At 41.4% G+C, this 72,089-nt stretch overlaps 1 protein-coding gene and 1 pseudogene across 1 annotated transcript; one reads left to right on the forward strand and one right to left on the reverse strand.

The window, feature by feature from the left end:
• Positions 1–23,988: 23,988 nt before the first annotated feature.
• On the forward strand, positions 23,989–32,956 carry LOC109680459 (olfactory receptor 10H5-like; annotated as a pseudogene).
• Positions 32,957–45,832: 12,876 nt separating this feature from the next.
• Positions 45,833–46,783, reverse strand: LOC109680462 (olfactory receptor 10H1-like). The gene has a single exon (XM_074053405.1). The coding sequence runs from the start codon at positions 46,781–46,783 to the stop codon at positions 45,833–45,835; it is 951 nt and encodes a 316-aa protein (XP_073909506.1).
• Positions 46,784–72,089: the final 25,306 nt, after the last annotated feature.

A 72,089-nucleotide genomic window follows, 5' to 3' on the forward strand; every position in this document is an offset into this window, starting at 1 on the left:
GGAGGATTTTTAAGGCAGTAAAGTTATACTGTATGACATTGTAATGGTGGATACCTACTATTGAGAATTTGTCAAAACCCAGGTAACAGACAATAACAAGACTGACCTCTAATACTATGTGGATTTTGTGAGTGGAACAGAGAGATAGAAGCAGAGAAAGAAAGTGAGAGACAGAGAAAGAGAGGGAGGGGAGGGAGAAATTGACAGAGAAACTGACATAAATAGCACTTTCTGGCACTTAGGGGACACCTGTGATGTGGCTATCTCAACACCCAGAGATTTGGAGACAAAGCCAGGCAAGGAAAAGTCCTGCTCAAAAATATCCTTAGTGTTTCCCAAGTTTAGCATAGGGACAATTAGGACAGTATTATTTATTCATCTCTGGCCTTGATTTACTAGATGCCAGATTTACACCCCAATAGTGACCATCAGATATCCTCACACATTGTCAAATGTCCAGTGGGGGACAGTGTCACCCCCAATTGAGAACCATGGGCTGGGTCTGCCTTCTCTCTCAGACCCCATCTTGTTCTTCTTGTTGCTCTGTCATGGATAGATCTTATGAAACTGTTTTCTTTTCCTCTCTGTGATGATCTTCCATCTCAGCATCTCCTCTCTGTCTTTTGTCTGTGTCTTGTCATCCTTAACTTTTCACCATCACTTCACCTGGCCTTATTCTTTACACCCCATCGAGGTGGCATGGAGACTCTTCTTTCTCAATCTCCTTGTCTCTCTTTTATCTGGCTCTCCCCAGCCATTTTTCTATTAGTCTCTGGCTTGACCGATCAAGAAGGGATGTTGAAAGCAAATAGAATGAGCAATGGCTTTCCTCTCTCTGCATTTCAGTTTTCTCCTCTTTCCATATAACCCACCTTATGATGTAGCAGGAATTCCACAAAATATAAAAACTGCTTAGCAATCATCATACTGTCTTGATGTCTCCTACTCCATGGACTCAAATTACCTGAGGAGCTGTATAAAAAGGTGGTTTCCCTGAGTCACTGGTTGATGCTAGTTCTTCAGGTCTCTCCTGGTCAGGTGGATGGGAGAAATGGTAACTCGCCTGGAGCTCCAGGCCCTACATGTGTTAATGCCGAACCCTGGTAAGGGGCCCTGGTTTAAAGTCCCTGTGCAGGAGAACCAATGTGGCATAGCCAGGTGGACAGGGAGCCTGATGGAGCCCAGTCACCATCATTTATCCCTCCCCTCTTACTGCCCACTGCCTCATATGGTCCTGCTGCTTTGCCTCTGCTACAGGGATCCTGGGGCCCCAAGGGACCTTACCTGGGATGAGGCAACCTCAGGGAACCATTGTCCTCACTTTCCTTCCCTCCCTGCTTTCTAGGAGTGAGTCAATTACCTGAGCTTCTAAGGGTTTGAGAAGAGACTAATGGTCTACATATTTGGGATTTGGGGACCTGGCTATTGTTGACAGGAGAGCAGCCCTGCCATTGCCCATGGCAACTGCCTGCCTGACTTGCTCTCTGCATTTTCCTACTTCATTCCTTATGTCTCTTGCCCTATTGGATGTATTATTCAGGATTTTAGAAAATTAAACACATGCACTTATTTGTTTCTTCTTAAATAATCAAAATACTACATATAAGGGTAAGGGCCATGCAGCAGCCCGGCACATGTCATAGTAGGGTTTGTATGGGTTTCCTTTCAGATCTTCATTTGTTTATGTGCCATATTCAAATTATTTGCCATGTTAAATCAAGGAAGACCATGTCCCCAGTTTCCAAGAAATGTTCCTCTTTTCTGACAGAGATCTTCATCACAGTGGGCTTTTGTATCCATATTTCTACAACGTTCTATTCCAGGAAGAGAATTACTTTTTGGTAGAGGATCCAGTTCTATCCCTACACCTCCTCCCTTTCCCTGAACCCCAAACCACAATCACCCTTCATGTCCCAGCCATAGCCAGAAAGTTTTTCTTCCCTGAATTCATATAAAATTTTTTCTGGCTTCTTCCCTTTTCCTAGTCCTATTTTTTTTAGCAACACCCTGCTTCCCTTTCCTCCACTAAAATCCTGTTTACTGTGTGTTTTGCTGCTACATCAAGATACCTGAGTCTATGTAATTTATTTCAAAATATAACACTGACCATGAGATGGTAGCTCACTCCTGCAGTCCTAGCTACTTGGGAGGCTGAGATTAGGAGGATCTTGGTTCCAGGCTAGCATGGGTAAATAGTTCATGAGAGCCAATCTCCAAACTCACCAGAGCAAAATGGACTGGAGACATGGTTCAAGAGATAGAGCCCTGCATTGCAAATACAAAGTCCAGTCGCACTTGAAAAATTATATACACATATATGTACATATACATGTTTCCTCATATTTCTGGAGGCTGGGAAGTGCAAAATCACAGCTCCCATGGCTCATGCCTGTAATCCTAGCTATTTGAGATGCTGAGATTGGGAGGATCACCTTCCAGGCAAGCCCACACAAATAGTTTGGGAGATCCCGTCTCCAAAATAACCAGAGCAGTAGAGTATCTGTATTGCAAGTGTGAAGTCCTGAATTCAAACCTCAGTACTGCCAAAAAAAATAAATCTCAAAAACATAAACATAGGCCTGGTTCAGATGTTTCTCTCCTCATACTCCTAGCTACTCAGGAGGCAGAGATAGGGCGGATTGCAATTCCAACGCATCCCTGAGCAAATAATTCTCAAAAATGGGAGAAGTGCCAGGTGCCCGTGGCCCATGCCTGTAATCCTAGCTATTGAGAAGACAGAGATCTGGAGAATCTAGGTTCCAAGCCAGCACAGGCAAATATCTTATCTTATAACTCTTCTCTGTCATATATTATGATTGCATGCAGCTGTGGTCTTTGAATGGCGTTGAAGATATCTAGTATGTTATGTTCATTGTTTCTTCCAGTTTTTCTTTGTCACAGTCTGACCATGATAGTTCAACAGATTCTCTTTTTTCTTTGATATTCTATGCTTTTTAAAAAAAATTATTGCAGTACTGGGACTTGCACTCAGGGCCTACACCTTGAGCCACTGCACCAGCCTTTGTTTGTGATGGGTTTTTTCAATACAGGATCTCATGAACTATTTTCCCTGGCTGGCTTAGAACCAAAATCCTCCTGATCTCTGCCTCCTCAATAGCTAGGATTACAGGCGTGAACCACTGGCACCTGGCTTCTTTGTTTTTCTTGATCTAGTTTATTGCTGTGGCTTTAAACTGAAGTTTTATTTGACTGACACTGTTTTTGTTTTCCAAGACTTCTGTTTAGTTCTTTCTCAAAATCTCTATTTCCTTCTAGATTTCTGATTCATGTACAACATGGTCTTCCATTATTTATCTGCATTCTCCTAGAGTTCATTAATCTTTAAAAATATTTCTTTTGAATACTTAATCTGGCAGTTCATCCATTTCAATATGCTTGGAATTCATTCTTAAGAATTATGAGTTTTAAAAGTGCCAAATTTCTTGTATATGACTACTGACACATACATTGCTCTCTCTTAGGATAAATGTCCCTCATTCTCTTATGTGTCTTGGAGGATTGGTTTGTTTTCTAGTGTTCCTTTAATTCCAGTTGGACTTTATTGTATAATCTCCCTGTGGCTTCTCAACTGTGATTAGTGAATTGTGACAAATGCATTCTATGTGAATGCCTGGGAAACTCATGTTCTCCTATGTCTCCCAAGAGTGGAGTCCCTCTGGTAATTTAGGATTGTGTGATGTAGAACAAAGAATATGTGGGGAACGTGCTGTGAGGTAGGTCCTATAATGGGTGTGGAAACCCCTATTATGTAGTGTGTATTCCGTGGGCATGTTCACATTGATATTTTATTGAACATGATTCTGATATCTGCTGCTCCAGTTGTGCTAAAAGGTCTGATACAGCTAGTTGTTATATCCCCACTGGTTTTTATTGTTGTGTTGCTGGTTTGGGGCAGTACTGGGGGTTGAACTCAGGGCCTCTCACTCCTTTGAGAAAAAATATGCATCTGGCATCATCACAATGCAGAGTCCAGTGTTGTTTGCTATGCAGCGCTCTTCCACTTGAGCCATGCCCCAGTCCTTTTGCACTGGTTATTTTTGAGATAGACTTTTGCTTTATCCCCAGGACAGCCTGCTCTGTGACCTTCCTATTTATGATTCCCCATAAGCTGGAATGACAAGTGGGTACCACCCATCTAGTCATTGGTTGAAATGAGGTTCTTGCAAACATTTTCTCCAGGTTGGCTTTGAGCCCACATCTTTGCAATCTCTGCCTCCCAAGTAGCTAGGATTTCCCTTTAGTTTCAAGCATACACCAGAGTACCAATGAGACTGGGTTGTGATGCCCTTGGGGAAAAATACTCTCAGTTGTGCTGGTTGTATATCTGTTAGGTGGAGCTCTGGCATAATGGGCAAAAGCCCTCTGTTTGATCCCCAGGACCAGAAAGGTGGTGGTGAGAGGAGAAACACTGAAGAGTACAATAGACAAAAACCACAAAGTATATGCATAGGAAAAAATTTCTGAAAAACAGAAATAATAAAAGGGGATAAAATGCAAGAAGGGGAAATGACAAAGAAGAAGAAAAGTCCAGTTACAGAATAAAAAATATTGAAATAAGATGAAAGGAAGGGGGCATCCTCTTTTGGGACCCCTCCCACCTCTGGGGGATCTACTCTTCTAGTTTATACTTTCAATCTTGAAAAGTATCCTGTTTTACTAACAAACAGAAGAAGATAAAAGAAAAACTATGAGAAATCACAACTAAAGATAAAAGAATAGATAGGGAAAAATTATCTAGCCACAGTTCCTTTGGGTAGTAACAATTCTTCCCAGGTCTTGTAAGGTTGGAATCTAGAAGGGAGATTGTCAGTCTCTCATGCAAGTACTTCTAATTCATCTCAGATTTCACCAAATAATCTAAAGCAGGCTGTAGACTGCAAGTCACCTTTCTCATTGAACATGTTAGGAAAATGCTGATGACACCCGAGGAATTTTCTCTCTGGAGTCTTTTAGGTTGCATATTCAGCTGTGGCATATGTCAGCTTATAGGGCACACTTCTTGCCAACCAAGGTTTGACAGAAGGTGGACATTCCAGGCAGGTGTAATTGTACCCTGAACATTTTCAGACCGTGTGCTTAGGAATATTACCAAAGTCCAAACGACAGTGCATTGCTGGAATTCAGCAAGGGTATGGAGAGCAACTGAAGCACCTATTGGTATTGGATAGGAGGCTTGTAGGGAGCAAATGATTACCTAGTCTCCATCCTAGCACATCTCCAGGTCCCACTCCTTTGAGAAAAAAATATACATCTGGCACGGCATCCAATACACAGGGCAGTGTTGCTGATTGGCTGTACTGAACTCCATTTCTCTCACAGCCCATGAAGCCTAAAACTGTATGGGTGCTTGTGTCAGAGACACTCGCCAATAGCCACAAATTGTTCACATGGCCATTGCATCTCAGTAAGTGCAGAAAGGTTGCTTGTACATACGGACCCTGCAGTGTGATTCTGCTGGGTTTGGTGATCCCCAGGGCAGTTCATTCCCTAACAATAGAACATTTCTCCAGATGGCTCTTGGCTATAGCACTCAGGGTTTGCTCTGAACTTCAGTAAGTTTGTTCTGCAGAGCTACCTCATTGTGCAGATTCTACATAACCTTTATTCACTCTTTTCCTGCAATGTGCCTTCTTCTTTACTATGCTGTGATTCTTTCTCTGTCAACTTTAACTCCCCCAAGGGGAGAATTCACTTCCACCCACCATAGTGCTAGGTGTCAGTAGCTAGGGCATTCACTTAGTTTGGTTCGTTCTTCTCCTTAGCCTCTTTAATCAAGCAAGTTTCATTTTCTATGCCATTGATTTCCAGAGGCAATTAAAGACAATCATCTCTTGCAGCAGTTAGTTACACAGCAACCCTTGAAAGAGCCGAAATAGTGCTGAGTGTTTCTATTTTGACATCTTGAAGCCTGACCATTAATATTCATACATTTTAATGTGCCCATCCATTTTATATGGTGTTTTATTTTTCTTAGTAAGGAAACATTCTATTCTTACATGTACAAGATGTTTGTGACTTCTCAAAGTATATCTACCTCCTTTCAATGTGTACTTTTTTTCATGGACTAGAAGGAATTGCAATGTGTGCTGTTGCTAGATGCCAGTTTGCCCTTGTCTTGTATATTAAAACAATTGTGATTTCTGTCACTACTGTACAAAGCCTGTCAATTTTCAGTGTGCCTACAGGACCCTTAAACACTGTCCTCCTTCCTCATGATCTGATTATGAATCCCTCAGTTACTGTAGTCTTGAACAGTGAAGAGTGGTGGTCATTTGCATTCCTGATGGAAAATACCTAGAAAAAAAACAAGTTAAAGGAAGAAAATATTATTTGGGGCTCATGTTTCAGTCCTTCTATAGCAGAGATTTCCTTGATGGCCCATGTGCCCAATATCTTTCAATGGGACTTTTCCTCTTAATTTACCATGTACACATCTCTGTCTGTCTACAGTTGTCCATGATTCACACTTCAAACCTCCAAGTTTACTCAACATTTTGCCTAGAAATCTGCCTATTGCTCTTTCTAATTTCTATTGCATAGTAGTGGGCAGTGCTGAAATGTAGGACCTTCAAATGTAGATTATTTGCTCTGCTACAATAATCTGAAGAAATCTTTGGTAGATTTAAAAATCTGAGATATACCTACCTTGTGCTCCAGGTATAGAACAAAGCCTTCAATTTCTCCTTGTATAATGGGTTTGTGTTGTTGGAAATGTTAGATGACACTTGGTTTGGGCAGACAAAGAAGAGATTAAATGTTTGGTTCTGACTAAATATACTGTAGTAGGTAGAAATAGTTAAATTTGGTTTTGTCTGAGTTATCTCAAACATGCATCCTTCTATCCCAAATAAATCCCTATATTGAGTACCCTGGTGGACAGGACACCCTTAAAATCTGATTTACAAAGGTTTTTCTCAATTGGAAAATATACATGAGTATGTGTTGATGGAATGTTATCTCTAACAGAATTTGGTAACCCAATTTAGTGATTCCTAGGTATTATATTTTTTCTGGGTAGAGTTTGCTCAGCAAAGTCTTCTTCATGGTGGTCATGAATTCCTTGTTCCTGAGACTGAAGATGATGGGACTGAGGAAGGGTGTGAGGACTGTGTAGGTGATGCCCATCAAAGTGTCTCCTTCTAGGGACTGGGGCCACTTGGATTTGAATTAGATGACAGAAGCAAAGCCATAGTGCACGATCACCACTGTGAGGTGGGATGCACAGGTGGAGAAGGCTTTGTGCCACCCTTCAGCTGATGGGATCCTCCAGAGGGAAGTCACAATGAAGGCATAGGAGAGGAGGATGAGGAGTAAGCAGCCCAGTAGAGCTGATACACACACCAGGCCCACACCCTTGGCCACCACCAGCACATCTTTTTGACAGGCCAACTTCAACAGAGGCAGCACATGACAGACAAAATGGTGGATATCAATGGGTCCACAGAAGGTGAGGTTGAATATGGCTGTTGTAACCACAATCCCCATCATGGAGCCAACAACCCAGGACCAGGCCACCAGACAGGCACAGCCACGGGGGCTCATGAGCACATTGTAGCAGTGGTTGACAGATGGCCACATAGCGGTCATAGCCCATGACAGTGAGTAGGAAGGACTGGGTGAAGCCAAATGTGAAGGAAAAGAACATCGGTCAGGCACAGGCCAGGAAGGAGATGGAGTGGTGGGGCACAGCATGTCGGCCAGCATGCGCGGGATGATGGCCAAGGTGTAGAGGATCTCAGAGATGGACAGGGCCAACAGGAAGAGATACACGGGTGTGTGGAGGCTGCGCTCACTCCAGATGGTGGCCATGATGAGCAGGTTGCCCAGCAGTGTGAAGATACATCAGCAGAAACAGCAGGAAGAACATCAGCTGAAGGCGGGGGAAGGTGGAAAAGCCAATGAAGATGAATTCAGTCACTGCTGAGTGATTGGCTCCCTGCATGGAGGCTGTGCCTGGGGTGAGGTTCAATAGGGAGAGGTCATCTAGTGGGTGGGAAAGGTTTCACCTTAATCAGGTAGCATTAATTTAGTTCCCACCTATAACTTAATGCTCTCATCACACTATGAAGGTGGTACCATATTTGCACCTCCATCTTGAGTTTTGTTGGCTTATGTATTGAGAATATTGGCATGTACAAAGGCTATGAATATTACTCGAGGGATGGATGTGTGGCTGAAGCAGTAGGGCACCTGCCTAACAAGCACAAAGCCCTGAGTTCAAACCTTACCACTGCCAAAAAATGTTGCTCAGGTTGAAGTGCCTAATTCAAGATTTGATTCCAAAAACTATACCCTGCAGTTTTCCTCTACTTTGGTTCCTCTAGTGAAAAGATCTCTTTACTGGATCTTTTATTCATTGCTTCCTATGGATATAACTCCTTGGACCAGGAGCAATTTTATTTTAATTTACATCAGTCAGATTCTTCCTCTTGGGTTATTCTTGGGGGAATCAGAAGCAACAGACTCTGTTGTTCTAAGGAAAGTGACAGAAATGAAAATGTTTTGTTTTCCAGCCCCCATGAGGCATGTCAGAGTCTATACAACATAATTAACAGACAGAGGGAGATGGAAGGAAGAAGACATGGATTCATATCCCTATTCTACTATGTACTTTCTGCATGTTTTTTCACCTCTCTGTCCTTCCATTTCCTCTCCCTACCTCAAAGGGTGAGAGGTAGACATTTATCAGAAATTGAGTTCTCCCTGGAAGATGATAATCCAGAAAGTGCATTATATGATAATTGAGTCAACATAATAAAAGAGAAAATGTACCTGCTTGTGATCAGTAAATAATCCAAATTAAATGAGAGTTCAGTGTTTCCTTATGAATCATTTAACTATACCTGATTTTTAGAAAAATAGACAATGGAGCCGGGAGGGGTGGCTCACACATGCCATCCCAGCTACTCAGGAGGCAGACATTAGGAAGTTCACAGAATGAGGATAGCTCAGGCCTAAAGTTAACATCTCAACAAATAAGCTAGGTCTGGTGGCCAATGCATGTCACCCATGCTAGGCAGGAGGAATAGGTAGGACGATTGCATCCAAAGCTGGCTCAGGCAAAAGAGCAAGACACTGTATGAAAAATTACCTAAAGCAATAGGACTGGAGGTGTGGATCAAGTGGCAAAGCACTTGCCCAGCAAGTACAGTTCGTTGAGGTCAAATTCTAGTACTATCAAAAATAAAATGAAAAATATTAGACAATGTAAAGTTCAAAAGAGTACACCATGGTTCTGCTTTCTATTTCTGTAGGTAAGGCCTACAACATGTGGACTTTTTGTTTCGGTGGTACTGGGGTTTGAACTCGGGGCCTAATCCTTCCTAGACAGGTATGATACCACTTGAGCCACTCTACCAGCCACCTGTTTTGTGTTGGGTATTTTCCAGATAGAGACTCGAGATCTATTTTTCTGGAGTGTTTTCAAACCTTAATCCTCTTGATCTCTGCCTCTTGAGTAGTTAGGATTTCAGGCATGAGCAAAATGCTGTCTTTTGTGTCTCATTTATTTTGTTAAGTCAGGTTTCAAGATTCATCTACATAGTGACATGGTCTTTTATAGTCAAACATGTCACTAGATGGATAAACTTCAGTGGTGGACGTCTGGGTTGTTTTCTGACTATGGTGAAGGTGTACATGTTTATAGAAATTTGAAGCAGCTGACAGGTAGTGGTGGCTGGAGCAAAGGAACAGTGGGGAGTGACTGCTATTGGATACAGGGTTTTCTTTGTGAGTAATGGAAATTTCTAGCACTGGATAGAGGTGTGATTTGTACAACATTGTAAGTGTGATTCATGCCACTAAATTTTATGTACGACTTATTTTTGTGATGATTTGTTTTATAAAATGTATTATTCATAATATTTTCATTTGCCTAATCAGAACTGTATACTTTAATGGAGTACACATGATATGTGTGTGTGTGTGTGTGTGTGTGTGTGTACGATTAAATCAAGCTCACGACCATTTATATTTATATTACCTCAATTACTTATTGTTTTTTAATTTTTTGATGGGAGTGGAGTTGAACTTAGGACTTTGTGTTTAAAAGGCAGATGCTGTACTGCTTGAGTCACATCTCCAGTCCATTTTGCTTGCTCTGCTTAATTTGATAATGGGGTGTTGTAAACTATTTCAACAGGCTGGCCTCGAACCATGGTCCTACTGATCTCAATCTCCAAATAGCTAGATTTACAGGTGTGAGCCACATGTACCTGGCTTATTTTTTAAATTTTAAGGTGTTATTTGAAGTGCTGGTCTGAAGGCCAGTGCCTATCTATGCTAGGAATTCTATCACTGAGGTATGCCCCACCCTCTCTTATTGTAAGATTTAAATATTGCTCTATTGCTTATCTTGAACCATATAATGTACAATTGATGACAGAATTATTCCCCCTGCTCTATAATAGATCTCAATATCTATCCCTCCTATCTAACTCCTAATTTTTCCTCTTTGATCAACCCCTCATTCTCTCCTAACCCTCTTCCTTATTCCTCAAAATTGATTAAATGGTAAATTTTATATACATTTTTAGCATAATAGGAAATCACTTTTAGAGCTGGTAATACAGCTCAGTGATACAGCACTTGCTTCACATGTACAAGTCCCTAGGTTCCACCCTCAGAACTGCCAAAAAATCAGTTTTTATTAGCCTATATTAAATTGCACAAAATAATGGGATTCAGGGTTTGGAGGAGTGGCTCAAGTGGTAGGGCACCTGTGTAGCAAGTGTGAGCCCAAGTTCAAATCCCAGTTCCATACCAAAAAGGTATGGGGCTTCATTATGACATTTCATACATGAATATAATGTATTTGGTTGTATTTGTCCCCTCTATTACTCTTCCTTATTTCCCCTCCTACTGACCCCTTTTCCCTCTCCCTTCCACCTCTGTAATAGAAGGAAAATCATAGTCATAAAAAATATCAGTTTTAAAAAATGTAGTTAGTCAACTTTCGGTTAGTTTAACCTCAGATAAAATACTTCAGATGTGCCGGGTGCCAGTGTCTGTAATCCTAACTACTCCAGAAGCAGAGATCAGGAGGATCACTGTTTAAGATAAGGCAAATAGGTCATGAGATCCTATTATTCAAATAGCCAACAGAGGAAATGCCTGCGGATTGGCTCAAGTGGTAGCGTTCCTACCTAGTAGGTGTGAGGCTCTGAATACAAACTCCAATACCACCAAAAAAAATTCTTAGGATAAATCAATTTAAAGACTCCATTACCTTGAACGTGGGGCAGCACACCATGGCAGAAACACATAGGGGAGTAAGATCCATGACCATGTAGATGTGTATGACATACAGGAAGACCAGGGTGCCAGAATCCATTCAAGGCCACACATCAAATGACCTAAGCCTTCCCACTAGGCTCTACTTCTAATAGTTCCATGACCTTCCAATAGTGCAGTTGGCTGGGAACCTCACCTTTAACTCATGGGCCTCTAAGGTACATTCCAAACCCAAACTATAACCATAGTGAATGGCCCCATAAGTGGGCTTGTGTCTTTGGTGGAGCCCTTGCAAGTTTATCATGAGAAATGAAGAAGGAACCATGTACTTTGGTAAGTGGAGACTGCATTCCACAAATAGCACCTGTTTCCAGGCTCATGGCCACTCATTTGGAACCATTTGTTTTTTGACTCACTGAAGTGTCAGCATCTGTGTGTCACTCCCTTGGAAGGCAGTCCCAATAGTTCCACACAGTCCACTCTCAGATCGTAGAGGAGGAATAGCTTGAAAACAAGAGCCTCCAAGAAAAGACCAAATAGGTAACATGGATCCTATGGGTTGTGTTCACAGGCCTTCCATGTTTTCCCATGTTTTAGGGCAGGATACCCCAACCTCCAGACTATTCAGACTTAGGGCCCCATCACTCATTCTGTAGGTGCTGTTCTGTGCCTTCTGGGATTTTGAGTAGCATTTCTAGTCTCTCCAGCTATAGCTTCTAATCAGCGGTGACAAAGAAAAATATCTCCAAACAACTCCAGTGTCCTCATGGAGTTGTGAAACATTTTCCACAGTTCAGAACCCTTGATCCAAGGCATACAATTGCCACTTCTTGCTTCTTGGCACTTCCCTCTGCCTGGGTTCCCCATTCTCCTCTTCTCCACCTGGCAAAGGTCTATTTCTCTTAAGACATAGCTTAAATGTGGCTTGCTCTGCACAGAACTCCTGGACATTTTCTTCGCACAGTAGATTTAGACACTTCTTTTTGGGTGATGCACAACACCAGCTCCCAAGTGATTATAAAATCTGTGCTCATGACTTTGTCATGTGCTTCTTCATCAAGCATCAGATTAGAACCATATCTGTCCCCAGCACTGGGCTGAGAGTGCTTGACATTCAGATATGTTATTTGTACCACACCAACACTATGTACTCAGCACTAATATCCCCCATGTTAATAGCTGCCCTTTATTGGGGACAATGTCAAATTTCCAGTGTCGGACAGAGTCACCCCCAATTGAGAATCATGGGCTGGGTCTGCCTTTTCTTTCAGACCTATCTTGTCTTTCCTGTTGCTCTGTCATGGATAGCTCTTCTTATGAAACCTTTTTCTTTTCCTCTCTGTGATCATCTCTCATCTCAGCCATCTCCTCCCTATCTTTTCTCTGTGTCCTGTCATCCATGGACCAAGCAATGACTCGGTGTTTTTTTTCTGATTCTCCCCCAATTCCTTCCACCCAATTAGGAAGTACCAGCTCTGTTCCCTGTTTTACAGATGAGTAAGTTGAATACCCCAGAGCACTCTGACTTACCTAGGTACAAAGCCCCCTGCAGCGTGGCAACCAGGATCTGAACTTAGGTTTGTCTGAGACAATGCATGTCTTTTCCTGACCTCTTGTTATCTCTTTTTTTCTTGGTGGCTATTCATCAAAATCAGAATCTTCTCAGGTGAAAGAGTGTCCCTTCCCCATGGTAGATCATGCCCACACTCTCTTTCCTTATGTCCACAAACATTCCAAGAATTTCCAAAAAGAATGAACTATGAGAAGATGAGGATGGATCACATCTGTAGGTGATACATGAAGGAAGGCTGAAAATGCCACCCCTGGCATGGTACAGATTAGATGTAGCTAACAGGAAGAGCTATTCATTCTAGAAAATGTAAAACCATAGAGAGAATAAAGTGTCTGTGGCTTGCAGGGGCTCATGGGGGAAGATGGAAGAAAGAATAACTTGGAAGAATTTTAAGGGGGTAAATTATGCTCTATGTTATTGTAATGGTATTACAAAGCAATAGCAATAAAAACGGCATGGTAATGGCACAAAAACACACATGAAGACCAGTGGAACAGAATACAGGACCCAGATATGAAACCACACAACTACAATCAACTTATTTTTAACAAAGGCACTAAAAATATATGATGGAGTAAAGACAGCCTCTTCAACAAAAACTGCTGGGAAAACTGGTTAGCAGTCTGCAAAAAACTGAAACTAGATCCATGTTTATCACCCTACACAAATATTAATTCAAAATGGATCAAGGATCTTAATATCAGACCCCAAACTCTAAAGTTGGTACAGGAAAGAGTAGGAAATACATTGGAATCAATAGGTATAGGCAAGGACTTCCTCAATGAAACCCCAGCATCTCAGCAACTAAGAGATAGCATAGACAAATGGGACTTCATAAAACTTAACAAAACAAATGGTCTCTAAACTGAAGTGAACACCCACACAGTGGGAGAAAATATTTGCCAGCTGCACATCAGACAAAGGACTGGTAACCAGAATATACAGGGAACTCAAAAAACTTAATTCTCCCAAAATTAATGAGCCAATAAAGAAATAAGCAAAAGAACTAAACAGAACTTTCTCAAAAGAAGAAATTCAAATGGCCAAAAAACACATGAAAAAATGCTCACCATCTCTAGCAATAAAGGAAATGAAAATTGAAACCACTCGAAGATTCCACCTCACCTGTTAGAATAGCCATCATTAGCACCACCATTAACAACAGGTATTGGTGAGGATGTGAGGAAAAAGAACCCTCTTACACTGCTGGTGAGAATGTAAACTAGGACAATGACTCTGGAAAGAAATTCGGAGGCTTCTTAAAAATCTGAACATTGATCTACCATATGACCCAGCAATACCACTCTTGGGGATATACCCCAAACAGTGTGACTCAGGTTACTCCAGAGACACCTGCACACACATGTTTATTGCACCACTATTCACAATAGCCAAGTTATGGAAACAGCCAAGATTCCTCACTACTGATGAATGGATTAAGAAAATGTGTTATTTATACACAATCAAATTTTATGCAGCCATGAAGAAGAATGAAATGTTATCATTTGCAGGTAAATGGATGGAACTGGAGAACATCATTCTGAGTGAGGTTAGCCTGGCCCAAAAGAACAAAAATTCTATGTTCTCCCTCCTATGCAGACATTAGATCAAGGGCAAACACAACAAGGGGATTGGACTTTGATCACATGATAAAGCGAGAACACACATGGAATGTATGATGATAGGTAACACAGCCAAAAAACTAGATAGCGTTTGTTGCCCTCAATGCAGAGAAACTAAAGCAGATACTTTAAAGCAACTGAGGCCAATAGGAGAAGGGGACCAGCAACTAGAGAAAAGGTTAGTTTGAGAAGAATTAACTTAAAAGGTAACACACATGTAGAGGAAAGCAATGCGAGTCAACTCCCTGTATAGCTATCCTTATCTCAACTAGCAAAAACCCTTAGTTCTTCCTATTATTGCTTATATTCTCTCTTCAACAAAACTAGAGATAAGGACAAAATAGTATCTGCCTGGTAGTGAGGGGTTGGAGGGGGTAAGAGAGAGGTCAGGGGAAGGGGAAAGAAATGACCCAAACATTGTATGCACATATGAATATAAAAAAAAAGGAAAAAAAAGAAACATACATTCACATGTATTCTTCTCTGAAAAATGCGTGTATTGTGACTTCTTGGTGTTTATTATTTCAATATTATATTTTAATGCACACATTAGTATCAGATAAAGATAGCTGCTCCTATTCTTAAAATTGAGAAGAAACTAGGCTAATTTCAAATACACGGACACAATCACATGACTTTAGAATTTGCTTGAGGTTTCTATAATAAAAATTATATGTGGTGATGTTTAGAATGATTTTTGGGGAACAACTTAAAATGGTGGTGAGTTTTATCTACACACCTGTGGTATGCAACACAGATTTATATGTCCTCTTTTAAATTTTTCTTTTATCCTAAATTCACAAATTTTCTGTTTCAAAACATGTCCCCATGTGAAAAATCTGCATGGGATACTATGTGAAATTGAGGTGGTGCTAATGCAATTTGTCATACAGGGTAGAGAATACCTCGAGTGAGGCTAGGTCTAGAACATGCCCCACATTTTCTTATTTGCCTCTTATGTATTCATTTATTTATTTTTTATATTGGTGACACTTGGGGTTGCCATCAGGGCCTCATGCTTGCTAGGCAGGTGTTCTTCCTGTTGATCCACACCTCCATCCCTGTTTGCTGTTGGGCATTTACATGATGGGATTTCCTGAATTATTCCCCTCCATAACACTTCAACCATGACTCTCCTGAACTCTGCCTCCTCTGTAGCTAGGATCATAGGTCTGACACACCAATAGCATTCTCCTTTGGTTTTTGTGACAGGAGCTTGCTACGAAGGCCAGCGTATCACAAAACACACCATGTAGGTCAGGTAGCTAAACTGCTGCTCCTCCTACCTCAGCTTACTGAGGGTGGTGATAGCAGACCCCTGGCTCCACATCAGTTTTGGTCAAAGACTGTAAATTTTTGTCACACACTCAGTTCTACACTGTCTTTGTATAGCAGTTTGATTGGAATTTAGCTCATATGTTTTAAGCCAGTACTCCACCACAAGTTCCAGATGCAACTGCTCTCCACACAGCGATGCAGTGATTTTTCCTGTTGAGCTCTATTCGTGGCATGCTAATATCACTCCATGGAATGTCTCAAAATATTCCCACAAAACGATGCAAACCATAGTTCCTTTGTTTTCGGATATTTATTATTGTAGATGTGCCAGGTGGTTGCATATTGAGATTCTGAGGTGTGTTGGGTCACATTGGCTGGACAAAAAGCTGTCAAACCAGTATGATGAACTCCAGAGCTGCTGAAATTTCCAATGCAAGGGCCAAGGGTGGAGACATTTATTGAAAGAATTGAATTTTTATTAATATTTAAGAAATAACCTCAAACTTACGCATTAAAAGCTTTACAGGGTGTGGGTCAAAGTCACATCCTTAACAGTCACCGACTCTTAAAACATTGGACTAAGAGCAGGAAGAAGGAGACAAAACAGGATATGTTATTCAACTCATGGTAAGTGCACATGATTCAGGTCTTGAATCATTCATTCCCTTACTTGGTCATCAGCCTCTGTCTCTCTTCATTCATGTCTTTGCCCATAGACACTGAGATGAAGAAATGAATTTTGGATATGGGCAATAGCAGTATAGGACCATGCCTCTGGATTATGGGTCTGCCACAATCCCTGCTTTAATATTTGTCTTATTGCTATATTCATTAAACAGTAAACATTGGAGTACTGACACTCTCTTCCTTCGAAATGCCTTTTTATCACATTGACCTTGGCTCCTGTCAGGGTAATTAAGTATTTGCAGAGGCCAGGAAACTGTGGCTCAAACCAGGAATCCTTACTACCGCAGACGCTGAGGTCAGGATTGCAGTGTGAAGCCAGTGGGTAAAAATTGTAAGACCCTTTCTCAAACATACCTATCACAAGAAAAATAAAAGAGTATCACATTGAGACCAAGGTCCATGTTCAAATATGAGGACTCCTCTCGGATCTGTCCTGAGGCTTGATCAATTGCATGGCCCACAGTACAGACTCCAACAGAATATGCTTGCCTTTCCTACCACTGGCAAGCTGGCTAACATCCAGAATCTCAGACCTCACATTGATTTTCATGTAACACTACTCAGAATGAATCTGTATGTTGTTACAGCTCTTACTTACCTGTCCCAAGTACTGCAGGTAGCAATCAGCTGCACTGCCCTTCCAGAAATTATTGAAGAATTACAGATCAACAGTATTCCAGGGAGTTTTTTCACAAGGAGTGAGAGTTACACAAAAAAGGATATGAAACTGTTTTCCTATTCTCAATACTAGATAAATTTCATGTCATTCAACCATACAGTGCTATATTTGCAGCAGAGAAAAAAAAATCTAAGTGTCTCCTAAAAGCCTGCATGAGCTTTGGAATGCAGTCATTTAATGGCATGCATTTATTTCCCTCATCATTCTGACTGGGCATGACAGCAACAATCCGTCTTTGATGGGCAGCCAAAAAACAGCAAAGGAAAAAATAAAGGAACCTCAATCACTTTCTCCTCTGCTTCATGTAGCTACTAAAACAGGGTGGGATCAAGACCCAAGTTCAAGGACTGGACTCTTATGGACTCTGCCCTTGGGATTAACCACTTGTACGACACACAGTCCAGATTCCAACAAAATCTGCGTCCTTCACTACTCACCTGCAAATTGCACAAATCCAGAATCTCAGATGTGACATTTGGTTTCACTTTACATGAATCAGAAGGAATGTGCGTGTTGCTACTCCTCTTACTTTACCTATGTTACTTACCTGTCCCAAGTACCCCCTGCACCAGTTAGTTGCACTGCTGTTCTAGAACTTATGCAGTATTTACAAATATTTTCCACAAAGAAGTGATGGTTTATCCAAAATGCTGTCAAACTGTTTCACACATTTGTTGAGTTGTGGCCTCATTCCTGTTCATAGTCCAAGAGAGGAGAAATATTTAAATCGGAAATATTATTCCTTTTGTTTGTTTGCTTGTTCGTTTGTTTGGTTACTTGGGGTACTTGGGCTTGAACTCAAGGCCACCCCTTTAGCCACTGGACCGTCCTATTTTTGTGATGGGTTCTTTCCAGATGGGGTCTAGAGAACTATTTGCCTGGGCTGCAGTCGTACCCGATTCTCCTGATCTCTGCCTCCTGAGTAGCTAGGATTCCAGGCGGGAGCCACAGGCACCTGGCTGACATGGAATCTCCTAGAGGCGTGCAGGCTTTCAAAGTGGAGAAAGTTGATGTCATGTCTAGATTTACATATCCTTCCTGCACGGAAAGCTCTCCGTGTCTCCGAAAAGGCTGAATGAGCTTCTGAGGACTGTCAGTGAACAGCACAAAATTATTTCTCAGACAGCTGTAACTGAATGGTTCCGGATCTGCGTGAGGAAGCAAACAGCGAAATGGCGACAGGAACGCTTCTTGACGCTGAGCTGGCGTCAGAGAGGTGGCCATGGTAACCATTGTGACAACTAGACTTGCAGCCTAGGGATGGCGTCCTGTAGCAGGTTAGTGCCAGGCAGGTTGGGCCACCTGGAGCCGCCAGGCAGGACGGTGGTTTGCGCTGCCTCTGAGGCGCTGATGGGGATGCTGGGATTTCGTCGGTAGCGCTGTCTGGGCGTTTGTCTAACAGCCAGTCTTTTACCAGCAGCTAAAACCAGAATTAAAGGGGACTTCATCCAGGAGTACTGCTCCTAGGACGCCCTTTTCACTTAGCCACCAACACTATGTGTCAGAAAATCCAAGTGAATTTCTGTAAGGTTCCCACTTCAGTTCTTAACATCTCCTGTCCTCTTGCTATGATTCCTAATCCTCTGTCACCTTCAGTATGGTGACTACACCTGTTCTATGATGAAGCCGGCTCCACCCTCCGGAAGACGCAGTCTAGACCTCGACATGGTTACCGCCCTCAGCTATGCAGCTATGGATTGGTGCGATCATATGTCACTCAGAGCGTCGAGTTCTGCCGATTGGAGGCACGGCATGTAGACTGCCCAATCGGACACAGAAGTAGAGGCCACGGGGCGGGCTTCAGCGATCTGGGGCGGGTTTTAAACTGACAGTCGCTGTCAGAGAACAACTAGGACTTGTGTCCAGGCTGTGTCCTCTGTTGAGGACGTTCAGGTGACTTGTCAGGCTCAAGCAAATTACATGGAGGTCGCCCGGCACGCTAAAACCAAGGATATGGGGCGCAGGTCAGCGTCCTGAAGGAGAAGGGCGGCAGTTTGTAGCAAGCGGTTGGCGTCTCCCCACTCCGCGTCGATGAGTCCTGGAGGGCAGCTGGACCGGGGTCGCCTCTGGCCTTGGCGGTTGGGGACGCGACCTTTAGCGCCTTCTGGCTGGGGGAGGGGCTGTCAGGACAGGGCGCGGGCCTAACGCTCTCCCTACTTGTGGATGACGGGGAGGTGAGCGGGCATGTGGACATGGTAGGATGTGTGGTCCATGCCCACCCCAGGCTGCCTTCCTCCTGTGGGCCCACGCTTTTGTCCCCAACTTTCCAAGTAAGTGAAAAGCAGTCTTAAATACAACCACCGTCACCTCCTAATCCAGCGCCTCTTTGGTGTAACCATCAACCCTGAAACATCCTCATCCCAGCCCATATCCCACAGCACCGACTTCCCCTTTCCGCAGCATTATCAACGATTCATTGCTCAGGCACAGTTCTAACAGACAGTATTGCATCCTTTTTCCTTTTTCAAAGGGTGCTGAATATTTCTCTGTTTGTGCACATAGTTCACATTAGAGGAAGGCAGAGAAGGATCTCTTGAGCCCTGTTTGTTTTCTAGGTTTTTTTCTTTTTTTCGCTTTTTTGTCTCCTTGACACTGGCACCTGATCTGAACATTTGGATCATCTGGCCATTTAGTTCTGGCCCAGGGCTTCCTTGTTGACTTTCATCAGGTGCCCACAGCTGCCCTGGTCTGTTCAAAGCCCAGTTCAACACAGATAGCAGTCGCTTGACGACTGAGCCTTACACCTCTGAAGGGATCTGTCCTTCTTAAATGTCTCTGTACATATAAATGCTTCTGTCCCCATACTGAGGTCCTCCTGTGTGTTGTCTGAGATGGTCAGGACACATTTAATGTTATTTTTCACATGATGAACAATAGGAAATATACGGTCACATGCATTCTATCAAAATTGCGTGTATTGTTATTTCTTGATGTTGATTATTGCAATATTATACATTAATAGCATACAATCATATCAGATAATGATGGCTACTCCTATTCTTACAATAAGAGGAGTCTACGCAAATTTCATGCACACAGACACATTCAGATGACTTTAGAATTTGCTGTAAGGTTCTTTATGAAAAATGATTTGTGTTGATATTTAGATTGATTTTGGGGGAACAACTTAAAGTGGTGGTTTTATCTACACACCTGTAGTATGTAACCCAGATTTTGATGTCCTCTTTTCCATTTTTCTTTCATCCTAAATTCACAAATTTTCTGTTTCAAAACATGTCCCTATGTGAAACACCTGCATGTTATCCTATGTGAAATTGAGGTGGTGCTAATGCTATTTGTCATTCAGGGTAGAGAATATCTCGAGTAGGCTAGGTCTAGAACATGCACCACATTTTCTTATTTGCCTCTTATGTATTCATTTATTTATTTTTTATATCGGTGACACTTGGGGTTGCCATCAGGGCCTCATGCTTGCTAGGCAGGTATTCTTCCTGCTGATCCACACCTCCAGCTCTATTTGCTGTTGGGTATCTCCAAGATGGGGTGTCCTGAATTATTTCCCTCCACAACACTTCAACCATGATCGTCCTGAACTCTGCCTCCTCTGTAGCTAGGATCATAGGTCTGACACACCAATGGCGTTCACCCTTGGTTTTTGTAACAGGGGCTTGCTAGGAAAGCTGGGGTATCAGAAAACACACCATGTAGCTCAGGTATCTGAAACAAGTGATCCTCCTACCTCACCTTACTGAGTGTGCTGATAGCAGACCTTTGGCTCCATATCAGCTTTGGTCAAAGACTTTACTTTTTTGTCACACACTCTATTATACACTGTCGTTATATAGCAGTTTGGTTGGAATTTCAGCCCATATGTTTTAAGCAAGTACTCCACCAGGAGCTCCAGAACCACCTGGTTGGTGGTTAGATTTGGTTGTCATTACTCTACTGTTGGATTATTTTGTTGATACTGGGATGTGAATTCTGGGCTTTGCACTTGCAAACAGGCACTCTACCACTTGAGCCATACCTCCAGCTTGTGTTTACTCTAGGTTGTGCTGTTTCTCAGGACTGGAAAGAGTGCACCCTAGCTTTTCACCAGCTGGAACTTGTCTCTGGTACCTACAAATGTCTGGTCATAGACCAGAAAAGCCCAATGTGACTGAGGCAGTGATCTCCAACAAGAGCCAGTTGGCGGAATGCTTGGGGTGCTCTACGGGGGATTGAGTGGTTGTAAATGATTCTGTGTGGGAGTTAAGGTAAGGAAAATGAGAGGCCCAGAGGTGGAGCACACCATACCTCCGGTTTTATCTCCTAGAGATGCTAGATGATTGGTGGATGGTACTAGTCTACCGTCTTCACTTTCATTACAGACTTTTTTCTTTCAATCTTGTGTTCCTTTGTTATTTGTTATATTCTTTAGTCACATGCTGTGATGCTCTTTTTTCTTTTTTTTGTGATGCTGTGGTTTGAATTCAGGGCCTACACCTTGAGCCAATCCACACTTCAGTCCTATTTGTGATGGGATTTTTTGAGACAGGGTCTCAACTATTTGGGCTGGTTTAGAATCGCAATCCTCCTGATCTCTGCCTCCTGGGTAGACAGGTTTATAGTCGAGAGCCACTGGTGCCTGGCTGTGATGCTTTTCTGTTTGTCATTTGTGCCTCTATTACAGTTTTTTTTTCTTTGTAGTTACCACAGGGATTACCTAAAATATTATGGTTTTGATATTCTGAGTTCAATTAACAACACTTAACTATAATTTCCTTTGAGGATTCTGTACCATTATTTCTGTACTACTCATATTTTGTGCTGTTAATATCATTTTATATCTTTGTTAAGATGTGCAAAGGTTTTAGAGAGGCTACAGCTCAGGGGCTGGAGTTGAGTGTCATGGTCCCCTCCAAATCTGCTATTGGGTGTGGCTGTGCAAACCTGAACATGGCACATATTGAATCTCCAGTAACAAAATATTACAGCTATAGGTATTTAATAGATTTGTGTTTTAATTTATTCTGAAGTTCAACATCGTTTACACATTGCCTTCATGGCATTAGATGATTCTAAATTTGACTAAAACTTTACCTTTACCTGTGAGTTTAATAATGCCATATGTTTTATACTTTTTTAAAGCATCTTTTTAGCTGCAAGAACCTCTGTTAGCATTTTTTAAGGCTGATCTCATGATGAACTCCCTCAGCTTTTGTGTCTTGAAATGTTTTTCTTCATTTGTGAAAGATGGAAAGTTTAGCTGGGTATAATATCCTTGCTTGGCAATTTTCTCCTTCTAGCACTTTGGACCTGTTATTTTCTTCCTTCCTGGCCTTCAGTTTCTGTTGAGAACTGTTCTCTTATCTGTATAGTGGTTCCCTCATACATGATGAGTTTCTTCACTCCTGTTGCTGTCAGATTCTGTCTTTGACTTTTGCCAATTTGATTATATTGTGTCATGGATTATCCTTATTTTTGAATTGATCTTCTTTGGAACAGTTTGAGGTCCTGAATCTACATGTCCATATTCTTTGTAAGATGTGCAAAGTTTTTACACAGTATTTCTTTGCATTTCTGCCTCTCCTGATATTCCCATATTTTGTATTGAATTTGGTGTTGTCTCATAGGCCCATGGTGCTCTCTTCACTCTTTTTCAACTGTTTCCCACTTTTTGTTGCTCTAATTGGATAATTCCTAACCTATTATATTTGAATTTTCTAATTATTCTGTTTGATTGAGCCTGCTGTTCAAGCTGTATACTGTATTTTTAGTTCATTTTCTTCTTTGGCTCCAGGATATATGTGATTCCCCTCCCTTCGTTCTCTGGTTCTGTGGAATCAAAACCACGTCTTCACATATGCTAGTTAAGTGTGCTATCACTGAACCACACCCTCGGGTCCTGTCTCTGTTTCTTTATCAAACTTCCCATTTTTTCATACATTGTTTTACTCATTGTGTTTAGCTCTTTATTTTTCTTGCATCTCTTTGGACGTTGTAACAATAATTATTTGGAGTTGTCTTCAGGTATTTTCTCTTTCTCCATTTCTAAGAGGCTAATTGATGGAACTTTATTTAATTTTACTGTAGTGCTGTCACGTTTGCCTAATTCTTGTTTATCCAGATAGCCTTGTGTTGGTGTCTGTGCACATGAAGGAAAAAGTCCTTCTTTCAGTCTTTTTTGGTGTGACTGGGCTTTGAATGCAGGAGTCCAGAGCTTGCAAAGCAGATGCTCTACCACTTGAGCTACTTCTCCAGTCCATTTTGCTCTGGTTATTTTGAGGTTGGGTCTTGCAAAGCATTTTCCTGTCCTGACCATCCTGCCAATCTCAGCTTTCCAAGCAGTTAAGATCACAGGTGTGAGCCACCAGCACCTTACCTTTCAGTCTTTACAGATTTTTTTTTGCTAGTTGAAGTCTTATGAGGTTGTCTGGAGAATAGAATTGCTTCTGATAGTGGTTGAACAGGACTTGACGTGGGTCTTGTGGACTGCTGTGATCCCCTTAGGAGGCCTGCTCCCAGGGTCTCTAGTGGGTATATGTCCTTTCTGGTTTGTCTCTAGGACCTTGGCTCTGTGTTTGGCTTGTGTTTTGATGAGGTTTGCTTAGAAGTTTGCTTAAAGGTTTGCAGATCTTGGGCCTGTTACCTACCACACTGATGAGTGTGGTATTCACTCCATTTCTGGGAGTTCTGCTGTTAGAACACTGGATGGGTCTCTGGTAATCCATGCTGCTGTGGTCCATGGCCAGGTGAGGCTGAAAATGAGTCAGGATTATTCAGGGCCCACAAGTGAAAGTGCCATCCTCAGGTCAGTTTCCAAAGTCGCATGTACAAGGTTCCTGAGTAATCAACATCCTTTCACACCACAGGTGAGATTGCTGGAGTCACTTACATGACAATGTCTATGATTTATAATATAATAAAGGTCACCCTGCTGGGCACTCATAGACATGTCTCCTTTGGGATCCATGCATCATCTTCTGGTGAGGACCCAACTGGGTGTCACCACTTCCAGACCCCAGGTGGAAGGGTCAGGGCCAGGCTTCAGGGATGTGGCAGGCTCTGTTGTGGAACTGAGGTTGGCAAGGCCAAGTCGGCAGCACCGGTTCCTATGCAGGCAGGACAGTTCCCAGGCTGTAGCTCAGGGGCTGGAGCTGAGTGTCATGGCCCCCTCCAGATCTGCATCGATCTGTGGCTGTGCAAACCTGAACATGCAGGTGAGTCAATACCCCTAGGTTCTTTAATGCATATGGTTGTCCTGATGCTGCAGCTGAAAGAATTTGGAACCATGTTGCAAGTTAATTTTTGGTTTCAATTCTGTGCCCGATGGTGGTGGGCCACTTCTGTTAAATGTAACATCTCTTTTCCCTTGTGTTTTATTTTTGTGATGCCTTTCTAAGTGGTATCAGGTTTAAACATTTGCATTTTCAAAATGTTTTTTAGATTGTCCTCTTGATCTTTGTTCATTTTATTATTTTTAGGTACTTTTTTGTGGTACTAGGGTTTGAATTGAGGACCAATACCTTGAGCTACTCCACCAGCCCTTTTTTGTGATAGGTTTTTTTCAAGCTAGGGTCTCAGAAACTGTTTGCCCAGGCTGGCTTTAGATCCTCCTGATCTCTGCCTCCTGAGTAGCTAGGATTACAGGTGTGAGCCACCGATGTTCAGATATTTTTAGAGACATGCTCTCACTTTGTAGTACAGGCTTGCCTCATACTCATTATCTTCCTCCTTCAGTCTCCTGAGTGCTGAAATTACAGGCATGTACCACCATGTCCGCTTAACACTTGATTTTTGTGTGACAGTCTTGTATCTTCTTTCTAATTCATTCATGCTTTCAATTAGTTATTTTGCTGCTTCTTTTGGATTTTCTCTATAGACAGTTTTGCTATACGTGTATAAACCGTATGTTGCATCCTATCCCAAACAATGGATGGATATTCATTAGCTTTAGTCTTGTTTTCCAACACCCTTCCTTGTATACATTATTATCCAGTATTTTCATTCAGTGCTTTATGTACAATTAGACACTTCTTTTCTTTACACAAAATATTTTCTAGATTTACCTAAATTTTTACCTTTTTTTGCATTTTCTTACTGGTTCTGGTATATTTGCCTCCTGTAAGTACATATTTTAGAACTTCCTCTGGTGATAACTTTCCAAACTTTTGTTGTCCTGCAAATGTCTTCATTTTGCCTTTGTTCTTTGGGTAATTTCTTCCTGTCAATAAATTTTAGCTATTATTTCACTGTTTTGGTCTGTCAGCTTTATCTATATAATATGGTTCTCAAACCTTTCAAAAAAGACTTATTTTGACAAATTATCAAAGTCATTTTTGTTTTGATGGTGCTGGGGTTTGAACTGAAGGCTTCACACTTGCTAGGCAGGCAGGCAACCATTCCTTCACCACCCCATCAAAAACATAGAGATTAACATGACAGTAAGTTCTTTTTTTAGTGTATGGAATTATTTATTAAAATACCAGTTCAATTTCTGGCATAATGACGTTGAAATTACTATCACATTACAAGTAGAAATTAGTTACTATATAGGAAAATTAACAAGATTTTCAAAGCTTTTGACTATTGGAGTATAAGCCTTCTACAAATATCCTGTGTAGTTCACAAATATACTTAGAGAAACTGGATATAATACAATGAACAAATGGTGATTCACAGAAACCTACGTGAAAACGTGAAGGGAGGATTTGTGTCTGTCTTTCCAGAGTCAACAATAGAGGATATTTTGTCTGAAGACAAGACATCTACACTTCAAACTCCTTTGCCAGGACCTGTTGAGAGAGGGATGTCCTCCTGACAAAAGCTTAGACTTTGAGAAGCAGCTACTCTCGATACCCTATAGGACTGTGATGGACACAGATGATATTTTCTGGGAGGAGTAGTGTCTAAACTGAGGCAGGTGTGAGAGAGAGGTGGGGAGAAAGTGGTCCCAGGAAGGAGGGAGGGAAGAAGAAAAGATGGAAGAAAGAGAAAACAGGAAGATGAAGAGAGGAAATACAAAGATAATGGGAGATAGATGGGAGGAATGGCAGGCACATTTTCAGCTCACCAGCCCCCTCCTTGGACTGTAAGGGCTGTGCATTCTTCATTCCTAGACAGGTTGTGTTGAGGCCTCAGGGAACCCACCACTGGGAAAGACACCTGCAGAGATAAACCTGCTCCTTCACTTTGACCTTAGTGCTCTGCCCACAGTCTACCCCACAGTGGGCTTCAGGGCATCCCCAAGGGTCTGCAAGGAAGGTAAGTGAAGCCTTGCTTTCAGAGCTGGTTTCCAGGCTGAACTGGTAAGTGCTCTGGGTGCTGGAAGGCAGAAGGCATGAGGATCAGTGAAAACTGGAGTAGTAAGAGGCCCTGATTTGGGGATAAGAGAGGACAGTGGAATAACATGGAGAGGAGGTCTGCCCTCCCAAAGCAATGCACCTCCAAGCTGGGTCTCCAGGGTCCATTCTGAGGTGGAGTGCATTCCCCTTGCTGGGGTGGGGGAGGGCATTTATGAGGCAGACGGGCAAGTTTGACTGTGTCATCCTGCATGCTGGTGTGCTTATGCTTGCACTGTAGGTGAGTGTGTGTGGGGTTGTATGTGCATCTATATTAGATTCTTTTTTAAAATGTGGTATTGAGGTTTGAACTCAGGGCTTCATACATGCTAAGGAAGTGCTCTACCACTTGAGCCACTCTCACCATTCCTGTTTTGTGTTGGGTATTTTTGAGATAGGATCTCTTGAACTATTTGCTGTGCCTGGGTATGACCCACAATCCTCCTGATCTCTGCCTCCTCAGTTGATAGGATTGCAGGCATGAGCCACTGGTTCCAAGCTTCTATTAGATTTTTGTAGCTGCTTTTGCAAGTTACTGCTACACCCTGGTAACTTAAAACAAGGGAAATTCTCCTTCTCCCTTTTCCTTTCCCCACCCCCAGAGGTTAGAATTCTGAAGCAAAAGTGTCAGCAGGGCCATGCTCCCTTTAAAGACTCAGGAAAAATTCTTCATTGCCTCTTCAGCCAGGTGTTTGTATCACTCCAACCTCTCTCTCCATTTTCACATGTCCTCTCCTCTGTTTCCTCTGCTTTTCTAGTTATTGGATTTAGAGCCCACCCTAATCCATGACAATCTCATCTCAAGATATGTTCCTGAATTAAATCTGCAAAGACCCTCTTTCAAACAAGGTACCATTGTGAAGTTCCAAGTGGATATGAATTCTGGGTGTGTGTGGGGGGCACTGGTCAACCAACACAAAGCTTTTGGACATGTGGCTGCTGTGTGCCCCAAGATTATCCCTCTTTCAAATGAGTACTGGCCTTTATCCCTGCTAGGTAGATATATGCAGAATAAAGGACAATGTTATCATGTCTGGCTGAGTGTTCACTGAGTGTCATTGCCAGTGTATATTTTGGAACCAGGGTACCTGGGTCTCTGTGGAACTCTGTCTGCTTTTGCACCTGTGCACATCTTAGCTCTATAATACAGGTGCATGAGCAGAGAGTGCTCCATAGGCTGGATAGTGTCTCTTGAGAAACCAGGGCACTGGGACAGGATCTGGTAGCCTGCTTGCATATGCACCAGCTTAGAGCTGAGTCTGGAAGCCTGCAGCAATGAAAAGGACCCTGGGTTTATTCTCACGTAGATCCAGGTACCTGCAGAGAACTTGGAGATCCCCCTTGGACAGCCTCATGAAGAGGTTGTTGGGGAAAAGTGTAGCCTGGACAACATTCCATGGAGAAAGGGACCTGGAAAACTAATTATTAGTAGCATCTGTGCATTTATGAGCAGGACTCCTGCCTTGAGGTGCTGAGAGTTGGGAGACATTCACACTATCAGGAAAAATTAGCCTGGTATGAGATTGACGTTCTGGATAGTTACAGCACCAACATGGGTCACCTGTCAGGGAATGATAAGTGAGGACCAGCTCAACAGGCTACCATTAGTAATGGTGATAGATGACAGCAGTGTTAACAGTGTCAGCTGTCAAGCTTTCAGAAATTTGTGCTGAGCACTTGGTGTGACAATCCCATGGGGTTCTCACACTGCTTATCCCAACACACAATGAGAATTGTGGTTTTAGCTCAAGTTCTGCACAACTCCACAACCTGCAGTTGTCTCCAAAAATTATTTGTCCCTGTGAAATGAGGAGGGCTGGAGAAGAGGAAGACAATGGGCAGGCACAATGGCCAGAGATCAGGGCCCTAGATCAAAGCTGGGACTGGGTTCCCATGGTGGACAGCCAGGGAGTGTGGTCCAGAAATGGTGGCTGAAGGAGGGAGGAATGAGGAATAGGAAGAATGAGTTGTGGCTAGTGTTAACATTATTGGTTTAGCTGGCCAAGTTCCCACTAGCCCATGCATGTTTCTTTCACATGTGTGATGACCCTTCCTTGAGTGGAGTCAAATTGTCCATCTCCCAGGTGACATTCTGGGTCCTACAACACAAGCACTAGACTGACCTTTGCCAAGAAAGAACACATAGCAACTGTCCTCCAGGCAGGCTTTTGGTCAACTTTGTGATTTTGGAGAAAACCTTGTCCCACGGGGAACATTTGGAAACTTGTCAAGACAGTAGCTTGAGTTAGTCAATGATACATATATATCTGTATGAAAAACAATATATGTATATTCACACATTTTTAGTGAACTTGAATGGCAGGCTTTTGAGTTCATTTTACTTGTCAACAAATGACATTTTATCCTGGTTGATCTGCAAAACTGTGAGAACCCTATTTTATTAATTTATACTTATCTATTCTCATTTGCTACTCTTGTTTCCACTCCCCATGCACCTGTCATAATTCATTCAAAGTGTGTCCTGTTTGCCTGGATTCTTACAACATAGGTCCTGTTGCATAGACATTATTCAGTGCTGGGATCTCCTCTCTGCACTCAGAAATGTGTCATCCATTTTACTGTATTTATGTCAAGTTTGTGGTTCCTAAATTTTCCTTGGATTTCATGATGTGAATTCACCTCATTTTTACTCCCCCACTTTCCCAGCTTGTGAGGTTCTTCAGGCTGCCCCAACTCTGTGCCATCCCACACAATGCTGCACTGAGTGTCCTTGGTCACATCCCTTTACCTGTGTGAGAAGTGTCTTCAAGTGGATTTCCAGGAGCTGTGTGTATGGGTCATAGAGTAAGTGTCCTGTATTTGATGATGAACTACCAGGTCCTTGATGGAATGGCTGCCTTAGGTTTTTTTTTTCACTTGACTAACAATGTTTGTATACATTTATGGTGTCCTGTGTGATAATTTGATTCACGTATATAATGTGGAAAGATCAAATCAGGGTAAACATCATATCCATGTCCTCAAGCATTTATGATTTCCACAGGTTGGAAAACCCCAGTCTCTTCTGGTGTGATTTTGAAGTATATAAAAAATTGTTGTCTTTAGTGTAGGCCAACCTGTAGCAGCATCGAGCTCCCTAAATTTTCTTACACTGATGAAAGATGATGTCACTTCCTTGCGGTTTTTCATTCTTACTAACTTTTTTGTCTGGGCTAACCTTGACCTGCCTCCTGGTATCTGTGATTACAGGTGTTTTTAATACTGCACATATCTTCTTGCAGACTATCAGGTGTTAACTTTATCCATGATTCTCTTTGTTTCAAAGATCTGTGATGTTGATATTGGTCTTGATCACCTTTATTTAGTTTTTGGTTCAGGATTTTCTTCTTTTAATAGTTTGATTTCATTTTTAAGAAGTCCCCACAATGAAAAACAATCATCCAACACTTATTTTATTTATTTGCTTTTTATTTTAAATGTTTTCCTTCCTGTTGTTTGTTTTTGAGTACTGGGGTTTGAACTCAGGGTTTTACACTTGCTAGGCAGACACTCTACCTCTTGAGCCAAGCTTCTAGCCTGTTTTTGTCTGGTTATTTTTGAAATAAGGAATGACTGGTTTTGCCCAGGCTGGCCTGGACCTCAGTCTTGCTATTTTGTACTTCCCACCACAGCTGGGGTGCAGATGCACACATGTCTGCCTATTGGTTGAGATGGAGCCTCTAGAACTTTTTGCTTGGGTTGCCCTCAAACCGAGATCCTCCTGATCTCAACCTCCAAATACCTAGGGTTGCAGGCATGAGTCACCAGTTCCTGGAAGTTTTTGTTTTTGAGGTAGTGTCTCACTAATTTTGCTCAGGCAGGTCTCAAACTCATGATCCTCTGCTTTTGCCCCCCAAGTACCTGGCAAACTTTTCTTGTAGTTAGTGTATTTTTATCTTCCACAGTTAGACCCTTTAATTAGTCTTGATTCTGTCTTTGAAAGTATCTTTTATTTCTATAGAAAGATACTTTTGTCAACAGCCTCTCTGAATTATTCCTCCTTTGCCTATTAAATGTGTGCTGTGATCTCACCTATCAAGGCCTGATCTTTGTCTAAGGCTTTCATTTTGTCTACTTTTTAGGGCTTCCTTTCCCTCATCTATGTCAAGGTTAGACTCGTTATTCATGGATCTTTATTTAGTCATGGAAGTTTTATAATAAGTGTGTCACTTTCTCAAGAACTCCAACTACATATTTTATGAGGACATCTTTGGGGAGATTATCTATGTGGGAGAATTACCATCTGGCTATTGTTGTCTTTCAATTTCAAGATTTTTAAAAATTATCTGCCATGTTTTCTGTTCATGAGAGGTTTAGTTGATTTCCATGGATGCCTTCTATGGTCTGGGTTAAACTAAAGCCTATACACTTAATCATTTTTGGTGCTAATTTGAATAGTGCCTTCCTTTTGTTTTACTTTTCATGTTTAAAAAAAACAACTTGAGACAATTGGCAAATAGAATACAGAAAATTCTTGTACTTTTCTCACATAACTTCTCTCAGCAGTACAATACATAACCCTAGTATAATTATCAGGAATTTAACATCACCACAATTATTTTAAGCAGACTACAGGTCTGAAGTTTTGCCAGTTTTTCTACTAATACCATTTATGTTCTATCATATAATCAATTAGACTTAATTGTCATTTCAAATTTCATTACCATTTATTTCTTTCCTTTTGGCAGTACCAGGGTTTGATCTCAGGGCCTCCCACTTGCTAGGTAGGTGCTCTATCACATTAGCCATGCCCCTAACCCTTTTGGCTTTAGTTATTTTTGAGACCAGGTCTTGCCTTATGCTTGGACCATAATTCTCTTTATTTTTACTTCCTGTGTAACTGGGATGACAGGGGAACACCACCTGGTGAGATTGGGTCCTGTGAGCTTTTTCTCTGGGCTGGAATTGAACCATGACTATCCCTATCCACACCTTCCAAGTAACTAGGATTACAGGCTTGAGACACGGTACTCAGCCAAGTCATGTACCTTCGAATTGGAGACTCAACCGACATGTCACTGAGTAGAAACACTGAGGTCCTAGCACTGGGATTTAAACATAGTAGTAATAATAATTGTTTTTATCAGTAGCACTATTTATTGAGTTCTTGTCAGAGGTCATGTACTTAAGATCCATGATTTTGTTCAAACCTCAACACATTATTACAGTTCTTCCTGTATTCATGAATCCTACATCTGTGTTTCAAAAATGTATTAGGTCTGTGATTCCTGTGTCTATATTAAGCAAATATCATTTTTTTCTTCTGATAATTCTTTTAAAAATGTGGTATGATGACTACTTATATCACAATATATTGTGTTCAATATTCTAAGTCATCTAAACATGATTTAAAGTCTGAGAGTATGTTCATAGGTTCTATGCAACACTGCTATATTCTCAAAAGGGATTTGAGCACCTGAAGTTTTGATATCTGGTAGATAGGGCTGTGCTGAAACTAATGCCCTATGAATGCTAAGGGATGATAACATAAACACGCATTTGCAGGTCGACTAATCATATCTTGGATAGGTGAAGGAGCCTCTCACATGTTCTTGGAGGCCAGAACTCACTGGGAACCCTTGTGCTCCTAAACACTGAGTAATGTTTTCTGTCTCCCATCAGGTATGGCTGCCATACCTGGTTTAAACTTCACCTTCATGTCTGAGTTCATCCTCATTGGCTTTTCCACCTTTCCCCACCTTCAGCTGATGTTCTTCCTGCTGTTTCTGCTGATGTATTTGTTCACACTGCTGGGCAACCTGATCATCATGGCCACCATCTGGAGTGAGCGCAGCCTCCACACACCCATGTACCTCTTCCACTGTGCCCTGTCCATCTCCGAGATCCTCTACACCTTGCCCATCATCCCACACATGCTGGCTGACCTGCTGTCCACCCACCACTCCATCTCCTTCCTGGCCTGTGCCTGCCAGATGTTCTTCTCCTTCACATTTGGCTTCACCCACTCCTTCCTACTCACTGTCATGGGCTATGACCGCTATGTGGCCATCTGTCTCCCACTGCACTACAATGTGCTCATGAGCCCCCATGGCTGTGCCTGTCTGGTGGCCTGGTCCTGGGTTGGTGGCTCTGTCATGGGGATTGTGGTCACAACAGTCATATTCAACCTCACCTTCTGTGGACCCAATGACATCCACCATTTCTTCTGCCATATGCCATCTCTGTTGAAGTTGGCCTGTGGAGAGGATGTACCAGTAGTGGGCAAAGTTCTGGGCCTGGTGTGTATCTCAGCCCTTCTGGGCTGCTTCCTTCTCATTCTGCTCTCCTATGCCTTCATTGTTGCTGCCATTTTGAGTATCACCTCAGCTGAGGGGCGATACAAAGCCTTCTCCACCTGTGCATCCCACCTGACAGTGGTAATGGTGCACTATGGCTTTGCTTCTGTCATCTACCTAAATCCCAAGGACCCCCAGTCCCTGGAAGGAGACACTTTGATGGGCATCACCTACACAGTCCTCACACCCTTCCTCAGCCCCATCATCTTCAGTCTGAGGAGAAGGAACTCAAGACCACCATGAAGAAGACTTTGCTGAGTAAACTCTTTCCCCAGAATCCCTGAAGATGCTGGCTTTCTAGCAGGAATATGGTGGGAGGAAGCTCATTTATCCTTCTTGGTCACTCTTCCCTCTGTCTTTCCATTCTCTCTCTCTCTCTCCCTCTGTCTCTCTATCTCTGTCTCTCTCTCTGCCCTGCCATATGCCTTTCTTCCTTGTGAATAGTGATGTTATATCACTTGAAACATTTGAACATTTTTCATTGACTAGATATGGTCTTTTGGGGCACCTTTATTGAGAAATCAACATACTATATAATTCAACCATTTATAGGTTTTCATAGTAATCAGCACAGCCATTTTAAAACACCTTTACAGCCTCCACAATAAACTCTGAACCCTAAAAGTTAAGGTGGTAAATATCTGTGATCCTAACCCTAAGGAGGCTGAGTCACTAGTACTGCAAATTCAAGCCCAGCTTGGACTACATAGTAAATTTGGGGCTAGCTGTGTCTATGCAGCAAGACCCTATCTAAAAAAAAAAAATTCTGAGACTTTCACTCATATACTGGCAACCACAAATATACTGTTTTGTTTCTATGGGTTTGATTTATTTCACACAGATGGACTCATACAATGTGTGTCCTTTTGAGTCTCAGTTCTTTCCTTCAACATTATTCTTTTAAGGTTCATCACATTGTAGCATGGATCAGGTGGTTGCATGATATTCCATTAATTGGATAGTTCACATCTGTTACTCACTCATGAGTTGATGGGCATTTGCATTGTGTCAACCTTTTGGACTATGATGAATTATGCAGCTGTAAATATTCATGTATAAGCTTTTGTGTATGCATATGTTTTCATAAGTTTTGGCATATTACTGGGAGTGGAGTTCTTCTTCATGGCTGCATAAAATTCCATTGTGTATAGATACCACATTTTCTTAATCCATTCGTCAGTGCTGGGGCATCTTGGCTGTTTCCATAACTTGGCTATTGTGAATAGTGCCGCAATAAACATGGGTGTGCAGGTGCCTCTGGAGTAACCTGTGTCACAGTGTTTTGGGTATATTCCCAAGAGTGGTATTGCTGTATCAAATGGTAGATAATGTCTAGCTTTTTAAGTAGCCTCCAAATTTTTTTCCAGAGTGGTTGTACTAGTTTAAATTCCCACCAACAGTGTAAGAGGGTTCCTTTTTCCCCACATCCTTGCCAACACCTGTTGTTGTTGGTGTTGCTGATGATGGCTATTCTAACAGGGGTGAGGTGGAATCTTAGCGTGGTTTTAATTTGCATTTCCTTTATTGCTAGAGATGGTGAGCATTTTTTCATGTGCTTTTTGGCCATTTGAATTTCTTCTTTTGAGAAAGTTCTGTTTAGTTCACTTGCCCATTTCTTTATTGGTTCATTAGTTTTGGGAGAATTTAGTTTTTTAAGTTCCCTATATATTCTGGTTATCAGTCCTTTGTCTGATGGATAGCTGGCAAATATTTTCTCCCACTCTGTGGGTGTATCTTCAGTTTAGAGACCATTTCTTTTGATGAACAGAAGCTTTTTAGTTTTATGAGGTCCCATTTATCTATGCTATCTCTTAGTTGCTGTGCTGCTGGGGTTTTATTGAGAAAGTTCTTACCTATACCTACTAATTCCAGAGTATTTCCTACTCTTTCCTGTATCAACTTTAGAGTTTGTGGTCTGATATTAAGATCCTTGATCCATTTTGAGTTAATCTTGGTATAGGGTGATAAACATGGACCTAGTTTCAGTTTTTTGCAGACTGCTAACCAGTTTTCCCAGCAGTTTTTGTTGAAGAGGCTGCTATTTCTCCATCGTATATTTTTAGCTCCTTTGTCAAAGACAAGTTGGTTATAGTTTTGTGGCTTCATATCTGGGTCCTCTATTCTGTTCCACTGGTCTTCCTGTGTGTTTTTGTGCCAGTACCATGCTGTTTTTATTGCTACTGCTTTGTAATATAGTTTGAACTCAGTTATTGTGATACCTCCTGCATTGATGTTTTGACTGAGTATTGCCTTGGCTATTCGTGGCTTCCTGTGTTTCCATATAAATTTCACGGTAGATTTTTCGATCTCTTTAATGAATGTCATTGGAATTTTGATGGGAATTGCATTAAACATGTAGATTACTTTAGGGAGTATCGACATTTTTACTATGTTGATTCTACCAATCCATGAGCATGGGAGATCTCACTTTCTATAGTCTTCCTCAGTCTCTTCAGAAGTGTATAGTTTTCCTTGTAGAGGTCTTTCACATCTTTTGTTAGGTTTACGCCTAGGTATTTGATTTTTTTGAGGCTATTGTAATGGAATTGTTTTCATACATCCTTTTTCCGTTTGCTCATTGTTAGTGTATAGAAATGCTAATGATTTTTCTATGTTAATTTTATATTCTGCTACCTTGCTATAGCTATTGATGATGTCTAGAAACTTCTGAGTAGAGTTTTTTGGGTCTTTAAGGTATAGGATCATGTCGTCTGCAAATAGGGATATTTTGACAGTTTCTTTACCTTTTTGTATTCCTTTTATTCCTTCTTCTTGCCTAATTGCTCTGGCTAGGAATTCCAGTACTATGTTGAATAGGAGTGGAGATAGTGGGCATCCTTGTCTGGTTCCTGATTTTAGAGGTAATGGTTTCAGTTTTTCTCTGTTAAGTATAATGCTGGCTGTAGGTTTGTCATATATAGCTTTTATAATATTGAGGTACTTTTCTTCTATTCCTAGTTTTCTTAGAGCTTTTATCATGAAATGGTGTTGGATCTTATCAAAGGCTTTTTCTGCATCTATTGAGATGATCAAGTGGTTTTTGTCTTTGCTTCTGTTAATGTGGTTTATTACGTTTATTGATTTTCATATATTGAACCACCCCTGCATCCCTGGGATGAAGCCTACATGGTCGTGGTGAATAATCTTTTTGATGTGTTGTTGAATTTGGTTTGCCATCATTTTGTTGAGAATTTTTGCATCAATGTTCATTAAGGAGATTGGCCTATAGTTCTCCTTTTTGGAGGTGTCTTTGCCTGGTTTTGGGATAAGTGTAATACTGGCTTCATAAAATGTGTTTGGCAGTTTTCCTTCCCTTTCTATTTCATGGAACAGTTTAAGGACGGTTGGTATCAGTTCTTCTTTAAAGGTCTGATAGAATTCAGCAAAGAATCCATCAGGTCCTGGACTTTTCTTTTTGGGGAGACTCTTGATTGCTGCTTCAATTTCATTTTGTGTTATAGATCTATTCAGGTGATTAATTTCCTCTTGGTTCAGTTTTGGATGGTCATATGTATCTAGAAATCTTTCCATTTCTTTTAGATTTTCAAATTTATTTGAATATAGGTTCTCAAAGTAGTCTCTGATGATTTCCTGGACTTCCATGGTGTTTGTTGTTATCTCCCCTTTTGCATTCCTAATTCTACTAATTTGGGTTTTTTCTCCCCTCATTTTAGTCAGGTTTGCCAGGGGTCTATCAATCTTGTTTATTTTTTCAAAGAACCAACTTTTTGTTTCATTAATTCTTTGTATGGTTTTTTTGGTTTCTATTTCGTTGATTTCAGCTCTTATTTTTATTATTTCTCTCCTTCTATTTGTTTTGGGATTTGCTTGTTCTTGTTTTTCTAGGAGTTTGAGATGTATCATTAGGTCATTGATTTGGGATCTTTCAGTCTTTTTAATATATGCACTCATGGCTATAAACTTTCCTCTCAGGACTGCCTTAGCTGTGTCCCATAGGTTCTGGTAGGTTATGTTTTCATTTTCATTGACTTCCAGGAACTTTTTAATTTCCTCTTTTATTTCATCGATGATCCATTCTTCATTAAGTAATGAGTTATTTAGTTTCCAGCTGTTTGCATATTTTTTGTCTTTACTTTGTTGTTGAGTTCTACTTTTACTTCATTGTGATCAGATAGTATGCACGGTATAATTTCTATTTTTTTATATTTGCTGAGACTTGCTTTGTGCCCTAGGATATGATCTATTTTGGAGAAGGTACCATGGGCTGCTGAGAAGAATGTATATTGTGTAGAAGTTGGATGAAATGTTCTGTAGACATCAACTAGGTCCATTTGATCTATTGTATATTTTAGATCTTGGATTTCTTTATTGACTTTTTGTTTGGATGACCTATCTATTGATGATAATGGGGTGTTAAAGTCTCCCACAACCACTGTGTTGGCGTTTATATATGGTTTCAGGTATTTCAGGGTATGTTTGATGAAGTTGGGTGCGTTCACATTGGGTGCATACAGGTTGATAATTATTATTTCCTTTTGGTCTATTTCCCCTTTTATTAGTATGGAATGTCCTTCTTTATCTCGTTTGATCAATGTAGGTTTGAAGTCTACTTTGTCAGAGATAAGTATTGCTACTCCTGCCTGTTTTCGGGGGCCATTGGCTTGGTAAATCTTCTTCCAGCCTTTCATCCTTAGCCTATGCTTATTTCTATCGGTGAGATGGGTCTCCTGTAAGCAACAAATTGTTGGATCTTCCTCTTTAATCCATTTCATCAAGCGGTGCCTTTTGATTGGTGAATTAAGTCCATTAACATTAAGCATTAGTACTGATAGGTACGTGGTGATTCCTGTCATTTAGTTGTCTTAGTTGTTTGAAGGTTTGATTGTGTATACCTATGTTGAGGTTACTGTCTACTGTCTTGCTTTTTCTTTTCCTGTGGTTTGGTGCTGCCTGTCTTTTCATGGTTATGTTGGGTTTCACTTTCTGTGTGCAGAATCCCTTGAAGAATCCTTTGTAGTGGTGGCTTTGTGGTCACATATTGTTTTAGTTTCTGCTTATCATGGAAGACTTTTATTGCTCCATCTATTTTGAATGATAGTTTTGCTGGGTAGAGTATCCTGGGGTTGAAGTTATTTTCATTCAGTGCCCAGAAGATCTCATCCCACGCTATTCTTGCTTTTAATGTTTCTGTTGAGAAGTCTGCTGTGAATTTGATGGGTTTACCTTTGTATGTTACTTGTTTTTTCTCTCTTACAGCCTTCAATATTCTTTCCTTAGTTTCTGAACTTGTTGTTTTAATGATGATATGTCGTGGGGTAGTTCTATTTTGATCTGGTCTGTTTGGTGTCCTGGAGGCCTGTTGCATCTGTATGCAAATATCTTTCTCTAGATTTGGGAAATTTTCTGTTATTATTTTGTTAAATATATTATGTATTCCCTTCGCTTGCACCTCTTCTCCTTCTTCAATGCCCGTGATTCTCAACTTTGGTCTTTTGATGGAGTCAGTGAGTTCTTGCATTTTCTTTTCACAGGTCTTGAGTTGTTTAATTAATAGTTCTTCGGTTTTTCCTTTAATTACCATTTCATCTTCAAGTTCTGAGATTCTGTCTTCTGTTTGTTCTATTCTGCTGGATTGGCCTTCCGTTTTGTTTTTGAGTTCTGTTTCGTTCTTTTTTCTGAGGTTTTCCATATCCTGGCTGTTTTCCTCTTTAATGTTGTCTATTTCTGTCCTGAGTTCATTTATCTGTTTATTCATCATGTTCTCTCTTTCACTTTGGTGTGTATACAGTGCTTCTATGGTTTCCTTTATTTCTTCTTTTGTTTTTTCAAATTCTCTATTTTTGTTATCTTGGAATTTCTTGAGTGTCTCCTGTACATTTTGGTTGACCCTATCCAGAATCATCTGTATAAAATTCTCATTGAGTACCTGTAGTATGTCTTCTTTTAAATTATTCTTGTGGGCTTCATTGGGTCCTTTGGCATAGTTTATCTTCATTTTGTTGGAGGCTGGATCTGAGTACCTGTTTTCTTCATTCCCCTCTGGTTCCTCTACTAATTTTTTTGCTGTGGGGAAACTGGTTTCCCTGTTTTTTCTATCTTCCCGTCATTGTCTTTGGTGGTGTTACTGTCCCTGTACTGTGTGCAATTAAGTATTTTCTAGCTTATAATAATAACAATGGTAATATTTAGAATGGAAGGGTGAGCTGAGATGGAAAGCAAAAAGTTTAAGAAATGGCAAAAACAAATACACAGACTGGAGGGAGAAAGCAGAACAAGGTGTCAGACAAGAAGATTTCAAAGGTATAAACAGGGAGCTTTAGTGTACTAATCAACAGTAAGCTGAACAGACATTAGAGAGACAGAGAGAGGATTGAAAATCAAAAATAAAACAAAGATAAGAATAAAAATAAAAAATAAGTAAATGAAAAAAATATCTATTTATAAAAATGTATTAAAATAAAATGAAAAAATAGAAAATTTTAAAAAACCAAAAAATCAAAAAACCTCCAAGTTCAAATGCAGTGAAGTCTCAGTCTCCAATCCTGTAGATGGTGCCTCAGATGTTGTTCTGTAGTTGTCTCATCAAAGGGGACGCATAAAGAAGAACAAAACTACACACACACGCACAAGAAAAAGCCCACCAAGTGTCCCAAGTTCAAATGCAACACAGTTTCAGTAAGTTTTTCAGCTTGCAGGTGTAATTCGGTTGTTCTCTCATTAAAGGTAGGGAGACAAAGAGAAAAAAAAAAAGAGTCTGAAGACAGTTCTGAGAATGGTTTCTTTTTTTTTCTTTTTTTATTTTATTTTTTTCTTTTATTATTCATATGTGCATACAAGGCTTGGTTCATTTCTCCCCCCTGCCCCCACCCCCTCCCTTACCACCCACTCCACCCCCTCCGGCTCCCCCCCCCCCAATACCCAGCAGAAACTATTTTGCCCTTATCTCTAATTTTGTTGTAGAGAGAGTATAAGCAATAATAGGAAGGAACAAGGGGTTTTGCTGGTTGAGATAAGGATAGCTATACAGGGCATTGACTCACATTGATTTCCTGTGCGTGGGTGTTACCTTCTAGGTTAATTCTTTTTGATCTAACCTTTTCTCTAGTTCCTGGTCCCCTTTTCCTATTGGCCTCAGTTGCTTTAAGGTATCTGCTTTAGTTTCTCTGCATTAAGGGCAACAAATGCTAGCTAGTTTTTTAGGTGTCTTACCTATCCTCACCCCTCCCTTGTGTGCTCTCGCTTTTATCATGTGCTCATAGTCCAATCCCCTTGTTGTGTTTGCCCTTGATCTAATGTCCACATAGGAGGGAGAACATACGATTTTTGGTCTTTTGGGCCAGGCTAACCTCACTCAGAATGATGTTCTCCAATTCCATCCATTTACCAGCGAATGATAACATTTCGTTCTTCTTCATGGCTGCATAAAATTCCATTGTGTATAGATACCACATTTTCTTAATCCATTTGTCAGTGCTGGGGCATCTTGGCTGTTTCCATAACTTGGCTATTGTGAATAGTGCCGCAATAAACATGGATGTGCAGGTGCCTCTGGAGTAACAGTCTTTTGGGTATATCCCCAAGAGTGGTATTGCTGGATCAAATGGTAGATCGATGTCCAGCTTTTTAAGTAGCCTCCAAATTTTTTTCCAGAGTGGTTGTACTAGTCTACATTCCCACCAACAGTGTAAGAGGGTTCCTTTTTCTGCAACTCTGGCTTGCCTGCCTGCTGCTGTCAGCCTGCTGGTGCTGGAGGCATTATTTATGCAGATCTCTGGGGTGAGCTACAGGCTTTCCCCTTTCCAAGCACTGGGAAAGGTGACACTGCACCTGCATTCTCAGGCCTGCATGTTTATTTACAGTTCATGTGTGAGGTGGGTCTTCCCCCCTCTCCTGTGCAGTTTTCCTCCCACTGCCACTTTCACAAGCTTTCCTGCTCCTGATTACTGGGCGGTGCTGCTGCTCCTGCCAGCCGCCATGTTTGTTTACAGTTCACGTGGGAAGTGGGTCTTCCCTCCTCTCCTGTGGAGTTTTCCTCCCTCTGCCATTCTCACAAGCTTCCCCGCTCCTGGTTGCTGGGCGTGTGCCCCCGCTCCCACCAGAGGCTCTCTGGCCAGCCCGGCTTGTTTATTTACAGTCCCGGGAAGGATTCCCTTCCCCCAATCTTCAGCACTCAGGGCGCCCCACCCTCTTCCCTGCGTGTCTTTATTGCTCTTATTGCTTATTACTCAGTTTCTCTTTTTTCCCCTGGTGGAGATCAGTCTGTACAGGGGGCTATGCTGCTCTGGCCCAGGCTTGTCTGTGAGAGTACCGCGGTACCGAAAAGCTCACCTGGTCTGCGTCTTCCCAAGCCGTCTGGGCACTGGCGACTGGCGGCCCAGGGGCCCTGCTGATTTCTCCATTTAATGTGATGTGGAGATTCTCTGCGCCAGCTGGAGGTATGGAGGAGTCAAAGTTATACCTTTTCTCAGTGATTATGCCTGCAAAGTGTGTCTCCACCATCTCTCCAAGATTTCACTATAGGAGGCTCGCTTTCTGCTTCCTCCCTCTAGCTGCCATCTTGGAATCCCCCTCTTTTTCTTTTTTTATTGTTTTTAAATTTTATTTAATTTTGCACTGTGGGGGATCATTCCCAGGGTGTAGTCCAGGCTATACTTGAGCCTTCCTGGGTTTTGATTTGCATTTCCCTGATGAGAAATGTTTAGCACCAGTTCTTTTCCTTTACAAGAAATGTCACTGTGGTTCCCCTTGGTCGTCAGAGAAAAAGCCAACTTTGCTTAACCAAGTGTCAAAACATTCTGTAATTAAAACAAGCTTTATTCTCACTCCTATACTTACTTGTTTTATAAACTTAAAACAACCAAAAATTTCACTTGATGAATAAATGTTGCTTTTTGTATGTGTCATATACTAGACTCCAGGGTCAGTATAAGGTGAGGAAGACAGGGTCCTGAAAGGACAGATTGGCACTTCCTGTTCATTTGACATGTTGATATTTTGTTCATCATGGAATTTTAAAAATGAATTTTGAATTTTTACATGCATCAAATCAATCACACCATTCCTCATAAACACATTCAATTTTAAAGGAAATAAAATAATTTTGAGTAAAAATATTGCATTCAATACTGTTTGTCTTGGTCACTGAATTTTTGGTGGCCTCTTAGATTGGGTGCCACTTGCCCCTTAGGTGACAGCTTCACCTCCTCCCAAAGGGGAAAATGCTTGCCTTTCTTTTCTCTCCAAAGACCAAAAAATCCAGCATTAATTTATCTGGTGACAGAGAATAATGATAAATGCCGAAATCAGTGTAAGCACAGTCAGAATCTTTGAGTGGTGATCCTCTGCACACACTGCAGGCATGGAGACCCCACCTCTGACCACTACCACTGGCCATCTCTCTCTTCCCACTTACACACACCACATGAAGCCCTGTCCCTATCTTCCTGTGTTAATGGGCTCCCCCTTCCAGAAGTCCCCACTCCCTGCATTCCTGGCTGTTTGCCATTCTTTGCTAATGGTTCCCTGGGTGCCACATTCTTTGTTGTCTCCTAGGCATGGCCCAGAGAGTTGACTCCCCTCCCTGAGCTCATAGGAGCTCAGTGTTGTGATGCTAATTACTTCAATCCACTCCTTCTTCTCTTCCTCCATGTTGGCCCAATGCCTTTGCTTGTGGATGAAATTTCAGTCTTCTCCTTCCAGAGCTTTTCCCTCTTGTTCCAGTTAGGAAAAATGCCACTCACAAAGAAAGCTCACGAGAAAAATCTCACGCCCGTAGAGCAAAGTTTAATGGCAGGCCCAAACTGCCAGGCTGGCCAGGGAAAAGATGGCACAGCCTAGAGTCTGGGCAAGGTGTGGCTTTTATAGAAGGAGGAGGTTAAGGAAGTTAGTGCATGTGCAGTAGTCTCTGGTAGGGGTGGGGCTGTATTAGAGCACAGGTATTTGTTTAAGGGTGGAGCTGTTCTTGGAAGTTTTTCAAGTGAGGTCTGAGGACAAAATGGCTGCTGGTTTATAAATGGCGACATTACCATTCTATCAGTTCCACTCCAACCTCTCAGTCTGTCTTTACCCAACAGCTTGAGGGGTCTCCATAGGGAAATTCTGAAAAATGCTGTTCTATTAAGCCCTCCAATTCTTTTTGTTTTGGTGGGACTGGGGTTGAACTCAGGGCTTCTTACTTAAAGAGCAGGCATTCCACCACTTGAGCCACACCCCTAGTCCATGTTGCTCTGGTTATTTTTGAGATGGGGGGTGGTCTCCCAGGGCTGGCCTCAAACTTCAGTCCTCCTGCTCTCAGCCTCCCAAGTAGCTTGGATTGCAGTTGTGAGCCACCAGCATCCGGCTAGCCCTCTTATAGTTAGGACATGGGAAAACCTCATGTGGCTGTTGAAGCCACAGGATCAGTCACTGCTTCATCTCCACATGCACTCCCCAGCTCTCCCCAGTTCTCCAGCCTCAAAGCCTCCTATGGGAAACCAAGCACATTCAGACCACAGAACCCCTGCACCTGCTCCAGCTTCTCTCTGGGATAGCTTTCCCTCTGTTTTTTACACATGTGTAAATCTTACCCAATGTCACCTGCTCAGGAAGTCCTTCAATGGCTTTCCCCCATTGGGTTGCCACCTTTAGGACATTCTGTCACTTTAGCTCATTTATGTTCCTCAGGGCTATTGTCACAATTTATAATACATAATAGTAATATTACCAGAAAGTCAGCATCGTTATCTACTTATACACACAGGTAACAAAGTCTAAAGATGCTCATGTCCCTTATATGAAAGGACACAGTATTTGAATGGAAGCCACAGACTTTCAGTCATATATATATATGAATGTATGTATGCATTATGTATGGGCTTTTTAAGTACTGGGGTTTGAACTCAGGGCTTTGCATTTGCTAGGCAGGCACTCTACTCCTTGAGCCTCACCTCCAGCCCATCCTCTGGCTCTTTGATATTTGAATTACACCACAGATTTTTCTGGGACCTTCTGTTTTGTGGGATTTCAGCTTCCATGATTGCATAAACCAATACTTTATAATAAATATCCACCTGTCTGTCTATGTGTCTAGCTATCTATCATCTACCTATTATCCACCTGTCCAGATATTATTGGTTTTGACTTTGGAGAACCATGATTAATGTCTTAGTTAGAATCCTAATACTCTGTGTGTCACTCCACTAAGCCTTGTGGAAATATCCCCAAATGCGAAAGTTCTTCAGATATAGAGGCCACAAATAATTGTTAAATTTATATTGAAAAGCTAGCATTAATTGACTGCTTTTTGTGGGGCAGACCAAGTTGACTGCCCTATGCAGAACCATCCTAAAAGTTTAATACATTAGTAGTTATTATTGAATCTATGTTAATGGTGGGAAAATGAACATAGAAACAAGATGCAATTTACCCAAAGGCAATTTATTTGATCATATAACCATTGCACACCATGACCCACAGGTCAGCACTTCTCTGTGTCCTGAGGGAGCAAGGTGTCACCTGTGTCACTTCCTATCAGCTGTTGCCATGTGATGAGTCATGGGGACCATACATGGATGCTTGAAGCACTAGACAAGTGGTGGCTCCTGGAGAGGGGGATTCTGGGAGAAGAGGGGCTGAGCATGACTCTTAATTAGAGTAATACACCTCCCAAGGGTGGCCTCTGTTTGACCACAGGGTTTTCAAGTGATGTTCCACACTCTCTCCCTCACTGAGTACTAAGGTGGACACATTAAACACTGGTGGTGGCCTGGTGCCAGTGGCTAATCCCTGTGATTCTTGATACTTCAGAGGCTGAGATTGGGAGACTCTCAGTTTGAGGCCAGCATGGGCAAATAGTTTGTGAAACCACATCTCTGAAATAACCATGGCAAAATGGACTGGAGGCATATCTTAAGCAGTAGAATGCCTGTATAGCAAGCATTAAGGCAAAGGATCCAAAGGATGGCATGTCACAATTACCCTCATGTGCTGTAAAATACTCTTAAGAATGTTGGAGTATTTGATTTGGAGAATGGCCATTACGCTTGGGTTAGGAACCACCGAACCTACTATAGGAAGACACTGAAGGGAGAGGATGTGAAGTCAGAAAGGACCCACATTGGAAGGCTAGCTCTTCCATGCTGTGTGGTCTTGGATGAGTTGTGCATCTTTGAGCAAAAATTTCACCATCAAATGGGTAGGGGTGGTTCTATTTTTCCACAGCCCACCTTGTGAGGCTGTAATGACACCATGTGCCTGAGAAGTAAGAAGAAACACAAAGCATAGCATGAATTCTAAAAAGGGCTTCTCTGGTTTCCCCAGTGTTGACTGAAAGGGTACCCCACTTCCTCTCACTCCATGTGTTACAGAATGTATTTACTGCTTAAGTGATGGAGAAAGGCTGAATTCATACTTCAGAACAAATGATGTATAGTTTGCTATTCCAACACAAAAATGGCTATTTTTAACAAATTATAACTTCCATTCGGTGGGATCAACTATAAGTCTCTCTTTTCATGGAGAAACAGTTGAACAAAGCCTGTATGACCATGACATAAGCTTACTTCCAGGGCTCCACAATCATTGTCCCTATACAGCAGAGATTTCCCTGGTGGCCAATGTGCTGTGTCACTTTCAAACAGCACACAATATCTCTCAGCAAGATTTTTCCCTTGAATTTACCATGAAGACTTAATCTGCCTGTCTACAAGTATTCATGATTCACACTTGAAACATCAAGGTTTACTTGACTGTTTGCTTGGGAATCTGCTTATTGCTCATTATAATTTCTCTTACATAGGATTGGGCAAGCTAAAATATAGGGGGTGTTTTTTGCTCTGCTATACAATAATCTGAAAAAGTCTTTTGTAGATTGAAAAATCTGAGGTATACCTACTTGGTGCTGTTAGGCATGAAGCCCTCCATTTCTCATTGGATAACAGGTTTGAGTTGTTAGAAATATTAGGTAACACAGCATTTAGGCAGACAGGGAAGAGACTAAAGGTTTGGTTTTGACAACCAAACCTGTTATTTTCTCATACATGCTTCTTTCCATCCCAAATAAATCACTAATATTGAATAACCCTTGTGCACACACTTAAAATATGATATAAAAAGGGTTCTGTCAACTGGAAAGAATTAGAAAAATACAGGTGACTATGTGTTGAGGGAGTATTATCTCTAACAGTAGAAATTGGGAAGCTAATTTAGTGATTCATAGGTTATTATATATTTTCTGGGTAGAGTTTGCTCCGCAAAGTCTTCTTCATGGTGGTCTTGAGTTCCTTGTTCCTCAGACTGAATATGATGGGACTGAGGAAGGGTGTGAGGACTGTGTAGGTGATGCCCATCAAAGTGTCTCCTTCCAGAGATTGGGGGGCCTTGGTTTTGAGGTAGATGACAGAAGCAAAGCCATAGTGCACGTTCACCACCGTGAGGTGGGATGCACAGGTGGAGAAGGCTTTGTGTCGCCCCTCAGCTGATGGGATCCTCAAGATGGCAGTCACAATGAAGGCATAGGAGAGGAGGAGGAGGAGGAGGAAGCAGCCCAGTAGGGCTGAAATACATACCAGGCCCAAAACCTTGGCCACCACCAGCACATCTTTTCCACAGACCAACTTCAACACAGGTGGCATGTGACAGGCAAAATGGTGAATCTCATTGGGGCCACAGAAGGTGAGGTTGAATATGGATGTTGTGACCACAAACCCCATGACAGAGCCACCAACCCAGGACCAGGCCACCAGACAGGCACAGCCACGGGGACTCATGAGCACATTGTAGTGCAGTGGTTGACAGATGGCCACATAGCGGTCATAGCCCATGACAGTGAGTAGGAAGGAGTGGGTGAAGCCAAATGTGAAGGAGAAGAACATCTGGCAGGCACAGGCCAGGAAGGAGATGGAGTGGTGGGTGGACAGCAGGTCAGCCAGCATGCGTGGGATGATGGCCAAGGTGTAGAGGATCTCAGAGATGGAAAGGGTGCACAGGAAGAGGTACATGGGTGTGTGGAGGCTGAGCTCACTCCAGATGGTGGCCATGATGAGCAGGCTGCCCAGCAGTGTGAACAGATACATCAGCAGAAACAGCAGGAAGAACATCAGCTGAAGGCGGGGAAATGTGGAAAAGCCAATGAGGATGAACTCAGTCACTGCTGAGTGATTGGCTCCCTGCATGGAGGCTGTGCCTGGGGTGAGGTTCAATAGGGAGAGGTCAGCTAGTGGGTGAGAAAGGTTATCACTTAATCAGGTAGCATTAATTCAGTTCACACCTATAACTTAATGCTTTCATCAAAATTAGGAAGATGGTACCATTATTTTCATCTCCATCTTGAGTTTTATTGGCATATGTATTGAGAATATTGGCATACACAAAGGCTAAGAGTATTGCTGGAGGGATGGAGGTGTGGCTCAAGCAGTAGAGCACCTGCCTAACAAGCACAAAGCCCTGAGGTCAAACCTTACTACCGCCAAAAAATGTTGCTCAAATTGAAGCTATTGAAGTACCTAATTTAAGACTTGAGCCTACACTTGAGCTGACTCCAAAAACTATACCCTGAAGTTTTCCTCTGCCTTGGTTCCCCTAGTGAAAAGATCCCTTTGTTAGATCTTTTATCCATTGCTTCCTATGGATATAACACATTGGACCAAGAGCAATTCCATCTTAATTTCTATCAGTCAGATTCTGTTGTTCTAAGGAAAGTGACAGAAATGAAAATGTTTTGTTTTCCAGCTCCCATGAGTCTACCCAACATACCTTTCAGACAGAAGTAGGTGGGAGGTAGCAGACACGGGTTCAAATCCCTACTCTACTCTGTACTTTGAGCAAGTTTTTCCACCCCTCTTCCTTCCATTTCCCCTCCCTACCTCAAAGGGTGGTATGAGAAACTGACTTTTCATTAGAAGATGACAATCCATATTAAGTCAATATGATGTGAGAAAATGTACCTGGTTGTGCTCAGTAAATAATCCCAATTAAATGAGATTTCAGTGTTTCTGTATGAATCATTTAACTATATCTGAATTTTTTTTAAGTAGGCAATGTAGCTGGGAGGAGTGGCTCACACCTGTAATCCTAGCTACTCAGGAAGCAGACATTGGGAGGTTCACAGTATAAGGACATCCCAGGCAAAAAGTTAGTAAAACATTATCTCAACAAATAAGCTAGGCCTGCTGCTGCATTCCTGTCAATCCAGCTATGCAGGAGGAATGGATAGAAGGATTTCAACCCAAACTGTCTCAGGCAAAAATGCAAGGCCTTATCTGAAAAATTACCTAAAGCAAAAAGGATTGGAGGTGTGACTCAAGTGCTAGAGTTCAAATTCCACTCAAGTGGAATGAACTCCATTCATAAAATCCAGAAAGTAGAAACAACCCAGATATTTATCAACTGGAGTATATCCATCTAGTGACTTGTTTGGCTATAAAAGAACTGAAGGTTTAATACATTTTACAATGTAGATGAATCTTGAAACCTGGCTTAACAAAATAAATGAGACATAAAAGGCCACATATTGTAGGATTCCTTTTATATCAAATGTCTTCAGTAGGTAAACCTACAGAAATAGAAAGATCAGTGGTTGACTCTTTTCAACCTTATATTATTTAAATTTATTAAACAATCAGGTGGAATTTGAAGCAGCTGTGGGGCAAAGGAACCATGGGGAATGACTGCTATTGGGTACAGGGTTTCCTTTGGGGGTAATGGAAATTTCTAGCACTAGATAGAGGTGTGAGTTGTACAACATTGTAAGTATACTTCATGTCACTGAATTTTATATATTACTATTTTTGTTATGGTTTGTTTTTATAAATATATTATTGATACTATTTTTATTTGCCTAATCATAATTTCATGATTGTATACATTTATGGGGTACACATGATATAGATATATAGATATAGATATATAGAGAGATATCTATGTATTTATGTGTGTATGTATGATTAAATCAAGCTCATGACCATTTATATTTATATTACCTCAATAACTCATTATTTAAAAAATATTTTTGGTGGGACTGGAGTTCAAACTCAGGACTTCATGCTCTCAGGTAGATGCTGTACCAGTTGAGCCACACATCCAGTGCATTTTGCTCTGGCTCTTTTGATGATGGGGTGTTGTAAACTATTTGCACAGGCTGGCCTCAAAGCATGATCCTCCTGATCTCAGTCTCCCAAGTAGCTAGGTTTATAGGTGTGAGCCACTGGTACCTGGCTTATTTTTTAAAAAATTTTGTGGGGAAGGAGGTCCAATGTATACACATGTAAGTAAGTGTAAAAAGAATAAAATAAAATAAAGAAAAAAAAAAGATGTTTTTTGTAGTGCTGGGGCTGAAGACCAGGGCCTGTGTATGCTAAGCAAGCATTCTACCACTGAGATAAACCCTCACCATCTAGATTTTTATGGTAAGACATTTCAATTTTGCTCTCTTGTTTATTTTGAACCTTATGTTGTTATTGACAATATTTACCTTTCTCTAGGATACATCTTAAAACCTAGTCCCCCTCCCTACATCAAAATTCTTACCCTTTGATCAACAATACCCTATTCCCTCACTCCCTCTCCACCCTCTACCTCATGCCTCAAAAGATGATTCAATGGCAAATTTGGGTCCCCACTATTCACTCTGTAGGTGCTATTCTGTGCCTTCTGGGATTTTCAGTAGTATCCCTAGTCTCTCCAGCTATAGCTTCTGATCAGTGGTGACAAACAAAAATGTCTCCAAACAACATCAATGTCCCCATGGGATTGTGAAACATTTTCCACAGTTGAGAATGTGAACAATGTCCATAGCCCAGGGAGGGCAGTTCCAACTCCTTGGCACTCCACTTCTGCCTGGGTCCCCCATCCTCCCCTTCTCCACCTTGCAAATGCCTAGGTAAGATTTAAGTTCAATATGGCTGGCTCTGTACAGATCACCTGAACATTTTCTCCCCACAATAGACTTAGTCACTTCTTTCTGGGTGCTACCCAAACAACAACTCCTAAGTGATGATAAAATCTGTGGTCATGACTTTGTCATGTGGTTCCTCATCATTATCAGATCGGAAACACATCTGTCCCCAGCACTGGGCTGTGAGTGCTCGACTTCAAGGATTGTTGTTTTTACAACCCCAACACGGTGTACTCAACAGAAAAGTCCTCCATGTTAATAGCTGCCCTTTACTGGCTTTGCCCGTGGGCCAAAAAATGGGCTGATAGGTTCTTCTTGAGTCTTTCCCCACAATTCCCCATTTTACAGACAAGGAACTTGAATCCCACAAAGCACTCTCACTTTTCAAGGTACCATGATTATGGAGTATGGCAGCCAGAATCTGAACTTAGGCTTGTCTGATTACAATGTGTGTCTTTGCCTGACCTCTTGTTATGCCCATTATTTATTGGTGGCTATTAATGAAAATCAGAAGTTGTTCTCAGGACAAGCAGATGACCCTTTCCCATAATAGACCATACCCACACTCTCACTCTTTATGTCACCAAAGATCCCAAGAATCCACAGAAATTAGGAACTATGAAAAGATGATTCTAGGTCACATCTGGGGGTGTTGGCTGAAGGCTGCATATGCCACTCTCTGTCATGACAGAGCTCAGATGCAGCAAAAAGCAGAAGCTATTCATTCTAGAAAATATAAAACTATGGAGAGAATAAAGAGTCTGTGCCTTCCAAGTACTCATGAAGGAGCATGGAAGAAGGAAAGACATGGAGGATTTTTAAGGCTGTAAAATTATACTGTATGACATTGTAATGGTGGATACCTACTATTGAGAATTTGTCAAAACCCAGGTAGTAGACAATACCAAGACTGACCTCTAATATTATGTGGATTTTGTGAGTGGAACAGAGAGATAGAAGCAGAGAAAGAAAGTGAGAGACAGAGAAACATAGGGAGGGGAGGGAGAAACTGACAGAGAAACTGACATAAATAGCACTTTCTGGCACTTAGGGGACACCTGTGATGTGGCTATCTCAACACCCAGAGACTTGGAGACTAAGCCAGGCAAGGAAAAGTCCTGCTCAAAAATATTCTTAGTGTTTCCCAAGTTTAGTATAGGGACAATTAGGACAGTATTATTTATTCATCTCTGGCCTTGATTTACTAGATGACTGATTTATACCCCAATAGTGACCATCAGATATCCTCACACATTGTCAAATGTCCAGTGGGGGACAGTGTCACCCCCAAGTGAGAACCATGGGCTGGGTCTGCCTTCTCTCTCAGACCCCATCTTATTCTTTCTGTTGCTCTGTCATGGATAGCTCTTCTTATGAAACTGTTTTCTTTTCCTCTCTGTGACCATCTTCCATCTCAGCCATCTCCTCCCTGTCTTTTGTCTGTGTCTTGTCATCCTTAACTTTTCACCATTATCTCATCAGGCCCATTGATGCCTTCCTTATTCTTTACACCCCATCGATGTGGCATGGAGACTCTCCTTTCTCAATCTCCTTGTCTCTTTTTTATCTGGCTCTCCCAAGCCATTTTTCTATTAGTCTCTGGCTTGACAGATCAAGAAGTGATGTTAAAAGCAAGTAGACATCCTGGATGAATGAGCAATGGCTCTCCTCTGTCTGCACTTCAATTTTCTCACCTTCCCAAAGAACCCACCTTATGATGTAGCAGGAAATCCACAAAAGATAAAAACAGCTTATCAATCATCATACTGTCTTGATGTCTCCTACTCCATGGACTCAAATTGCCTGAGGTGCTGTATAAAGAGGTGGTTTCCCTGAGTCACTGGTTGATGCTAGTTCTTCAGGTCTCCCGTGGTCAGGGGGATGGGAGAAAAGATAACTCACCTGGAGCTCCAGGCCCTACAGGTATTAATGCCGAACCCTGGTAAGAGGCCCTGGTTTAAAGTCCCTGTGCAGGAGAACCAGTGTGGCATAGCCAGGTGGACAGGGAGCCTGATGGAGCCCAATCACCATCATTTATCCCTCCCCCTCTTCCTGCCCACTGCATCCTCTGGTCCTGCTGCCTTGCCTCTGCTACAGGGATCCTGGGGCCCCAAGGGACCCTGCCATGGATGAGGCAAGCTCAGGGAACCAGTGTCCTCACTTTCCTTCCCTCCCTGCTTTCTAGGAGGGATTCAATTCCCTGAGCTTCTCAGGGCTTGAGAAGAGACTAATGGTCTACATATTTGGGATTTGGGGACCTGGCTATCGTTGACAAGAGAGCAGCCCTGCCATTGCCCAAGAGGACTGCCTGCCTGCCTTGCTCTCTGCATTTTCCTACTTCATTCCTTATGTCTCTTGCCCTATTGGATGTATTATTCAGGATTTTAGAAAATCAAACACATGCACATATTTGTTTCTTCTAAGTAATCAAAAAACTATATATAAAACTAAGTGGTATGCAGCAGCCAGGCACATGTCATAAGGATGCTTTGTATGGGTTTCCTTTCAGATCTTCATTTGTTTATGTGCCATGTTCAAATTCTTTGCCATGTTAAATCAAGGAAGACCACGTCCCCAGTTTCCAAGAAATATTCCTCTTTTCTGACAGAGATCTTCATCACAGTGGGCTTTGCTATCCATATTTCTACAACGTTCTAATCCAGGAAGAGAATTACTTTTTGGTAGAGGACCCAGTTCTATCCCTACACCTCCTCCCTTTCCCTGAACCCCAAACCACAATCACCCTTCATGTCCCAGCCATAGCCAGAAAGTTTTTCTTCCCTGAATTCATATAAAATTTTTTCTGGCTTCTTCCCTTTTCCTAGTCCCTAAACCACTGCCATTTTTTACGTATTTTTTTTAGCAACACCCTGCTTCCCTTTCCTCCACTAAAATCCTGTTTACTGTGTGTTTTTCTGCTACATCAAGAAACCTGAGTCTATGTAATTTATTTCAAAATATAACACTGACCATGAGATGGTAGCTCACTCCTGCAGTCCTAGCTACTTGGGAGGCTGAGATTAGGAGGATCTTGGTTCCAGGCTAGCATGGGTAAATAGTTCATGAGAGCCAATCTCCAAACTCACCAGAGCAAAATGGACTGGAGACATGGTTCAAGAGATAGAGCCCTGCATTGCAAATACAAAGTCCAGAGTTCAAACACCAGTCGCACTTGAAAAATTATATACACATATATGTACATATACATGTTTCCTCATATTTCTGGAGTCTGGGAAGTGCAAAATCACAGCACTAGGAACCAGTGAGAACCTTCCTATTTCACCCTCACATGTAATGGAAGAAAGTCAAAAACAGCAACTTACTTCCTCACGTACTTTTTAGTGCAGCATTAATCAGTTTATGAGAACATAGTCCTCTGATCTGAACATTTCCCCAAAGTGGTTATTTCCCAATACTGTTGCACTGAGGTTAAGTTTGGAAGAAATACTCAACAGACCATAGCATGGGACTCCATGTTGGTTTCAGGTGAGAATCTGAGCTCGAAATTCTATTTCCGACAAGTCTTATTTCTTGTATATGACTGCTGACACGTACATTACTCTCTGTTAGGATAAATATCCCTCATTCTGTTACATGTCTTGGAGGATTGGTTTATGTTCTAGTGTTCTTTTAATTCCACTTGGTCTTTATTGTATAATCTCCCTGTGGCTTCTCAGCTGTGATTAATGAATTGTGACAAAACGCATTCTATGTGAATGCCTGGGAAACTCATGTTCTCCTATGTCTCCCAAGAGTGGAGTCCCTCTGGTAATTTAGGATTGTGTGATATAGAACAGAGAATATGTGGGGAACATGCTCTGAGGTAAGTCCTACAATGGGCATGGAAACCCCTATTAGGTGGTGTGTATTCCATGGGCACTGTTCTCACTGGTATTTTATTGAAAGTGATTCTGATATGTGCTGCTCCAATTTTACTGAAAGGTCAGATACAGCTAGTTGGTATATCCCCACTGGTTTTTACTGTTGTGTTGGTGGTTTGGGGCAGCAACACAACAATAAAAACCATTGGGAGTTGAACTCAGGTCCTCCCACTCCTTTGAGAAAAAATATGCATTTGGCATCACTTCCCAATGCAGAGTCCAGTAATGGCTCCTGGGCAGCACTCTTCCACTTGAGCCATGCCCCAGTCCTTTTGCACTGGTTATTTTTGAGGTAAACTTTGCTTTATCCCCAGGATGGCCTGCTGTGTGACCTTCCTTCTGTGATTCCCCATAAAGCTTGGATGACAAAGATCTTTCCAATCTCTGCCTCCCAAGTAGCTAGGATTTCCCTTAGTTAAAGCATACACCAGAGTACCAATGAGATGAGGTTGTGACGCCCTTGGGGTAAATTACTATCAGTTAAGTTGTTTGTATATCTGTTAGGCAGAGCACCGGCCTAATGGACAAAAAGTCCTCTGTTTGATCCCCAGGACCATAAAGGGGGTGGGTGGGAGAAGAACTACTGAAGAGTACAATAGACAAAAAACACAAAGTAGAATGCATAGGAAAAAATTTTTTTAAATAGAAATAATAAAAGGGGATAAAATGCAAGAAGGGAAAATGACAGAGAGGAAGAAAAGTCCAGTTATAGAAAAAAATAATGAAAAAAGATAAAAGGAAGTGGGCAGCCTCTCTTACGACCCCTCCCACCTCTGGGGGATCTACTCTCCCACTTTATACTTTCAATCTTAAAAACTATCCTGCTTTACTAACAAACAAAAAAAGATAAAAGAAAAACTATGAGAAATTACTAATAAAGATAAAAGAATAGATAGGGAAAAATCATCTAGACAAAGTTCCTCTGGGTGGTAACACTTCTTTTCAGGTCTTCTAAGGTTGGAATCTGCAAGGAAGATTGTCTATTACTCATGCAAGTACTTCTAATTCATCTCAGATTTCACCAAATAATCTAAAGCAGGCTGTAGACTGCAAGTCACCTTTCTCACTGAACATGTTAGGAAAATGCTGATGACACCTAAAGAATTTTCTCTCTGGAGTCTTTTAGGTTGCATGTTCAGCTGTGGCATATGTCAGCTTGCAGGGCACACTTCTTGCCAACCAAGGTTTGACAGAAGGTGCACATTCCATGCAGGTGTAAATGTACCCTGAACCTTTTCAGACTGTGTGTTTAGGAATATTACCAAAGTCCAAACCTCCATGCATTGCTGGAGTTCACCAAGGGTACGGAGAACAAATTACACCCAATTCTGTAATTTATTTGAAAATGTAAATCTCGCTGTGAGATAGTAGCTCACTCCTGCAATCCTAGCTGCTTAGGAGACTGAAATCAGGAGTATCTTGGTTCCAGGCCAGCATGGTACATAGTTCATGAGACCCAACCCTCATATCACCAGAGCAAAATGGACTGGAGACATGGTTCAGATAGACATTCACAAAGCTGTCTCCAGACTCCTTTTTTTTTCCCTTTGATGAAGCTGAAAGTGTATTGCATTTAAACGGGATTTTTTTCCTCTTTGATGAGACAACAACAGAACTACTACTCAGACACCAACACTAGGACTGTATGCTGAAGGACTAACACCAAATCTATTAAGACTGAAAGTTTATTTCATTTGATCTCAGGAAATTTTATTTTATTATTATTATTATTATCCTCTCTCTTTCTATTGCCTGTTTAGCTCACTATTCATTAGTACACTATCTCTCCCTGTATATTTCTTTGGCTCTGTGTTTTCTTTCATTTTGTTTCATTTTTTTCTCCTTTTTTTATCTTCTTTGCTTTCCCTCTCCTCTCACCCTTCCATTGTAGATATCACCATTGTTAGTATTATAGCTAGACAATACTGAATTACACACAGTACAAGGACAGTAAAAATTGCAAGGGCAATGATGGGAATAAGGAAAAAAGAGGGAAACCATTTCCCCCTCAATAATAAGCACAGGACCCAGAGGGAAATGAAGAAAACAGATGCCCGGATCCAGACACTAAAAAAATGAAGTTAAACTATGCCAAAGAACCCAATGGAGCCCACAAGAACCACCTGAAAGAAGAAATCCTGCAAGTACTCAATGAAAATTTTATAGAGATCATACTGGATATGGTGAACCAAAATGTACAGGAGACACTCAAGAAATTCCAAGACAACGAAAATAGAGAATTTGAGAAAGCACAAGAAAAAATAAAAGAAACCATAGAAGCACTGTATAATGACCAAAGTGAAACAAAGAACATAAGTAGATAAATGAAATCAGGCTGAAAACAGACAACATTGAAGAGAGAGTGCCTCATGATATGGAATACCTCAGAAAAAAGAATGAAATGGAAATGAAAAACAAAATGGAAGGCCAATCCAGCAGACTAGAACAAGCAGAAGACAGAATCTCTGAACTTGGAAATGAAATGGTAATTAAAGGAAAAACTGAAGAACTATTAAACAACTCAAGACCTGTGAAAAGAAAATGCAAGAACTTACCGATTCCATCAAAAGACCAAACCTCAGAATCATGAGCATTGAAGAAGGAGAAGAGGTGCAATCAAAAGGAATGTGTAATATACTCAACAAAATAATAACAGAAAATTTCCCAAATCTAGAGAAAACTATGCCCATACATGTACAGGAAGCCTCCAGAACACCAAAGAGACCTGACCAAAATAGAACTATCCCACAACATTTTATCATTAAAGCAGCAAGTACAGAGACTAGAGAAAGAATATTGAAGGCTGCAAGAGAGAAAAAAACAAATACCATACAAAGGCAAACAATCAATATCACAGCACACTTCTCAACGGAAACATTAAAAGCAAGAAGAGCTTGGGGTGAGGTCTTCCAGGCACTGGATGAAAATAACTTCAACCCTAGGATATTCTACCCAGCAAAACTATCATTCAAAATAGATAGAGCAATAAAAGTCTTCCTTGATAAGCAGAAACTAAAACAATAGGTGACCAGAAAGCCACCACTGCAAAAGATTCTTCAAGGAATTCTGCACACAGAAAGTGAAACCCAACATAACCATCAAAGGGCAGGCAGTACCAAACTACATGAAAAGAAAAAGCAAGAAAGTAGACAGGAACATCGATTTAGCTACACACAATCAAATCTTCAAACAACTAAGAAAACTAAATGACAAGAATCACCACATACATATCAGTACTAACACTTAATGTTAATGGACTTAATTCCCCCATCAAAAGACACCCTTTGATGAACTGGAGTAAAAAGGAAGATCCAACAAGTTGCTGCTTACAGTAGACCCATCTCATTGAAAGAAATAAGCATAGGCTTAGAATGAAATGTTGGAAGAAGATTTACCAAGCCAATAGCTCCTGAAAACAGGAAAGAGTAGCAATAGTTATCTTGGACAAAGTAGACTTAAAACCCACATTAATCAAAGGACATAAAGCAGGACATTACATAGTAATAAAAGGGGAAATAGACCAAAATGAAATAACAGTTATCAACCTATATGTACCCAATTTCATCAAACACACCCTGTAGGACCTAAAAGCATATATTAACTCCAACACAGTGGTATAGGGAGACTTTAACTCCCCACTATCATCAATAGCTAGATCACCCAAACAAAAAATAAATCCTAGATCTAAAACATACCATAGATCAAATGGACCTAGTTGATGTCTAAAGAACATTTCATCCAACTTCTACACAGTATACATTTTTTTGCAGCAGCCCATGGAACTTTCCCCACAACAGCCCATGGAACCTTCCCCAAAATAGATCATATCCTAGGGCACAAAGAAAGCCTCAGCAAATATAAGAATATAGAAATTATACCATGCATTCTGTCTGATCACAATACATTAAAACTAGAACTCAGCAACAAAAATAAAGACAAAAAACATGCAAACAGCTGGAAACTGAACAACTCAAGGCTTACTGAACAATGGGTCATTAATGAAATAAAAGAGGAAATTAAAAGGCTCCTGGAAGTCAATGAAAATGAAACAAAATCTACCAGAACCTGTGGGACACAGAAAAGTCAGTCCTGAGAGAAAGTTTATAGCCATGAGTGCCTACATTAAAAAGACTGAAAGATCTTAAATCAATGACTTAATGATACATCTCAAACTCCTAGAAAAATTAAGAACAAGCAAATCCCAAAACAAATAGAAGGAGAGAAATAATAAAAGTATGAGCTGAAATCAATGAAATAGAAACCAAAAAACAATACAAAGATCAATGAAAGAAAAACTTGGTTCTTTGAGAAAAAAAACAAGATCAATAGACCCCTGGCAAACCTGACTAAAATGAGGAGATAAAAACCCAAATTAGTAAAATAAAATGAAAAGGAGAGCTAACAACAAACACCATGGGGATCCAGGAAATCACCAGAAACTACTTTGAGAACCTATATTCAAATAAATTTGAAAATCTTGCAGAAATGGACAGATTTCTAGATACTTATGATCATCCAAAACTGAACCAAGAGAACATTAGTCACCTGTATAGATCTATAACACAAAATGAAATTGAAGCAGCAATCAAGAGTCTCCCCAAAAGAAAAGTCCAGGACCTGATGGATTCTCTGCTGAATTCTATCAGACCTTTAAAGAAGAACTGATACCAACCCTCCTTAAACTGTTCCACAATATAGAAAGGGAATGAAAACTGCCTAACACATTTTATGAAGCCAGTATTACACTTATCCCCAAACCAGGCAAAGACACCTCCAAACAGGAGAACTATAGGCCAATCTCCTTAATGAACAGTGATGCAAAAAATCCTCAATAAAATAATGGCAAACCAAATTCAATACACATCAAAAAGATTATTCACCACGACCAAGTAGGCTTCATCCCAGGAATGCAGGGGTGGTTCAATATATGAAAATCAATAAACATAATAAACCACATTAACAGAAGCAAAGACAAAAACCACTTGATCATCTCAATAGATGCAGAAAAAGCCTTTGATAAGATCCAACACCATTACATGATAAAAGCTCTAAGAAAACTGGGAATAGAAGGAAAGTACCTGAACATTATAAAAGCTATACATGACAAACCTATAGCCAGCATTATACATAATGGTGAAAAACTGAAACCATTCCCTCTAAAATCAGGAATGAGATAAGGAAGCCCATGATCTCCACTCCTATTCGACATTGTACTGGAATTCCTAGCCAGAGCAATTAGGCAACAAGGAAGAGAAGGAATACAAATAGGTAAAGAAACTGTCAAAATATCCCTGTTTGCAGATGATATGGTCCTATACCTTAAAGACCCAAAAAACTCTACTCAGAAGCTTCTAGACATCATCAATAGCTAAAGCAAGGTAGTAGGATATAAAATCAACATAGAAAAATCATTAGCATTTCTATTCACTAATAATGAACAAACTGAGAAAGAATATATGAAACAATTCCATTTAGAATAGCCTCAAAGAAAATCAAATACCTAGGTGTAAAGTGAACAAAGGATGTGAATGACCTCTACAAGGAAAACTACAAACTTCTGAAGAAAGAGATTGAGGAAGACTATAGAAAGTGGAGAGATCTCCCATGCTCATGGACTGGTAGTATCAGCATAGTAAAAATGTCCATAATCCCAAAAGTAATCTACATGTTTAATGCAATTCCCATCAAAATCCCAATGACATTCATCAAGGAGATTGAAAAATCTACCATTAAATTTATATGGAACCAGAAGAGGCCCCAAATACCCGATTTCAAACTATATTAAAAATCAATAGCAACAAAAACAGACAAGAAGACCAGTGGAACAGAATAGAGGACCCAGATATGAAACCACACAACTACAACCAACTTATCTTTGACAAAGGTGCTAAAAATATACGATGGAGAAAAGACAGCCTCTTCAACAAAAACTGCTGGGAAAACTGGTTAGTAGTCTGAAAAAAACTGAAACTAGATCCATGTTATTCACCCTCCACCAATATTAATTCAAAATGGATCAAAGATCTTAATATCAGACCCCAAACTCTAAAGTTGGTACAGGAAAGAGTAGGAAATACATTGGAATCAGTAGGTATAGGCAAGGACTTCCTCAGTGGAACCCCAGCATCTCAGCAACTAAGAGATAGCATAGACAAATGGGACTTTATAAAACTAAAAAGCTTAATTCTCCCAAAATTAATGAGCCAATAAAGAAATGAGCAAGAGAACTAAAGAGAACTTTCTCAAAAGAAGAAATTCAAATGGCTAAAAAACACATGAAAAAATGCTCACCATCTCTAGCAATAAAGGAAATGCAAATTAAAACCACACTAAGATTCCACCTCACCCCTGTTAGAATAGCCATCGTTAGCACCACCATTAACAACAGGTGTTGGCGAGGATGTGAGGAAAAAGGAACCCTCTTACACTGCTGATGGGAATGTAAACTAGTACAACCACTCTGGAAAAAATTTGGAGGCTTCTTAAAAATCTAAACATTGATCTACCATATGACCCAGCAATACCACTCTTGGGGATATACCCCAAGGAATGTGACTTAGGTTACTCCAGAGACACCTGCACACACATGTGTATTGCACCTCTATTCACAATAGCCAAGTTATGGAAACAGCCAAGATTCCTCACTACTGATGAATGGATTAAGAAAATGTGGTATTTATACATAATGGAATTTTATGCAGCCATAAAGAAGAATGAAATGTTATCAATTGCAGGTAAATGGATGGAACTGGAGAACATCATTCTGAGTGAGGTTAGCCTGGCCCAAAAGACCAAAAATTTTATGTTCTCCCTCCTATGCAGACATTAGATCAAGGGCAAACACAACAAGGGGATTGGACTTTGATCACATGATAAATCAAGAACACACAAGGAATGTATGAGGATAGGTAAAACACCCAAAAAACAAGATAGCATTTGTTGCCCTCAATGCAGAGAAACTAAAGCAGATACTTTAAAGCAACTGAGGCCAATAGGAGAAGGGGACCAGCAACTAGAGAAAAGGTTAGTTTGAGAAGAATTAACTTAAAAGGTAACACACATGTACAGGTAAGCAATGCGAGTCAACTCCCTGTATAGCTATCCTTATCGCAACTAGCAAAAACCCTTGATTCTTCCTATTATTGCTTATGCTCTCTCTTCAACAAAACTAGAGATAAGGACAAAATAGTATCTGCCTGGTAGTGAGGGGTTGGAGGGGGTAAGAGAGGGGCTGGGGGAAGGGGGAAGAAATGACCCAAACATTGTATGCACATATGAATATAATAAAAAAGGGAAAAAAAGGAAACATACGTTCACATGTATTCTTCTCTGAAAAATGCGTGTATTGTGACTTCTTGGTGTTTATTATTTCAATATTATATTTTAATGCACACATTAGTATCAGATAAAGATGGCTGCTCCTATTCTTACAATTGAGAAGAAACTAGGCTAATTTCAAATACACAGACACAATCACATGACTTTAGAATTTGCTTGAAGGTTCTATAATAAAAATTATATGTGCTGATGTTTAGAATGATTTTTTGGGGAACAACTTGAAATGGTGAGTTTTATCGACACATCTGAGGTATGTAACCCATATTTATATGCTCTCTTTTCCATTTTTCTTTCATCCTAAATTGACAAATTTTCTATTTCAAAACATGTACCCATGTGAAACATCTGCATGGGATACTATGTGAAATTGAGGTGATGCTAATACCATTTGTCATACAGGGTAGAGAATACCTCGAGTGAAGCTAGGTCTAGAACATGCCCCACAATTTTTTATTTGCCTCTTACATATTCATGGATTATTTTTTATATCGGTGACACTTGGGGTTGCCATCACGGCCTCATGCTTGCTAGGCAGGTGTTCTTCCTGTTGATCCACACCACCAGCCCTGTTTGCTGTTGGGTATCTCCAAGATGGAGTGTCCTGAATTATTTCCCTCCACAACACTTCAACCATGATTGTCCTGAACTCTGCCTCCTCTGTAGCTAGGATCGTAGGTCTGAGACACGAATGGCATTCTTTGGTTTTTGTGACAGGAACTTGCTATGAAGTCCAGGGTATCACAAAACACACCATGTAGCTCAGGTACCTGAAACTAGTGATCCCCCTACCTCAGTTTACTGAGGGTGGTGATAGCAGACCCCTGGCTCCACATCAGTTTTGGTCAAAGACTGTAATTTTTTGTCACACACTCAGTTCTACACTGTCTTTGTATAGCAGTTTGATTGGAATTTAGCTCATATGTTTTAAGCCAGTACTCCACCACAAGTTCCAGATGCAACTGCTCTCCACAAGCGATGAAGTGATTTTTTCTGTTGAGCTCTATTTGTGGCATGCTAATATCACTCCATGGAATGCCTACAAATATTCCCACAAAACGATGCAAACCATAGTTCCTTTGTTTCCGGATATTTATTATTGTAGATGTGCCAGTTGGTTGCATATTGAGATCCATTATTGGGATGAATACCTAGAATTGGGCTGTTAGGTCATCTGACAATTCAATGTTTAGTTTTTTGGAGAACCTTCAGGCCATTTTCCAAAATGGTTGTATCAAAATTTATTCTCACCGATAGTTCACTTGGGCTGCATTTTTCTATGTCCGTGTCCTTTCAAATATGTGTCACCCTTTGATCTCTTATTTTGGCAGGAAAGTGGGAATTAACAGGAGGATTGGAGTTCATTAAAAAAATATAATATGTGTTACACCCCTGCTATCTTTCAACGATTGAAATTGTGTACCATGTTGGAAAGACGGTGCCTACATGATTCCCCAACATCATAGGGGTAACTGATCAGTGACTCTCTAATGCACTAACTCCTTGAAAACATTCTTTATAATTATAATTATTCTGAGAATTATATATTACTGAAAGTGCTGACTGGTTTTTGAGCATAGCCACGTGCCTTTGGGCACAACCAGGCAGGGTTTCTGATGCCTCCCGGCTGACTGATGAACACTGTTTGGCAGAGCTCCCTGCATATCACCTTATGATCACTTGATATGCCAATGTTCTTGCACAACAGCAGGTACACCACCTCAACAACCATGATCTCTGCATCTGTGAGAAGGAGAGATGGTGCAGAAGATCTCCACAAGCAGCAATGAGAGAGTATCAGGGTGGGACCAAAACCCAAGTTCAAGGACTGGGACTCTTATGGACTCTGCCCTTGGGATGAACCCCTTGAAGGACACACAGTCCAGATTCCAACAAAATCTGCCTACCTTCACTACTCACTTGCTACTTGCACAAATCCAGAATCTCAGATGTGACATTTGGTTTCACTTTACATGAATCAGAAGGAATGTGCGTGTCGCTACTGCTCTTACTTTACCTATGTTACTTACCTGTCCCAAGGACGCCATGCACCAGCCAGTTGCACTGCTGTTTCAGAACTTATGCAATATTTACAAATATTTTCCACAAAGAAGTGATGGTTTATCCAAAATGCTGTCAAACTCTTTCACACATTTGTTGAGTTGTGGCCTCATTCCTGTTCATAGTCCAAGAGAGGAGAAATATTTCAATTGGAAATATTATTTCCTTTGTTTGTTTCCTTGGTTCTTTGGTTACTTGGGGTACTTGGGCTTGAACTCAAGGCCCACCCCTTTAGCCACTGGATCGTCCTATTTTTGTGATGGGTTCTTTCCAGATGGGGTCTGAAGAACTACTTGCCTGGGCTGCAGTCGTACCCGATTCTCCTGATCTCTGCCTCCTGAGTAGCTAGAATTCCAGGCGGGAGCCACAGGCACCTGGCTGACATGGAATCTCCTAGAGGCGTGCAGGCTTTCAAAGTGGAGAAAGTTGATGTCATGTCTAGATTTACATATCCTTCCTGCACGGAAAGCTCCACGTGTCTCCGAAAAGGCTGTATAAGCTTCTGAGGACTGTCAGTGAACAGCACAAAATTATTTCTCAGACAATTGAACTGAATCGGTCCGGATCTGCGTGAGGAAGCAAATAGCGAAATGGCGACAGGAACGCTTCTTGACGCTGAGCTGGCGTCAGAGAGGTGGCCATGGTAACCATTGTGACAACTAGACTTGCAGCCTAGGGATGGCGTCCTGTAGCAGGTTAGCGCCAGGCAGGTTGGGCCACTTGGTGCCGCCATTCAGGACGGTGGTTTGCGCTGCCTCTGAGGCGCTGATGGGGATGCTGGGATTTCGTCGGTAGCGCTGTCTGCACGTTTGTCTAACAGCCAGTCTTTTACCAGCAGCTAAAACCAGAATTAAAGGGGACTTCATCCAGGAGTATTGCTCCTAGGACGCCCTTTTCACTTAGCCACCAACACTATGTGTCAGAAAATCCAAGCGAATTTCTGTAAGGTTCCCACTTCAGCTCTTAACATCTCCTGTCCTCTTGCTATGATTCCTAATCCTCTGTCATCTTCAGTATGGTGACTACACCTGTTCTATGATGAAGCCGGGTCCACCCTCCAGAAGATGCCGTCTAGACCTCGTCATGGTTACCGCCCTCAGCTATGCAGCTATGGATTGGTGCGATCATATGTCACTCAGAGCGTCGAGTTCTGCCGATTGGAGGCACGGCATGTAGACTGCCCAATCGGACACAGAACCAGAGGCCAAGGGGCGGGCTTAAGCGATCTGGGGCGGGTTTTAAACTGACAGTCGCTGTCAGAGAACAACTGGGACTTGTGTCCAGGCTGTGTCCTCTGTTGAGGACGTTCAGGTGACTTGTCAGGCTCAAGCAAATTACATGGAGGTCGCCCGGCACGCTAAAACCAAGGATATGGGGCGCAGGTCAGCGTTCTGAAGGAGAAGGGCGGCAGTTTGTAGCAAGCGGTTGGTGTCTCCCCACTCCGCGTCGGTGAGTCCTGGAGGGCAGCTGGACCGGGGTCGCCTCTGGCCTTGGCGGTTGGGGACGCGACCTTTAGTGCCTTCTGGCTGGGGGAGGGGCTGTCAGGACAGGGCGCGGGCCTAACGCTCTCCCTACTTGTGGATGACGGGGAGGTGAGCGGGCATGTGGACATGGGAGGATGTGTGGTCCATGCCCACCCCAGGCTGCCTTCCTCCTGTGGGTCCACGCTTTTGTCCCCAACTTTCCAAGTAAGTGAAAAGCAGTCTTAAATACAACCACCGTCACCTCCTAATCCAGCGCCTCTTTGGCCTAACCATCAACCCTGAAACATCCTCATCCCAGCCCATATCCCACAGCACCGACTTCCCCTTTCCGCAGCATTATCAACGATTCATTGCTCGTGGCACAGTTCTAACAGACAGTATTGCATCCTTTTTCCTTTTTCAAAGGGTGCTGAATATTTTTCTGTTTGTGCACATATTTCACATTAGTGGAAGGCAGAGAAGAATCTCTTGAGCCCTTTTTGTTGTCTCTGTGTGTTTTTTTCTTTCCTTCGCTTTTTTGTCTCCTTGACACTGGCACCTGATCTGAACATTTGGATCATCTGGCCATTTAGTTCTGGCCCAGGGCTTCCTTGTTGACTTTCATCAGGTGCCCACTGCTGCCCTGGTCTGTTCAAACCCCAGTTCAACACAGAAAGTAGTTGCTGGACGACTGAGCCTTACACCTCTGAAGGGATCTGTCTTTCTTAAATGTCTCTGTACTTATAAATGCTTCTGTCCCCATACTGAGGTCATCCTGTGTGTTGTCTGAAATGGTCAGGACAAATTTAATGTTATTTTTCACATGGTAAACCGTAGGAAACATACATTCACATTCATTCTATGAAAATTGCATGTTCTGTCATTTCTTGGTGTTGATTATTTCAATATTATACTTTAATAGTATACATTCATATCAGATAATGATGGCTACTCCTATTCTTACAATTGGGAGGAGTCTATTCTAATTTTATACACACAGACACATTCAGATGCCTTTAGAATTTGCTGTAAGGTTCTTTATGAAAAATGATATGTGTTGACCTTTAGATTGATTTTTGGTGAACAACTTAAAGTTGTGGCGAGTTTTATCTACACACCTGCGGTATGAAACCCAGATTTTTGTGTCCTCTTTTCCATTTTTCTTTCATCCTAAATTCACAAATTTTCTGTTTCAAAACATGTCCCAATGTGAAGCACCTGCATGGGATACTATGTGAAATTGAGGTGGTGCTAACACCATTTGTCATACAGAGTAGAGAATATCTCGAGTGAGGCTAAGTCTAGAACATGGCCCATGTTTTCTTATTTGCCTCTTATGTATTCATTGATTTATTTTTCATATTGTTGGCTCTTGGGTTTGCCATCAGGGTCTCATGCTTGCTAGGCAGGTGTTCTTCCTGTTGATCCACACCACCAGCCCTGTTTGCTGTTGGGTATCTCCAAGATGGGTTGTCCTGAATTATTTCCCTCCACAACACTTCAACCATGATTGTCCTGATTTCTGCCTCCTCTGTAGCTAGGATCATAGGTCTGACACACCAATGGCATTCTCCATTGGTTTTTGTGACAGGAACTTGCTACGAAAGCCAGGGTATTATAAAACATACCATGTAGCTCAGGTACCTGAAACAAGTCATCCTCCTACATCAGCTTACTGAGTGTGCTGATAGCAGACCCCTGGCTCCACATCAGCTTTGGTCAAAGACTACTCTTTTGTCACACTCTCAGTTCTACACTGTCATTGTATAGCAGTTTGCTTGGAATTTCAGCTCATACTAATTAAGCAAGAACTCTATCACTTGTTCCAGACCCACCTGATCTCGACACAGCGATAAAGTGATTTTTCCTGTAGAGCTCTATTTGTGGCATGCTAATATCACTCATGGAATGCCTGGAAATAGTCCTACATAAACATGGAAACCATAGTTCCATTGTTTCCATGTATTTATCATTGTAGATGTGTCATTTGGTTGCATAATCAGATCCTGAGGTGTGTTGCCGCAAATGGGCAGGACAGAAAGCTGTCAAACCAGTATGATGATTCAAGAGCTGCTGAAATTGCGATGCAAGGGCCAAGGGTGCAGGCATTTATTGAAAGAACCGAATTTTTATTAAAAGTTAAGAAATAACCACATACTTACATACTAAAAACTCTATAGGGTGAGGGTCAAAGTCATATCCTTAACAGCCACTGACTCTTAAAACACTGAACATAAGAGCAGGAAGGAGGAGACAAAACAGGATATGTTACTCAACTCATGGTAAGTACACATGATTCAGGTCTTGAATCATTCATTCCCTTACTTGGTCATCAGCCTCTGTCTCTTTTCATTCATGTCTTTGCCCACAGTTACTGAGATGAAGAAATGAATTATTGATGGGCAATAGCAGAATAGGACCATGCCTCTGGATTATGGATCTGCCACAACCCCTGCTTTAGTATTTGTCTTAATGCTGTATTCGTCAAACAGTAACCATTACAGTACTGACACTCTCTTCCTTTGAAATGCCTTCTCATCACATTGACCCTGGCTCCTGTCAGGGTAATTAAGTATTTGCAGAAGCCAGGCACCTGTGGCTCACACCTGGCATCCTTGCTTCTGCAGAGTCTGAGTTCAGGATTGTGGTGTGAAGCCAGAGGGTAAAAACTGTAAGACCCTATCTCAAACATACCTTCCACAACAAAAATTAAAGTGTATACATTGGGACCAAGGTCCATGTTCAAATATGAGGTCTCCTCTGGGATCTGTCTTGAGGCTTCATCAATTCCATGGCCCACAGTATAGACTCCAACAGAATATGCCTACCTTTCCTACCACTGGCAAGCTGGCTTACATCCAGAGTCTCAGAACTTACATTGCTTTTCATGTAACACTACTCAGAATGAATCTGTATGTTGCTACAGCTCTTACTTACCTGTCCCAAGTACCCCATGGACCAATCAGCTGCACTGCCCTTCCAGACATTATTGAAGAATTGCAGATCAACAGTATTCCAGGAAGTTTTTTCACAAGGAGTGAAGGTTACACAGAAAAGGATATGAAACTATTTTCATATTCTCAGTACTAGAGAAATTTCATGTCACTCAACCATACTGTCCTATACTTTCCCTAGAGAAAAAAAATCTAAGTTTTTCCTAAAAGGCTGTATGAGCTTTGGAAGGCAGTCATTTAATGGCATGCATTTATATTCTTAATCATTCTGACTGGGCATGACAGCAACAACCCGTCTTTGGTGGGCAGCCAAAAAACAGCAAAGGAAAAAATAAAGGAGCCTTAATCCCTTTCTCCTCTGCTTCATGTAGCCGCTAAAACAGTGTGTTAAAAAACCAATGTGAATTTCTCAGGTGAGGGGCAGGGGGGTACAATTTAGCTCATAACATATACTAGCCATGTGGTATAATTGATAATTCCTTCCCACTTCTGCAGTGAATTGGGTCCTCCCTCATGTCAAAGTCACTGTACTTGCTTCTGTTTCTTTCTTGCTGTGAGTAGTGCTATACTTAACATCACTGTGCCGCCAACTTGCACATCCTGATATCCGTTATTGGGATGAATACCTCTATGAAAGGAGTAGGAAGCCTGTAACTGATGGCTCATGCCTGTAATCCTAGCTATTTGGGAGGCTGAGTTTGGGAGGATAACCTTTGAGGCAAGCCCAGACAATTAGTTTGAGAGATCCCATCTCCAAAATAACCAGAGCAGTAGAACATCTGTATTGCAAGTGCAAAGCTTAGAATTCAAACCTCAGTACTGAGAAAAAAAAAGAGAAAAAAAACCTCAAAAAAGCATAAACACAAACCTGTAGGTGGCTAACACCTTATAATCCTAGCTACTCAGTAGGCAGAGACCAGGAGGATTGCAATTCTAAGGCATCCCTGAGCAAATAGTTCTCAAGACCCTATCTCACAAATGGTAGAAGTGCCAAGTGCCTGTGGTCCATGCCTGTATCCTAGTTATTCAGAAGGCAGAGATCAGGAGAATTGCGGTTCCAAGCCAGCACAGGCAAATAGTTGCAAGACTGTCTCAAAAAAATCACAAAAATCGGGATGTGGAGTGCTTCAAGGTAAAGGCCCCAAGTTCAAGCCCCAGTACCACAAATAAAAGTAGGTGGGGGAGAACAGGTGTGAGAGAAGGGGAAGCATCAGCTCCTGGGACAGGGAAAATTTCCCTGACGTCACTTCTTTGGGGTTCTAAATGACTACTTTCCCCAGATGTCCAAATCTTTCCCAAGATTTGGGGAGGTCTGATGTACTGTCTCAAAGTAGTAGAGGGTCTGCCTAGCAATTTTGAGGCCCTGAGTTCAAACTCCAGTACCAGCAATCATTCAATCAATAATCTGAAACAACAAAATCTGTAATCTCATGAAGATTTAGGGAAATGTCATCTATTATTTCATTGGATAGGATTTGTTTCTTTATCTTATAACTCTTCTCTGTCATATATTATGATTGCATGCAACTGTGGTCTTTGAATGGCGTCAAAGATATCCAGTATGTTACGTTCATTGTTTCTTCCATTTTTTCTTTGTCATGGTCTGACTGTGATAGTTCATCAGACTTCTCTTTTTTCTTTGATATTCTATGCTCCTTTTAAAAATTTTTTTTGAAGCACTGGGACTTGAACTCAGGGCCTACACATTGAGCAACTGCACCAGCCCCTTGTTTGTGATGGCTTTTTTCAAGATAGGATCTCATGAACTATTTTCCCTGGCTGGCTTAGAACCAAAATCCTCCTGATCCCTGCCTCCTCAATAGCTAGGATTAGAGGTGTGAGCCACTGGCACCTGGCTTCTTTGTTTTTCTTGACCTAGTCTATTGCTGTGGCTTTGAACTGAAGTTTTATTTGACTGATCAGTTTTTGTTTTCCAAGACTTCTGTTTGGTTCTTTCTCAAAATCTCTATTTCCTTCTAGAATTTCTGATTCATATATATCATGGTTTCCATTATTTATCTGCATTCTCCTAGAATTCATTAATCTTTAAAAAGTATCTTTTGAATTCTTATCTGGCACTTCATCCATTTCAATGAGCTTGGAATTCATTCTTAAGAATTACAATATTTAAAAGGTGCCATATTTTTGTATATGACTGCTGCATATACATTGCTCTCTGTTGGGATAAATATCCCTCATTCTCTTATGTATATTGGAGGATTGGTTTGTTTTCTAGTGTTCTTTTAATTCCAGTTGGACTTTATTGTATAATCTCCCTGTGGCTTCTCAGCTGTGATTAGTGAATTGTGACAAAACACATTCTACGTGAATGCCTGGGAAATTCATGTTCTCCTGTCTCCCAAGAGTGGAGTCCCTCTGGTAATTTAGGATTGTGTGATACAGAACAGAGAATATGTGGGGAACATGCTCTGAGCTAAGTCCTACAATAGGCATGGAAACCCCTATTAGATGGTGTGTATTCCATGGGCAATGCTCATTTCAGTATTTTACTTGGATGTGATTCTGATATGTGCTGCTCCAGTTGTGCTGAAAGTTCTGATACAGCTAGGTGTTACATCCCCATGGGTTTTTAGTGTTGTGTTGCTGGTTTGGGGCAGTACTTGAGGATGAACTCAGAGCCTCCCACTCCTTTGAGAAAAAATATGCATCTGGCATCTCTTCCCAATGCAGACTCCAGTAATGCCTCCTAGGCAGCGCTCTTCCACTTGACCCATGCCCCAACCCTTTTGCACTGGCTATTTTTGAGGTAGACTTTTGCTTTATCCCCAGGATGACCTGCTCTTGTAACCTTCCTTTTTGTGATTCCCCATAAAGCTTGGATGACAGGTGGGTAGCACCCATGTAGTCATTGGTTGAAATGAGGTTCTTGCAATGATTTTGTCCAGGCTGGCTTTGAGGCCAGATTTTTCCAATCTCTGCCTCCCAAGTAGCTAGGATTTCCCTTAGTTTAAAGCATACACCAGACTACCAATGAGACTGGGTTGTGACTGCCCTTGGGGTAAATTACTCTCATTTGAGCTGGTTGAATATCTGTTAGGCAGAGCACCAGCCTAATGGGCAAAAAGCCCTCAGTTTGATCCCCAGGACCAGGAAGGGGGTGGGTGAGAGAAGAAACACTGAAGAGTACAATAGACAAAAAACAAAGTAGAATGCATAGGAAAAATGTTTTAAAAATAGAAATAATAAAAGGGGATAAAATGCAAGAAGGGAAAATGACAGAGAGGGGGAAAAGTCCAGTTATAGAAAAAAAACATTGAAATAAGATAAAATCAAGGGGGCAGCCTCTCTTGGAATCCCTCCCACCTCTGGGGGATCTTCTCTCACTTTATACTTTCAATCTTAAAAGTACCCTGCTTTACTAACAAATAAAAAAAAGATAATAGAAAAACTATGAGAAATCACTAATAAAGATAAAAGAATAGATAGGAAAAAATTATCTAGCCACAGTTCCTCTGGGTGGTAACAGTTCTTCCCAGGTCTTCTAAGGTTGGAATCTGCCAGGGAGATTGTCAGTCACTCATGCAAGTACTTCTAATTAGTCTCAGATTCCACCAAATGAGCTACAGCAGGCTGTAGACTGCAAGTCACCTTTCTCTCTGAACATGTTAGGAATATGCTGGTGAAACCCAAGGATTTTTCTCTCTGGAGTCTTTTAGGTTGCATATTCAGCTGTGGCATATGTCAGCTTATAGGGCACACTTCTTGCCAACCAAGGTTTGACAGAAGGTGGACATTCCAGGCAGGTGTAAATGTACCCTGAACCTTTTCAGACTGTGTGCTTAGGAATATTACCAAAGTCCAAACCACAGTGCATTGCTGGAATTCAGCAAGGGTATGGAGAGCAACTGAAGCACCAATTGGTATTGGATGGGAGCCCTGTGGGGAGCAAATGATTACCTAGTCTCCATCCTAGCAGATCTCCAGATCCCACTCCTTTGAGAAATAATACACATCTGGCACGGCATCCAATACACAGGGCAGTGTTGCTGATTGGCTGTACTGAACTCCATTTCTCTCACAGCCCATGAAGCCTAAAACTGTATGGATGCTTGTGTCAGAGACACTCCCCAATAGCCACAAATGGTTCACATGGCCATGCATCTCAGTAAGTGCAGAAAGGTTGGGTGTACGTAGGAACCCTGCAGTGTGATTCTGCTGGGTTTGGTGATCCCCAGGGCAGTTCATTCCCGAACAATAGGACATTTCTCCAGATGGCTCTTGGCTATAGCAGTCAGAGTTTCCTCTGAACTTTAATAAGCTTGTTCTCCAGAGCTACCTCATTGTGCAAACTCCAGATCGCCTATTGATTCCTTCTTTTTATGCAATGTGCAGTCTTCTTTACTATGCTGTGATTCTTTCTCTGTCAACTTTAACTCCTCCAGGGGAGGAATTCCCTTTCACCACCACAGTGCTAGGTGCCACTAGCTAGGGCATTCACTTGGTTTACTTTGTTCTTCTCCTTAGCCTCTTTAATCAAGCAAGTTTCCTTTTCTATGTCATTGATTTCCAGAAGCCAACTGCAGGCAATCAATTTCTATTTTGACATTTTGAAGCCTGACCATTAATATTCATACATTTAAATATACCCATCCATTCCATATGGTGTTTTCTTTTTCTTTATAAGGAAATATGCTGTTCTTACATGCACAAGATGTTTGTGACTTCTCAAGGTGTTCACATTATATCTACCCCATTTCAATGTGTCCTTTATTCTCATGGACTAGAAGGAATTATAATGTGTGCTGTAACTAGATCCAGTTTGTCCTTGTCTTGTATATTAAAGAGATTGTGATTTCTGCAACTACTGTACAAAGCCTGTCAATTTTCAGAGTACCTACAGGACCCTTAAACCCTGTCCTCCTTCCTCATGA

The sequence above is a fragment of the Castor canadensis genome, chromosome 14 (assembly GCF_047511655.1).
Source record: "Castor canadensis chromosome 14, mCasCan1.hap1v2, whole genome shotgun sequence".
Taxonomy (NCBI): Eukaryota; Metazoa; Chordata; class Mammalia; order Rodentia; family Castoridae; genus Castor; species Castor canadensis.

What these genes read in the sequence shown, in the direction of transcription:
- LOC109680462 (XM_074053405.1), bottom strand. Translation starts at nt 46,783, where the DNA reads ATGCAGGGAGCCAATCACTCAGCAGTGACTGAGTTCATCCTCATTGGC.